Genomic DNA, 72,089 nt, shown 5'->3' with positions numbered 1-72,089 from the left:
TTTCCATGTTTAATCTTTTGCAAATTTTAGAGGTGATTGCATGAAAAACCCTAAATTTCTTTTTTAGTAATTGAACTTGTGAAATATTTAATTATTAATGTTTGTTTCAGATCTGCCCTTCTATTACAAATTATCAGTTCATATCTGTGTTTTAATTTTGAAAATTAAGTGGTTAAGTGTCAAAACCCTAATTTTTGAAACCCTCTTGATTCAACCTTTGTCCGACAATTTCACTGATCAAAACATCTCCAAATCAGCTATAACTTTGGATTCCGCAATAAAATCACAATATCTTTCATCCCTGAAAATTTGGAAAAAAGTTGTGAGGACCGTGTGCACTCCGAGCGCCATCGTCCCCGACATTTTTTCCAAAATTTCGGGAGCAAGATCTTACTGTATTTTTCTGCTAAAATCCAGAATTTTGGCTGATTTTATCAATTATAACACTTTCAAAATTACAGTCAAAGTTGGTCTTGTGATTGCTTGGATTAAGGCTCCTAATCATTTAAAAATCATTGAAATTGAAATTTTGTGTCAAAATTGTGTTTTTATTGTCATAAATCTGAAAAGTGTGTTTGCATTTATTCGAAATTTCAGTGCTTTATTCAAATTCTTGCAATTTGTGACTTTTGAAATTAAGTGCTTAATTACAACAACTTTAATTTCCGCTTTCAAAATTGAATTTTGCATGAAATTGAGTCAATTTTTAATTTTCAAAATTTGCATTGCTCTTGACATTCCCTCTAAAATCATAAAATTCAAAATTTTAGTTTCCCTCTCTTTTTCAAAATTCAAATTTCGCATTTTTTTGACAATCTGGGTAGGGTTCAATTTTGAAATTGCAACTTCAATTTGGCCTATCTACAGATCATAAAATCACTCAATTTTTTCAGATTAGCTCTAAAACCATCATACCTTTCATCCCTGCAAATTTCGAAAAAAGTTGCAAGGACCGTGTGCACTCCGAGCGCCACGGTCCCGGACATTTTTTCTGAAATTTCGGGAGACTGTCGTGATTGCATTTAACAGCTTAAATCTAGAAGATTGGCTGATTTTACTGAAAATTGCTACCTCTAAATTCAAAATCTTCTCTCCCTTTCTTGTGCATGATTTTTACAACAATAAGCCCCACTTACACTATTCCTGTTAGACGAAGCCGTAGAATTAAGTCTTTCTGAGGTTTAATTACTGAGGAGATGGAACCTAATTTGAGTAGCCTTTTTAATGAGGACATGGGTAATTCCTCTAATCCTCCTAATGGTGAAGAAGCTCTCCACGAGGTTTCTGTAGAACAACTTTCGAAATTGGATAATCAATTTGACGATTTTCGCCAATGGATGTCTCAAGAATACCCTGATAGTCAAGCTCTTCCTTTAATTGAGGGTCTAAAACGCATGCTTCAAAGTCATAAGAATGGAATTGATATTTTGCGTGGTATTGCACACATTGTGGATTCGAATGTGATGCCTATAAAGAGTTGTGCTGAAACTTTAGGTTATACACAACCTCCCACTCAAGTCAATCATTCTATTCCCTTGACAACTTCTATTGCTAGCATACCTACCTTTACATCAAACATAATGACTACTTCTATACAAGACATTCCTCCTGTGATCACCAGTCATGGGGGCAATCCTTCCTCTTCAATTAACCCTCTTCCTTCATTCAATCTGACTTCTTCATTCATTCCTTCAATGAGTGTTCCTATTACATCTCCACAAATGAACATGACGCAAGGGGGCAATTCATTTAACCATTCCATTCCTCCTTGTATTGTTCCTCCTGTCCAATCATCTCCTATGTCTAATTATCATAGTGTCCCATGACCTTACTCTTTACCTTCTTTCAATAACATAACACCTCCGTCTCAATCTAACACATCTAATATGAATTCTTCGACTGAAGCGACCATTAACAATCTTGCACAAACTGTCTCTTCTTTACAGCAACAAATTGCCTCTATGAATCAATCTAAGTTTAGTGTGCCCACATTTGATGTTGCAAGCCCACTTTCTCTTGACATTGTTCGAGCTATCCCCCCTAAACATGTCGAAATCTCGCATTTGGAGCTTTATAATGGTAAAGGAGATCCTCTAACACATGTTAAGACTTTTCAAACAATATGTACCGATTTTGCTTATGACCAAAGGTTGCTTGCGAAACTATTTACTAGAACATTAAGAGACAAAGCCCTACAATGGTATTGCTCATTGCCTTCTTATTCTATTACTTCTTTCGAACAACTTGCAAATGCTTTCATTCAACAATTTCAAAACAATATAAGTCCTAAAGTTATTTTGATTGATTTAATGCATTGTAAATAAGGTGTTAAAGAAAAAGTGACTGATTTCATTGGTAGATATAAGCATTTGTATGCTCAAATTTCTTTTCCAGTGCCTGACAATGACATTCAAAGAATCTTTATTTCTAATTTACAAAAAGATATTCAAGACAAACTTCTGTTTTCTGAGTTTACTTCTTTCCAACAGTTGTGTGCAACTCTTCACAATTATCAACTGACTGTGAGTCAAATGGAACAATCACATCCTATGGCTCCGAGTGATAAGGGTGATAGCAGTCAACAACCATTTGGGAAGTTTAAACCGAACAGAGATTCCATCAAATTCAATGAAAACATCATCAACAACAATGTGAATGCAGCATCAGGTGTGCCTCCTATTTCTAAGTTTTTCAAGAAAGAAAGAAAGTATACTCCTTTGAATGAATCATTGCATAGTATTATGAATAAGTTATTGGAACAAAATGTGCTTACTCTTCCTCCTGTACGACAAATTGATCCTGCAAAGATTACTTCACCTTATTTTGATAACAAAGCTTTTTGTCAATTTCATCGTCAGCCTGGGCATGATACTGAAAAATGTTTTTCTTTAAAGGGTAAAATTCAAGATTTGATTGATAATAATACTATTTCTGTTTCTGGAGTGAATGATAAAGGCAACACATCTATAGTTCCTCCTAACCAAAATCTTCAGATTTTTACTGATCCATTACCTTCTCATACCTCTAATGCGATTGAGGCTAATGATTCCTCTTTCTCATCTGATGGTCTTGTGTCTATGACTCCGAATGTGATTAACTTTGTAGAGCAGCAAGAAAACCCTAAAGAATCTTCCATCACATTTGATTCTAGTGAAACTATCAGGGCACCTGATGGTCCTTTATACATAGTTGCAAAAGTCAAGAATACACCTTGCCGAGGAGTGCTTATTGATCCTTCGTGCATGGTTAATGTTATTACTTAAGAATTTCTTTTTACTTTACAATTGAATCAAGTGATCTATGACAAAACAGATGTGGTTGTGAAATTATTTGATGCATTTTCTTCTCCTGCAATTGGTTCTATTACATTGCCTATTGAGGTCCATAACAAATCCCTTGATGTGAGCTTTGCTATTATTCCTTCATCCGAACAATTTCATGTGAAGCTTGGCTATCCTTGGCTATCTTCCATGAAAGCTATTTCTTCTCCTATTCATAAATGTTTGAATTTTCCCCATAATGGTGAAGTTGTTACTGTCAATCATAGTCTCTTTAAACCAGCTGAAAGAACCTCTAGCGTTCCTATTGATTACTTTTGGCCTAAACAATTCCAATCCCTTCCTCCGCGAAGTGATCATCTTTTCAAATCTTATCAAAAATGGAAAATAGATATGATCCTATCTTTAAGTGAACCTAGAACACCTAAACTTGATATTCCTATCATTCTTGAGAAGGAAGTTCTTCCTTTAAAAGATAAAACTAATGTCTTTCCTCAAGAAGATTCCCAACCCGTTCCTATGGATGTAACTATGTCTATGCCTAATAAACCTTCTAAAAGTAGACCTATACCTCCTCATCATGATGGACTTGGTCTTCTTCCTAAACCAAAAATTCCTCCTTTATATGGAGCAGTTCCTCCTCCGTCCTTTTATAGAGAGAAGAGACCTTCTTCCTCTCCTATTATCCAGCCTAAGAGACCACAACCTAAACACCCAAGTGATAAGGATGAGAACATTCCTCCTCCTCAATCTTCTCCACTTCCTACTAAGACTAGATGAAATCGTTATGCACGTGAACGCCGATGAAAGTGTCGTCTTAGAGCTCAAGCAGCTGCTTCTCAAACTTTGCAATCTCCAAAAACACCTTCAACAAGCATTATTCCATTTTCTCCAAAATCTCCTAAACATAAGATGCACGATGGTCTTGATCCTGTGTGAGTTAAAGACCCTATTTTTATAAATCTTGATGATGCTATAGATAAAAATGTTATTCATGATGAACATGTTACTCCTCTTGCTTCTGATAGTGAATATGAACTTGTTGATATTGATAACCATTTATGTAACGAATTTTCTAAAGCACTTATCCTAGCTCCTAGACAAGAACAACGTGGCTTGGAACATGAACATAGCCCTTGTTTGGATCTTGTGATAGCTCCATCTGCTGTGTTGGATGTTCCTCCTCTAGCGTGTTCCCTGCCTTCCCGAAACATTGATCAGCAAGATCGGGGGGTAGATGACGTGCTAGACTAGTTACATTAGCATAGCAGATTCTCTCCTCCTCTCTTTCGTTACTTCTTCTATATGTTATTCTCATTCTTCTATTTGTTGTCCTTAGTGTTGTCTACTTGAGGACGATGCAAAGCATTGAGATCTCTTTTGGTCTCTCTCATGTTGACTCAAAAGACACATGTGTTCCCTTCTTCTAGGTGACCTTCCTTGATTGGGGAATGAAGAACAATTATGCATACATACATATGATATATATACATGAATTATCATACATCATACTGACCCCGAGGAAAGTGAAGTCACCTCGTGCTTTGTGTTTTGTGTCTATTATCCTTGGGTTTATCTCACACTTGGGGGCTAAATCTTTGTGATAACGTGCTCCTTTCCTTCTCATTTCTTATGTGTATCACTACGTTAAAACAATCACCCTCGTTGAGGCGTGTGCGATCGCTTTAACGTAGGGGGGCATACACCCTATCTATCCCTTCAGGATACTTGAAAATTTCTTGGCGAACTTAGCTTTGCCTTGAAAATTTTTGGTATTTCTTTTACATGACTCATGGTGAGGGAACCTTACTACTGACAGTCATGGTTCTCCCTCGTGATCTTCCCTTTTACTTTGTCAATCAGAGTTGTAAGATCCTTAGTCCACTGGGGGCTTGGTGTGTCTTGCCTCCTTGACATGGTGAAAGTCTTTCAATGTTGTTTCCTTGTACTTTACCGGAAGTATGAGCATACATACACCCCCTAAAGTGGGGGCTAAATGTAGCGTCCTAAAATTGCGACACTTGCAATTTCGACTGCATTTCGGTCTTCACGATGGTGACGCAACATGCAACCTGAATGGAGACCCCGAAACTTGCTCACGACACTAAAAACTGCATTTTTCAAGCACCCTGGCCTGAACCTCCTTTGCACCCTGCTATCCCGGGAGGTGGGACCAGAGCGCCCAGTGCCTTGGTCCCCCAGGACCATGGCGCCCAGCGCCCTAGTCCCTGGCCCTATTTTGGGCCCAGTCTCCTATGGGGCTTCGGGTCCTTTTGTTTGCAAATTGGAAATTATCATTTCCTGGTCGGCCTAAGGTCGGGAAAATCAGTCTATTAGCCCTAATTGACAAGTATATAAACTACATTTTCCTCTCTCATTTGGACATATACATATATGACGGAAAAAAGCGTGGAAAATATACTCAAACATTCAAGCATTCAAGCATTCCTTCTAAGTCTCCATTCAAGGCTAAGTGTTACATTCAAGACAAGGATTCAACCATTGAAGAGGAGATCACATACTACAACATACAACATACAACAAACAACAACATCTATACCTTCGCACATAAGGATACAAACATCCTTACAACAAGGTATTAGTACTTGTTTTGCATTACATACATTTACGTTTACAGCAATTTCTCATTTCTTGGTTAATTCCAAAACCGGGGTTTGACCTAAAGGCAAACCCCTAATCTCTAACCCCCCAATCGTCTTCGCTTTTCTGTGTGTAGGTTGCAGGTACGCGGCTGAAATTGAAGATCTGGAATCCTTGTGCAGAGACGAACAGATCCCCCTTCGTTTCGCGGATTTTTCGGAGGACTGTGGCACTCGGGCGCCATCGTCCTGGCAACTTTTGCTCAAATTTGCAGGACAGCGCCGTATCAACATTTTACTGCTAATTCCAGGTCCGTAGCTTCATCCTATATCCCTATCTCAGTTTATAAGCGAATCTTTGTCACTTTCTATGCATTCCTAGCTTAATTCTTCTATCAACATTCTTTACAAAAGAGGGTAGCCTTGCTTTCTTAACCCTTGAAACTCATTTAGCATCCAATCTTGCCTTGTGTGGGATTGGATCTTGTGGGTTTCAACCCCTCTTTTGAATGTAAAGTATCTCCCTTAAGTGAAAACCATCAACCCTAGCGACCTCCCTTCTCTCTCCTCGGAGTTGGAAGAGGGGAGAGCAACTAGGGTTCAATCGCGATTTTCCGCTTTACAGCAACACATCCATAATACCAACACCTATACATTCACTATCAAACACAAGAAAGGGACAACTAACAAAGTAGCTGATGCACTAAGTAGGAGAGTCATGAATATGTAGGAGATACAATTGCAAAGTGTGGGTTTGAGTGAGTTAAAAGACCTCTACAAGGATGATAAGGATTTTGCAGTGATATATAATGTTTGTTCTGATTTCTCTAACACCTCACATGTCTCTTATTTAGAATACATGATACAAGAGGTTTTGTTGTTCAAAGGACATCTTCTTTGCATACCTCAATGTTCTATGAGGCAAAATATTATCCAAGAGAAGCATCAAGGAGGTGTAGGAGGTCATTTTGGCATTGATAAGACTTTGGAGAAGGTTGGTAGGTTTTATTATTGGCCCAAGTTGCAATCAGAAGTGAGAAGGTTTGTAGAGAAATGTACCATCTTCCAAAGACAAAAGAGAACATCACATAATGCAGGTTTATATCAACCCTTGGTCATACCTTAGAGGCCTTGTGAATGTTTGAGCATGGATTTTGTGTTAGGCTTGCCTAGGACCCCAAGAGGATTTGATAGTGTGTATGTGGTGGTAGATAGATTCAGAAAAATGGCACATTTCATACCTTGCAAGAGAACAAATGATGTCACCTATATTACAGGCCTCTTCTTCAAGGAGATAGTCAGAATTCATGGTCATCCAATCAACATTGTTAGTGATAGAGAAGTGAAGTTTTTGAGCCACTTTTGGAGGACACTTTAGAGGAAGTTGGGCACCAAGTTATCTTTTTCATTTGCCTATCATCCTCAATCAGATGGTCAGATAGAGGTAGTCAACTGGTCATTGGGTAACCTGCTAAGATGTCTTACAAAACAACATGGGCAGCCTTGGGATCTAGTACTTGGACAGGTAGAATATGCATATAATGACTTAGTGAACCATAGCATAGGTAAAAGTCCTTTTCAGATAGTGTATGGATTCCATCCTGGGGGTATATTAGAGCTCAGAGATCTTAGTTCAATGGGACCTAAGAGTGCACAAGGGGAGAACTTTGCAGAAGGTATTAAAGAAGTGCATGATAAGGTAAGGTAGTCCTTACAACAAAAATCCAAACAGTATAAGGTTCAAGATGATAAAAAAGGAGGAAAGTACAATTTAAAGTGGGAGACTTAGTGTTAGCATACCTTAGGAAGGAGATACTTCCGAAAGGACAACCTATCAAGCTCATGATGAAGAAAATTGGGCCTCTCAAGGTGGTGCACAAGTATGGGCAGAATGCATATGAGGTTGAACTTCCTCCTACCTTGGGGATATCTCCTATTTTTAATGTATGTGACCTATATCCATACAAGGGAGACTCACCAAAAAATTAGATGGACATGCCATCATCAGTTCATGAAGATTGGATAAAGGATTTGCCACCTAGTCAACCGGTTAAGTTGGAGAGTATCTTGGATACCAAGATAGTAAAGAAAATAAGGAAAGGACTCTACAAGCACTATCTTTTCAAGTGCAAAGGGTTACCTAATTCAGATGCCATGATGTGAGAGGTAGATATACTTTAGCATGGATTGGAGATTGCAGACCTTTTAACTCAAGAGACTTGAGTTCTTTGTCCCAGGGGAGTATGGTGCAGGGCACCTAACACTCCAAGAATGAAATTTTTGTTTTCTTTCAAGTTTGAGAGTTATCTTTGTGATTTAATAATGGAACAACCATTTAGGACTCAATAGAGTCATGGTTGAGGTGTCCAAGTTTTGGTTTGAGTCAATTGTGTTCAGGATGTTGACAGCCTGAGAAGTAAGATGCTTAGGTAGTTCACAGGGGAAGTACTCCAGATGAATGTATTCATGTATTAGGGGTAAATTGTGTTGTTTTTAGGTCTTCTAGGGTATTTGAGGACCTTCAAGAGTCTTAAAATGCATTAGAATGCAAAGTTGCACCTTGGATCCAAAAAGATGTAAAAAGTTGTTAAGCAACATTTTGCAATTTCTTGCAAAAGTTGCATTTTTTGTTTAAGGCATTAAAATTTGGTTGAACCAACTGAAACAAGAGCATAAAATCCAAAATTCACTTTATTTTATGGGTTGGAGGATTGTAAATGCAAGAGCAAGTTTTTGGATTGTGAAGCAAACTTGTTTTCACCGGTTTTTGACAATTTTTCATTTGTTTTGCATTGCTTGTATGGTCCAATATGGACTAGATGGTGTAAAATAATTGCAGTTCATGAGTTTTCATTGTATTTTTCTTCATTGAGTTTGATTTGTAGGTTTGATTGTCCTAGGTTGTAGAGATTTCTTCCATTCTTTGCAACTAGGTGCAAAACCCTTGCAAGTAGGGTTTAAGAGCAAGAAAATGGCTCTAACCTAGGCATTCTTTAATGGCACCTGTTGAAATAATTAAGAATGATAGGTTAGGGTCTATACATAGATTTAGGATAGGATTTGTGGTTTTTCAGGTCCTTGAGGAGGAGAAACAATGAAGCCCTAGGCTCACCCCTAGGAGTAGGTGAGTTAGGACAATAAGAAAAGTGTGATTTATGAGCACATGGGGATTGGTGAAGGAACAAGTGACACATGAATGGAAAGCCCTCTAATTTCCCTTGAAGATTCCTAATTTTTTTTGGAGCAGGAGTCTTTACTGGTGAAGAGTTTTAGACCCATCTTTCCAAGTCACTTGGTGAGGTCTAAATCCTTCAAAATAGCGTAGCATTGGAAACCCCACTTGTACGGATAACCCAGATGCACTTTTCCAGTATTGTTTGTAAATTAGAAAAGGGTACTAAAATCCATGATTTATTTCTATCCTTGTTTGGTAATTTTACAAACTAAGACCCTAAAACCACCAAGGGAGGGCTAATGCAATTAGGCCTATTTTGAGCTGGTAGAGACCTAGAAAGGGTAGGAAGCCCTAGTGATGGGTTTGATGACCCAAAATCCTCAAAAATATTTAAAGACACCTGGTAGAAGCATTGGGAACCCATTGGAAGAGGTAGTGTGTTGAGATCCTTGCAGGAGTGGTTGGAGCCTGGAGTGGAGTGTGTGTGATTGAGGTGGTAGCCTGAGGAGGTGGAGTTGATTGTCCAAAAAAATCATTGGATATACCTAGGAGGAAAGCCAAAGAGTTACATACCTTGTTGGTCTCATTAGCATAACCCCTACTAAGTGCCAATGGATGGACTTGAGTAGTTGAAGGGTTGAGTAGGCCAAGTCACTCAAGAAGGTGTATTGAACCAAGCTCTAAGACTCTCTGCATTAGTTCTCTTGATATAATTCAAAGGGATGTATTTTTATGGTATATAATCCCACCTTTTCATTTATTATCATGTATTTCAGTTGAAGTGATTATCATAAAGCCTTTATGTTCATGCATGCATTTTATGTGTAGACTAACAATTCTTAAAAATATAGGTTCATGTTAGATCATTCGCTGTTGACTAGTTTACTCTTGGTGATGGTACATATTCCTTTGTGCATTAATGAGATTAAATTTTGTGCATAAACACTAAGTCAAGTTAATGTATTGCTATTTATAAATGACAATATCTACCATCATCTTCAACCATGCAGAGAAACGCAGTGAGAAGGGTTTTAATCAATTTGTGTCTTTCTTCAAAGTTATGCTTGTAGACTTTGCAGAGAAACTGATAAGTTTCATAATTATACAATCTTGTACATCTTAAAAATATTTCAAATTATCTATTTATAATTTGACAAAATAATTTATATTGTGTTATAATTTGTTTCTTGTAGCACATTCATTCCGCATAAAAAAGGTTGCTTATTTTGGTCTTCATTTATATGCAGGCATTGTTGTACGTAAGATTTTCTCTTAGGACATGAGGATGTCTGATGCAGATAAACTGGGATGTTGTATTTATTGTTGGTGTAAATAATTATTCATCTTGGATATTATTACACTTTACTTAAGTTTACTTAGGAAATGCATTTCATAGTAGTTTGGGTAGGAGACACTTGGGTGTTTGTGCCACATTGGGATAGTGTGTGTAGGAGAAATTCCACCTTTTATGTGTTGATCTTGTTGTTACACTCCACATTCAGTGGGTGATCCACCTCATGTGGACTATTATATTATTTCTCCTACCTACCCACACCTATTTCCTACCTACCCTTGTTTCTTATTGAGGCACATGTCATGTTTGTGTGCTAACATATCCCTAGCCTTGCCTAAATAAGCAAGCTCATCTACATTGTATGTAATTTGATATTATTGACCGTTTTCTATTGATGAGAATACAGTTTATTCTTGTCCTATATTGTGTCTCTATTTTGTACATTTCATTGAGCTCTTGATCTTAGCAAAATCTCACATGGTATCAGAACCATTGGGGCTTCATTGATTCGTCTTGAAGAGGCATTATTGCGACATCAAGAGGTAGATCTAAGGAGCAACATCTTTTGGAGGCATCCTAGACCAGATCCGACCTCGCCATTGCATCCAAAAGGTCATTTCCATGAATTTTGGTTATAAAGTCAGCCTATTTTGGTGAGAATTTTTTTTTTGCCAATTTTGCTATTATTGTATGAATTTTGAAAAAAAATTTATATCTTCCGAGAAATAAAAATAAAAATAAAAATTTTCGGAAAAATTCATCAAAAATAAAAAAAAAATTTGAAAATTTTTTTGCTGGTTTTTGGGGGGTCCGCAGACCTCCCCCGTACCCCGTACCTGCGTGTTGCAGGCGCCCCCGGCCGTTTCGTCCTCCTGCCGCCGCCCGTGCCAGTACCTGCCAAGTCACATCACCTGCGCCACATAGTCTGACTGTATGCACAATCATCCACCACATCATCTACCATGCAGAGCTGATGCAGACCACCCAGTCAGCCGTCCATACGGTACGATAGCTCAGTCATCTGCACAGTCACCTGCCCAGTCAGCAGTCCGTACAGTACGAATGCCCAGTCAGCAGGGAGGCGAAGTTTTTGTGATGGTTAGATGGTCGTCAAATTTAACACAGTGAATTTCTGACATCAGCGCCACATCAGCATTTTTTGAAATTTTTTTGACCCCTCTCATTGAGCTTTTTGATTTTGTAGTTCAACTTCAAATGGCTATAACTTGCTCATTTTTGCTCCTTTTTGGGTGCAATTTTTTTTTGAAATGGGCTAGAATTTCATGTACTTTCACGTGGTGGAATTATTTTCTAATTTTGATGGACATATTTTTATAATTCTCAGTTTTTGGTGACTGTACCTGTCCAATCCCTGTTTCTGCAACTTCTAGGTCTCCGTTCGGGCTCATACAAACTCCTTTTCAGGTGCCATTTTTTTTGAAAGTGCATTATTCTTTGTCTACTCTCAGAATATGCTATCATTTTGTAGAAATTGTGGGTAGAAATTGTACTTTCATCATATGGTCTTATTTGGCCAATTTGACATTTGTATTGCATAGATCTATCTTCTGATCTTTTGCTTTGTAGTTCTCAGCCTATTGGGGTAGTTGTAAAACAAAATCAAAAGTCTACCTTTCCATTGTTTGCAAGTGGCCTATTGTACACGCACTAAGTATAAAGTGCCAAAATCATCACTTTGGGGGGGGTACTTTGATTGAGTGAATTTGGGGGGGTGTCTCTTATGCTTTTGTGCTCTTGTTTTTCTTTCTTTTGCTGCTATGGGTTCTCCTAAGTTTCCTCTCTTAACTCCTCATAATTATGCTACTTGAAAAATTGATGCATGGAGTAAACTTATGGAAAAAGGACTCACTCATTACATTGATGGAACTATTGTTGCTCCCACTGATCCTAAGGTTGATCCAGTTGGTCACTTGGATTGGCTCACTAAAAATATCATGGCAATTGGTACCTTAAGAAAGTATGTATCAAAGGATCTCATTTTTCATATTGAGAAGTGTACTCTAATCAAGGATGCTTGGCAAAAGTTTCAAGACTTGTATGGTCAAGTTGATGAGATTAGGGGATATCAAATTGATAGTGATCTCACCATGTTAGATCCCAAGAACTTTGATACTATACAAGATTATGTCACTAAGGAAAATGAGTTGAGGGCACAACTCAAAGATTGTGACATTGTTAAGAAGGATACTCAATTGATATTCAACTTGATAGGCAAGCTTCCACAAGAATATGTAGCATTTGTTTCTAGTTTCCAAACCCATAGGATGACAATGGGTTCAAGCTACAAAATGCCTACATTTGATGCTTTCAATGAAATGTTGATGATGGAACAAACTAAGTTGATAAGCATGGTCATTCTTAAGGCTTCTAAGTCTCAAGCATTAGTGGCAAATCAAGGGAACAAAGGAAATCAAGGAAAGGACAACTCAAACAAGAAGAAATGGCAATCAAAGCCTAAGGACAAAGCACCATCTTCTCCAAAACAAGGAGATTCATCCTCTTCCAAGAGAGATAATTCACCAAAGAGGGAGAGACCTACTTGTGCTTATTGTAAAAAGATTGGTCATGAGGAGAATCGTTGTCATTCTAAGAAGATTGATGAGCTCACACATATCATCAAAAAGCATAACATTGATTTGCCTAAAGTCTACAAGAAGGATGATTCATCAACTTCCACTTCCTCACATTCAAAAGGAAAAGGGCAAGAATTCATGGCTTCTACAAGTGGGAAGACTCAATCTTTTGGGACAAGAAAAGGAAAAGCTCTATGTGCTACTATCAGTCATGACTCAAAGAGATGGCTTCTAGATTCAGGGGCTTCTCATCATATGGCATCTTCACAGTCTATGTTCTCTACATTTGAGCCTTGCACCATGCCACATATTTTGATGGGCAATCATACATACATGGATGTGATTGGGAAAGGATCTATTGACATAGGGGATAACTCCTTCAATGATGTGTTGTGTGTACCTCACTTGACAAACAATCTCCTTTCTATCTATCAAATCACACATGGCGCAACTAAGAGAGTTGTGGAGTTCACACCTGAGTTAGTTTTCATTACAGATTTGGAGACTAGAGCTATCATTGCAACTGGGGTGGTTGATCATGCATCTCGATTATACTCCTTTTTAGATTTTGTTGATGATGATGATTTCACATTTGATGATTCTATACATGATGATCACACTTCTTGTGATGGTTCAGATTTTGAGGAGAACTTTGGGCACTTGAACATGGGGATTCTCACATGTGAACCCATTCTTGAGTCTTGTATTTCATCTCCTCATATTGATATCACATCACCTATTGCACCTGATGATGCAGATAGTGTGACAGTTTTGCCTTCATGTGATTCAGTGCAACAGGATATTCATTGTCTTCCAGCATCAGATTCATGGGATGATTACTTGACAGATATTGCAGGTTTGTTTGTGGAATCCTACATTGCAGATTTGGGAAACATCATTGATGACATTCATCTTCTCTTTGATGAAGGTGATCCTTCTTCGATTGTTGCGAGGGCACACTCTAACCCTCTTGTTCATTCTCTACATGATCATTCTTTTGAGGTTGACATGATTGTGGATACTTATGTACAACAGTTGGAGGAGGTCTCTTTATTTTTTGAGGAGACATGTGAGTCTTTGGGACATGTTCTACATCCATCTCCACTAGATCTTGGAGTGCCTTTTTCAGCAGTGTGGCATAGTTTACCACCTTTGGAGGGGGTATCTTTCAGCATTGACATGGGGACACTTGAGAGCAGTTTTCAGAGATTCCCTTCATCATGAGTTTTCTTCACACATCTTCCCTTCATGATTGGGGAGACTTCATGGATACACCTTTGGTTTTGTTTCTTCCTAAGGGGAGGAATGTTGTTCACCATTCATGGAGCAGTTTCTTCATCTTCGAGCTTCTATCATTGGTGTAGATTCTAGATTGAGGGGGGGCTTCCTAGCTTCTCTTCTTCTCTCATATGGGGGGGACTTTTTCCTCACATGGGGTTTTGTTCTTCACATTCTTCTATGAGAGTTCTTTGTATCTAGTTTTTCATCTCTTTTTTGGGAGATGGTTTTTTCCCATTGGGTTTTTCTCTCTTTCCCCACTTTGTGAGAGTTTTCATTGCATTGGTTTTCATGCATTTGCATTTGTACATGGGTACCTAACATGGCCTAGTAGCTGGGACCCATCTTGCATTGCGTAGTTGCATTGTAGACTTTAGTGCATTCCCCTAAGTTGCACTTAAGGGGGGGGGTTGGTGTAAATAATTATTCATCTTGGATATTATTACACTTTACTTAAGTTTACTTAGGAAATGCATTTCATAGTAGTTTGGGTATGAGACACTTGGGTGTTTGTGCCACATTGGGATAGTGTGTGTAGGAGAAATTCCACCTTTTATGTGTTGATCTTGTTGTTACGCTCCACATTCAGTGGGTGATCCACCTCATGTGGACTATTATATTATTTCTCCTACCTACCCACACCTATTTCCTACCTACCCTTGTTTCTTATTGAGCCACATGTCATGTTTGTGTGCTCACATATCCCTAGCCTTGCCTATATAAGCAAGCTCATCTACATTGTATGTAATTTGATATTATTGATCATTCTCTATTGATGAGAATATAGTTTATTCTTGTCCTATATTGTGTCTCTATTTTGTACATTTCATTGAGCTCTTGATCTTGGCAAAATCTCACATTTATATATGGATGTGAATTTATGTAACTTTGTTATGATGATATACAATGTCCATGAGCAAATTGGTTTAGTTATATTGATGATATACAATGTATCTGTACATGAGTACATTGGTGTAGTTGTATTGATAATGATGAAAAATCATGTTTGCATATTCGTTCATGGATGTCACATGCAAGTGTAATGGTAATTATGTGTATACAATACATGGAAACATTGATGATCATTATGTGTCTACAGTGTAATGCTAGTTTATCTATATTTTTTCATTGAATGAGACTAACAATTTTTTTGCCAACTGAAAAAATGCTACCCTAATAAAACCATACAAAAACTTGAAAAACTGAGATAGGATTTTGTAGGGACTCTCTCATGGCCCGGTAGGTTCAAACGGGTCATTTGTAGGTGCCACGGATTCCGAGTTAGGGAGGGCCTGTCAAAGTTTGACACTTTTTAGCACTTAGGGTGCTCAAGGGACGACGTTGGTAGGGTATGACCCCGAGTGTTCAAACGAGTGGGAGGGGAAAAATAAGAGTATGCATAAGTTAATAATGCCTAACTAGACATGTTGGAACCAATGGTTCGTTATCGCGATGAGCAGAACGAGAAATTGGCCACACGACAACATTCAATTGAATGAGACTAATGATTTTTTTACGAACTGAAAAAATGCTGCCCTAATAAAACCATAGGCAAACTTGAAAAACTGAGATAGGATTTTGTAGGGACCCCTCTCATGGCCCCGTAGGTTCAAACAGATCATTCACAAGTGCTACGGATTCTGAGTTAGGGCCTGTCAAAGTTTGGCATTTTTTAGCACTTAGGGTGCTCAAGGGACGACGCCGATAGGGTATGACCCCAAGAATTCAACTGAGTGGGGGGGTTAAAATAGGAGCATGCACAGGGTAATAATGCCTAACTAGACATGTCAGAACCAACGGTTTGTTATCACGAAGAGAAGAACGAGAAATTGCCCACATGACAACATTCGATTGAATGAGACTGACAATTTTTTTGCCAACTGAAAACATGTTGCCCTAATAAAACTGTAAGGAAACTTGACAAACCGAGATAGGATTTTGTAGGGAACCCTCTTGTGGCCTCGTAGGTTCAAACAAATCATTTGCAAGTGCCACAGATTTTGAGTTAGGGTTTGTCAAAGTTTGACAATTTTTAGCACTTAGGGTGCTCAAGGGACGACGTCGGTAGGGTATGACCCTGAGTGTTCGATCGAGTTTGGGGGGGGGGGGAATAGGAGCATGCATAGGGTAATAATGCCTAACTAGACATGTTGGAACTGATGGTTCATTATCACAATGAGGAGAACAATAAATTGGCCACATGTGAACATTCGATTGAATGAGACTAACGATTTTTTCACCAACTAAAAAATGTTTCCCTAATAAAACCGTAAGAAAAATAGAAAAAATGAGATAGGCTTTTGTAGGGTCCCCTCTCGTGACCCTGTAGGCTCAAACAGATTGTTCGCATTTGCCATGAATTTTGAGTTAGGGCCCATCAAATTTTTAGCAATTAGGGTGCTCAAGGGACGACGTCGATAGGGTATAACCCCGAGCATTTGACTAAGTGGGGGGGACAAAATAGGAGCATGCATAGGGTAATAATTCCTAACTAGACATGTCAGAAAACACGGTTCATTATCACGACGAGCAAAACAAGAAATTGGCCATGCGACAACATTTGATTGAATGAGACTGATGATTTTTTTGCCAACTGAAAAAATGTTGCCCTAATAAAATCATAGGGAAAATTGAAAAACCAAGATAGTCTTTTTTAGGGACCCCTCTCGTGGCCCTGTATGCTTAAATGGATCATTTGTAGGTGCCATGGATTTAGAGTTAGGGCCCGTCAAAGTTTGATAATTTTTAGCATTTAGGGTGCTCAAGGGACGACGTCGGTAGGGTATGACCCTGAGTGTTTGACCAAGTGGGGGGGGGGGGGAATAGGAGCATGCATAGGGTAATAATTCCTAATTAGACATGTCGGAATCGATGGTTCATTATCACAATGAGCAGAACAAGAAATTGGCCACGTGACAACATTTGATTGAATGAGACTTACGAGTTTTTTACCAACTAAAAAAATGTTTCCCTAATAAAACCATAGGAAAACTTGAAAAACTAAGATAGGATTTTGTAGGGACCCCTCTCGTGGCCCCATAGGTTCAAACGGATCATTCAGAGGTGCCACGGATTCTGAGTTAGGGCCCATCAAAGTTTGACAATTTTTAGCACTCAGGGTGCTCAAGGGACGACATCGGTAGGGTATGACTGATGGTATGATGGAAGAATAAGTATCTAGTAGAATACTGAGAGGGGGGGTGAATTAGTATATTGAAAAATAGATACAAAGTTCCCTAACTCAAACTCAGTCAAACAAAGTAAACATATCTCAATCAAGATCAATATTCATAAGAATACTTGACATCAACTAGTTTAATTGTTATGACAACTTTAATAGTAAACAACTTCAATCTTGTAAACATCAACAATGCTTAATCATAACTCAAAATATTCATCTCTCAATGCTTCTACTTAACGTGCCTTATTAGAAGCTAACCAAATCAATAAATAAGATCACAGCCACAAAAGCATTCACCACTTGACACAAATGTTTATACATGGAAAATCCAAATAGGTAAAAACCACGGTGAGATGAGACTCACAAGGATATCTATCTAAACTCTTTTGAAGTTCGCCCTCTTAGGAGCCAAGCCTATTAAAACTTTACAATAAGTCCTGTTAAGAACTAATTCTAGTTAGGAATCACCCAATTAAGGGATTTACAAATATGCCTTGATGAAAAGCACAATACCGTGTTAGGAGTAACCTCATTGGAGGATTTAAGAATCCAAGCTAATGGACCACCTTGTTAGAGGATTTAATGAGTAACCAATCTTGTTAGAGCTTACTCGATTAAGGGATTTCACTTTTGCTATAATTGTTAGAAAACAACAGGTTTTCTTGATCTATCTGAGTAGCACTACATTTGCTTGATCATATCCTTCTAAGATTCAATCTGCCTTCACTCAACATGTAGATCCATTCACTAGTTAGGCAACTACACACTCAATAGGTTTCTATCAATCTTGCCAACAACCTTTACAAACAACTTCATCGACCTTAAATACAAATCAATTAGGTCGGTAATACAACAAACACCTAATTCTCATCATCGAGATTACAAACAAGTAACTACAATCTTGACCATTAGAAATCATGACAATCTCTTCACATTCTTCAAGAAAATTCCAACTGCTCCATGATCACTGCTTCATCGGACTTTGTAACTCATCACGCTTTGTGCATTAGATGCAATCCACTTTTCTCCTTCCCTAGACAAAAAATAAATGCACCAAAACAATTTGAAAATATCCTCATACAATGATCACACATGTCTCCATCATTACTGCTTATCAGATAATAAACCAACAAACTTGATCGGTTAGGGTTTAACAACTGATAGGGTTTACCGGTTATATTACATAGAAAGGTTTAACCCTTTACACCAGTTCACCGGTTCAACTCACAAACTTTACATACCGGTTACTAGCCAATATCAAAACAACAATATCAGCAATAACATGAATATCATTATCGGTTCAATTGACATCAATGACAACATATCATTAATGAAATCTCTATGCAAAATGCCAAAAAACTCAAAATGCCAACAATGACGCTGATTGGTGAATAAGAATCCTAGTTTACATTACCAAGTATTCACCTTGCTTTGTCTATCTTTATCCTGCCATTGGTTCACCTAATCAGACACATAATTCTTCTCCTCAATCACATAATTCTTCTCCCCCTTTCATAGCAATGCCAAAATGAAAGTAAAACATGTAATTCTACTCTCACTTTACATCAACATCATTCTACAACTTGATGCTCCCCCTGTGGAATACATCCACTTCTTCATCAATCCATGTAAACTTCTGCAAGTGGTTCAGGGACTGATGCAATCAGCATCATGCTCAACTAACTTCATGAAGAGGGACAACCCCCAATTGACTTCTAAGATACTCGGAAGTGGTCTTAGGCAGAGGTTTGGTAAAGATATCTACAAGTTGCTCCTTGGTAGAAACATGCTCCAAGATAACATCTTTACTTTGGACTTTTTCCCTCAAGAAGTGATATTTCAATTCAATGTGCTTAGTCCTTGTGCACAAAATAGGATTTTTAGAAATGTTTATTGCACTTGCATTATCACACAAAATCTTTATTGGTTCTGAGATTTCCATCTTCAAACCTTCCAAAATGTGCCTCATCCACATAGCTTGTGTGCAATTTGTATAAGCTACTACATACTTAGCTTCAACAGTAGATTGTGAAGTGTAACTCTCCTTTTTACTACTCCATGAAACTAGCCTTCCTCCTAGAAATAATTCTCCACTGGTAGTACTCTTGCGGTCATCAATATTTCCTGCCCAATCAACATCCGTGTATGCTTTCAAATCAATATTTCCACCATATGGATACCATAACCCATAGTCAACATTACCTTTCAGATATCCAAAAATTCTCTTGGTTGCCATCAGATGTGCCTCCTTTGGATTCATCTAAAATCTAGCAACAATACCAATTGCATGGGCAATATCCGGTCGACTGTGAGCAACATAGTGTAATTTGCCAATCATTGACATGTATTCCTTTTCATCCACAGACTTAGATGCATCTTCCTTGGATAATTTACAACCTGTAACCATTGGGGTTCCAACTGGTTTATAGTCACTCATACTGAAAGTCTTCAAAACCTCTTTCACATACTTTGATCGAGTAATGAAAATACCATTCTTCATCAGTTGTATCTGTAAGCCTATGCAAATTTTTATTTTCCCTACTAATGACATCTCAAATTCATTCTTCATTTCATTTGCAAAACAATTACTCATGCCATCATTACCTCCAACTATAATGTCATCTACAAATACTTCACTAACTAGTATTTTATCTCCTTCAGACTTGAGATAAATGTTGTTGTCATCATTGGTTCTAGAAAATCCTATCTTCATCAGATGAGTATGAAGCCATTTATACTATACTTTGGGTGCCTGCTTTAATCCATACAAATCTTTATGCAATTTACATACCATGTCTTCCTTATCTGTCAATGCATAACCATCAGGCTTCTCTATATAAACCTCTTCTTCCAGTATCCCATTCAAGAATGTAGACTTAAGATCCATCTGGTATAACTTGAACTTCTTATGAGCTGCAAATGCAAGAAATGTTCTGACACCTTCCAGTATTGCTACTGGTGCAAAATTTTCTCCATAATCTTCTCCTTCTTCTTATGCATAACCTTTGCATACTAATATTACCTTATTGCGAACTACAACACCATCTTCATTTAATTTGTTTCTGAACACCCATTAAGTACCTATACCATTCTTTTTTACTAGTTGGGGTACTAGGGTCCAAGTGTTATTCTTCTCAATTTGATCCAACTCCTCCTCCATAGCTTTCACCCAATGATCATCACCAAATGCCTCCTTAGCACTTCTAGGTTCAAAGGTGGAGATCATGCAATAGTTCTCTCTTATTCTCCTTCTAGTTAGTACACCGACATCCTTATCCCCAATTATCTATTTAGGATTCTGATTCAGTCTCACATACCTAGGAATAACATGATCATTCTCTTCAAGTTCAGCTTCTTCATTATCATCTTCCTCTAAATTTATTTGTTATGGTTGAACAAGTACATCAAGATTTTCTTTACCGGTTTATGATTTAACAATTTCAGGTTCCAAATAAAAATGCCAGGATCTTCATCCCTTCTTCTCAAAACTAGTTCCTTCTGAAGCTTCAAGATATTCATCTATACGAACATTAGCACTCTCAATAATTCTTTGTGTCTGGTTGTTGAAGCATTTATAGGCCTTACTCTTGGTGGAATAGCCAAGAAATATGCCTTCATCACTCTTAGCTTCAAACTTCCTTATGTAATCACCTCTTTTAATAAAATGTTTGCTTCTAAATGTCTTAAAATAGCTAACATTAGGTGATCTCCCATACCAATACTCATATGGGGTCTTGTCCTTACCTCTTTTCACTAGAACTCGATTCATTATATAGATAGTTGTACTTACATCTTTCCAAAATGTTTTTGCTACACGTCCTTGTATCAACACAGTCCTAGTAGCTTCAACCACTGACTGGTTGTTTCTCTCTGCTATACCATTCTGCTATGGTGTCCTTGGTGCAGAAAGTTATTGCTTGATACCATTATCATCAAAATACTTAGTGAACTCCATAGAAGTGAATTCACCACCTTGATTTGTTCTTAGACATTTTATCTTTTCGCTACTCTCTTTCTCAACTAAGGCTCTGAATGCCTTGAATTTACCAAAAGCTTCATTCTTATCCTTCAAGAATCTGACCCACATCATCCTTGAACAATCATCAGTGAAGATCATGAAGTATCTTTCACCTTGAATTCTTCTTGTTCTTATTAGTACACATAGATCTGTATGAACCAAATCTAACAAGTTCTCTACTAAGGACTTGCTCTTAAAAGTTGAAGAAGTCCTCTTTCCTAGCTGAGATTCTTTACAAAGATCATTAACCAATTTGTCTAGCTGAGGTAGACCTCTTACTGTCTTAGACTTGCTTACTTTAACAATATTGTCAAAATTTATATGACAAAATATACTATGCCAAAACCAGCTATCATCTATTTTTGTAATCAAATAGTTGCTAACTTTAGGATTGAGATGAAATAGATTACCTTTGGTTTGTTTCCCAGTTGCAATCAATTCACCTTTGTTGTCAAATATTTTGCACATTCCATTTCTAAACTCCAACGGGTATCCTTTGTCATTAAGTTGTGTCACACTTAAAATATTGTTCTTTAGGCCTTCAATCCAATAGACATCGCCAACACTACTCTTCCCATTAAGAGAAATAACTCCTTCACCTTTAACCATACAGGGTGAGTCATTGCCAAATCTGACAACACCGCCATCAAATTCCTTTAGGGAAAGAAATTTTCTTCGATCACCAGTCATGTGATGTGAACAACCACTATCAATGATCCAATCATCAGAGTTATCCATTCTAGATACTAGTGCCTTCTGATATGATATTTCTTCCTTAATAGCTACAAACACAATATCTTCACTAGCTTCATCATCAAATTCTTCATCAGTAATACCACTGTCAATAGCTACAAGACAATCTCTCTTTCCTTTACCCTTGTACTTCTTAAATTTGTCTCTCTTGTATTCATTTTTACCATTAGGGAAATTTGCTACTATATGAACAATCTTGTTGCATGCAAAACATTTTAAAGGTAGCTTAGCTCTATATTTACCAGTGCCTCTAGGCAGTCATTTTGCCAACAATGCTTCAAGTTCCACTAAGTTGTCTTCATCTTCAACATCTCTACTGGATCTAGATTCATAGCTATGGTCGGTATCTCTACTTCTTCTCACATATGGGTTAGAGACAAAAGCTCTGAATGCAGATTTTGATTTCTGTACACTACCATCATAGCCATTTAGTTCAAAAGCAGTAAGTTTGTCAATAATAGAGTCAAGAGTTACCTTTGTCTTGTCAATGGATTTCAACTCCTAAATAGCTGCAACTCGGATAGCATAGACTCGTAGCAGGGTTCTCAGTACCTTACTAATTACTATGGCATCTTCCACTTTCCCTCCTACACTCTTTATCTCACCAACTATCTCTTTAATCCTTTGACCGTACTGCTGGATATTCTCACCTTCAGACATTCTCATGTCATCAAATTTTCCTCTTAAACTCTCCTCTTTGGAAATCTTAACATGTTTCATCACCGCTATAAGTCTCTTCAAGTTTTTGCCATACTTAATGTGCAAGTTCAAGACCATGAACATCTATATATTCAGCATCAGACAGGGAATTGATAATAGCCTCTAATGCTTGGTGATTTTCTTGTTGTTCTTTCTTCTAATCATTAGTCAGGATTCCAATAGGTGTAATATACTTAGTTCCTATATGATCCCAATACAGACTACCAAGACTCTTGATGTAAATCTTCATTCTGTCACTCCATATTCTATAGTTATCTTTGTTGAACTTCAGACCTTCTTTCTTCATCATGATCTACAAGATATTTTCCTCAAGTTGTTAGGCTTTAATATTAAGAGGACCTAAGATGCTCTGATACCAATTGATGGTATAATGAAAGAATAAGTATCCGATAGAATACTGAGAGGGGGGGGGGCGAATTAGTATATTGAAAAACTGATACAAAATTTCCAAACTCAAACTTAGTCAAACAAAGTAAACATATCTCAGTCAAGATCAATATTCATAAGAATACTTGACATCAACCAGTTTAACTGTTATGACAACTTTAACAGTAAACAACTTCAATCTTATAAACATAAAAAATGCTTAATCATAACTCAACATATTCACCTCTCAATGCTTCTACTTAACATGCCTTATCAGAAATTAACCAAATCAACAAATAAGATCACAACCACAAAAGCATTCACCACTTGACACAAATGTTTATACATGGAAAACCCAAATAGGTAAAAACCACAATGAGATGAGACTCACAAGGATAGCTATCTAAACTCTTCTGAAGTTTTCCCTGTTAGGAGCCAAGCCCATTAAATATTTACAATAAGTCCTGTTAAGAACTAATTCCGGTTAGGAATCACCTAGTTAAGGGATTTACAAATATGCCTTGATGAAAAGCACAATACCCTGTTTGGAGTAACCTCATTGGAGGATTTAAGAATCCAAGCTAATGGACCACCTTGTTAGAGGATTTAATGAGTAACCAAGCTTGTTAGAGCTTACGCGGTTAAGGGATTTCACTTCTGCTATAATTGTTAGAAAACAACAGGTTTTCTTGATCTATCTGAGTAGCACTACATTTGCTTGATCATATCCTTCTAATCTTCAATCTGCCTTCACTCAACGTGCAGATCCATTCATTGGTTAGGCAACTACATACTCAATAATTTTCTATCAATCTTGCTAACAACCTTTACAAACAACTTCATCGACCTTAAATACAAATCAATTAGGTCGGTAACACAACAAAAACCTAATTCTCATCATCGAGATTACAAACAAGTTAGTACAATCTTGACCATTAGAAATCATGACAATCTCTTCACATTCTTCAGGAAAATTCCAACCGCTCCATGATCACTGCTTCATCAAACTTTGTAACTCATCACGTGCTATGCATTAGATGCAATCCACTTTTCTCCTTCCCTAGACAAAAAATAAACGTGGCAAAACAATTTGAACATATCCTCATACAATGATCACACGTGTCTCCATCATTACCGCTTATCAGATAATAAACCAACAAACATGATCGGTTAGGGTTTAATAGCTGATAGGGTTCACTGGTTACATTACATAGAAAGGTTTAACCCTTTTCACTGGTTCAACTCACAAACTTTACATACCAGTTACTAGCCAATATCAAAAACAACAATATCATCAATAACATGAATACTATTACTGGTTCAATTGACATCAATTACAACATATCATTAATGCAATCTCTATGCAAAATGCCAACAATGACCCCAAGCATTCGACCGAGTGGAGGGGGGGGGAATAGGAGCATGCATATGATAATAATGCCTAACTAGACATGTTAGAACTGATGGTTCGTTATCATGATGAGTAGAATGAGAAATTGGCCACGCGACAACATTCGATTGAATGAGATTGATGATTTTTTCACCAACTAAAAAAATGCTGCCCTAATAAAACTGTAGGCAAACTTGAAAAACTGAGATAGGATTTTTTAGGGACCCGTCTCGTGGCCCCATTGGTTCAAACAAATCATTTGCAGGTGCCATAGATTTTGAGTTAGGGCCCGTCAAAGTTTGACAATTTTTAGCACTTAGGGTGCTCAAGAGATGACGCCGATAGGGTATGACCTCGAGCGTTCAACCAAGTGGGGGTGGCAAAATAGGAGCATGCATAGGGTAATAATGAATTGCATTTTTCATTAAATGAATTATATTGTATTGTTCATTAAATGAATTGTATTGTTCATTAAATGAATTGTATTGTGCATTAAATGAATTATATTGTTCATTATACAAACAATAGTTATGATGAAATGAAATGAATTATATTATTCATTAAATAACCATTGTTAATTATTGGATTGAAGATTAAATCTCTCCATGATAACACCATGCGCACATGAGCAACAATTTATATGATAAAATATCAACTTTTGTATATATGAAAATGTCAAATGATTACAAGTGTATGTCCATGCACAAATATGACATAAATGCCAACTCAGAAAATGTGTGTCTATATATGTGAATGTATGTCCATATACAAAATATACATGCCAACTAGACATGTAAGCATCCCAAAAATATTTATAACATCCTAAGCTATTGATGGATCATCAAAATCTATCCTCTTCACTGCACTGCCATCAAAAGTAGGCTGAGCGATTGACCCAAGCTGAGAAACCAAAAGGCTACTCAAAGAGTGAATAGTCGATATGGTATGTGATGTCGCCTCATAGATGATATCTGGATGTTGCATTGGAGGTGGGGGATCAACAAGAGGAGGGGGGACACATGGGCCCTGGACTACTCTGACTGCCCCAGGTCTATTTTCGGGCATACCTAAACCCACACCCTGGAAAGGTTGGATGTCAAAGTAGTTCACATGTTTTCCTAAAACAAACTCAGCATACAATTTTTCGATGAAGTAGAAGGGGAAATCAAGATTGTTGTTGGGTGGTTTATCGAAAACCATCCACCAATGATCCCAAAAAGTTTTCACAATACCATCATTTGTGCACCATTTAATAGAAATTTTTATTTTTTGGGGATCTACGGGATGACCAGTGCGGGGATTCACAAACAATGCGGCTTTGAATATCTCAATATCCTTGATCTCCTTATAGGATAAGCCATCCGCATATTGTTCCCTCATATAATCTCACCACAAAAGAGCTCCATTGTTCTCCTTAGTGACAATTTCTATACTCTTTATGATCAACGTGAGGGGATCAAACATTGGGTTCAGGCGAGGGATCCTACGATAGACATCTACAATCCCCCTCAATTGGTTCAAATTTTGTGCAATTAAATCTTGAATTGAGGGGGGCTTTAGCAAAGGAGAGTTTTGTGCAGGAGGGTTTGGTTGTTGCCGTTGTGGTTGATCAATGTTTTCGATGTTATCCCCCATTTTTAACCTAATTGAATGTAAACAATTGAATTTAGTTAACAAATTTGAACAATTTGGTATTTGATTTTAAAAAATCTAGTTTTCATGAAAAAAACATATTTTGAATGAAAATGATGAAAAACAATAAAAATCCCGCCTTTTATAGTATTTTTTAGCAAATTTGGGTCAAACAACCAGATATTGGGTCCAACCAAATATCAGATTTTAAAAAATCGCGCAGCCCATGGGTGAAAAATAACTCACGAAATGTCACAGTCCACTTATATTATCTCAGAAAATTGGATATCCGATTTTTATACATAAATTATTTTAAAATAACATTATATTATATAATATAATAATATATTAAATAATGTGTATTATATAATATATAATATATAATGTAATATAATAATATATTATATATTACACATTATATAATATATAATATATAATATATTATATAATATGTAATATATAATATAATATTATATTACATTATATATTATATAATATGTAATATATAATATATTATTATATTACATTATATATTATATATATTATATAATTTATTTTTAATTTAAAATTACCTATATATCTGATTTTATTCGATATCCGATTTGCTTAGGTGTTTACCATGCCAAGGTTAACTGACACCCAGGCTAAGCAAAAAGTCAACACAGATTTTCACGTTTTTAGGCAAAGTGGAAAAGGCTATTTTTTTCACATCACCACTTTTTGGCCCCCTATGATCCTGCACTAACCCATGATACGAGCATGGATTGTGTTTCAAATGCTTTAATGGATAGACGTATCTTGATATGAACGCATGGTATTTAGAGAGAGGAACATAGTGAATGAAGGGCATCACATTACATCACTAATACATTTGGACTAGATTTTCAATTGAGGTTTTCAATGGAGAAGGTATATTGTGGCCAAATTTGATTTTTTTTGAAAAAATGCCCGCATTTGTCGTAATTCCGACGAAAATAACCCTTTTGGTTTGGACGAAGAAGGCATTAGCAATGAGAATTTTCTTTTTTTCAAAAAAGTGCTCGAGTTCATCATAATTCTGATGACAACAACCATTACAAAATAAAAAAAGAGGCGAGGAATTCATTTGTGAATTGCAATCCTGCGTAGGCGTTCATGGCAACTTCAACTCCCAAGAACGTCAAACCCACGTCGAAGGCAATCCCATGCAGGAGGTAGATTCAAATTGCCCTAGTTTTTAATTTCATGTTGCAAAAAATATACATGTGGTGGTTAATTGTCCTAGTTTAATCTTGTAAAACCATAGAAATGTGATTGAGGAGTAAGCGTTTATTTAGTATCAGCAATCCCTTCCTCCCATATACGCGCATGTTGATTGTTCACATGAGATCACATCTCTTTGCGGCATTGTATCAAACAATTCACGAGCCTTGTCCATGTTTCCACATTTTGCATTCAAGTCAAGCAGGGCATTTGCAAGTACAACACCTAACAAAATTCCTCTATCCGTTATGCTTTGATGGATGTCCATACCCTATTCCAAAGCTCCCATTTTTGCACAGGCAGGGAGGATGCTGGCAAAGGTTGTGGAATCTGGCTTTATGCCTTCCAATTTCATTTGCTTGAAAGTGTCTAAAGCCTTTTCGACAAATCCATTTTGTGCATATCCAACAATCGTTGTAGTCCACGAGACAACATTTCTTTCAGGTATTCTATCAAACAGTTCACGTGCCTTGTCTATGCTTCCACATTTTGCATACATGTCTACCAAGGCAGTTACAACTACAACATCTAAGAAAATTTCTCTATACTTTATGCTTCGATGAATGTCCATACCCTATTCCAAATCTCCCATTTTGGCACAGGCAGGGAGGATAGTAGCAATGGTCATGGAATTTGGCTTTACACCTACCGATTGCATTTGCTTGAAAGCTTCTAAAGCCTTCCCAACAAATCCATTTTGTGCAGTTGCAACTACATCTGACAAAATTCCTCTATCTTTTATGCTTTGATGGATGTTCATAACCTGTTCCTGTAGCGTCCTAAAATTGCGACACTTGCAATTTTGACTGCATTTCGGTCTTCACGATGGCGACGCAACACGCAACCTGAATGGAGACCCCGAAACCTACTTACGACACTAAAAACTGCATTTTTCAAGCACCCTGGCCTGAATCTCCTTTGCACCCTGCTGTCCCAGGAGGTGGGACCAGAGCGCCCAGCGCCCTGGTCCTTTAGGACCAGGGCACCCAGCGCCCAGTGCCCTGGTCCCCCAGGACTATGGCGCCCAGCGCCCTGGTCCCTGGCCCTATTTTGGGCCCGGTCTCCTATGGGGTCTCGGGTCTTTTTGTTTGCAAATTGGAAATTATTGTTTCTTGGTCGGCCTAAGGTCGGGAAAATCAGTCTATCAGCCCTAATTGACAAGTATATAAACTACATTTTCCTCTCCCATTTGGGTAGATGAAAGGAAGAAGGACATATGTGTACAAGGCATGGAAACTATACTCAAACATTCAAGCATTCAAGCATTCAAGCATTCCTTCTAAGTCTCCATTCAAGGCTAAGTGTTGCATTCAAGACAAGGATTCAACCATTGAAGAGGAGATCACTTACTACAACATACAACATACAACATACAACAAACAAAAACATCTATACCTTCGCACATAAGGATACAAACATCCTTACAACAAGGTATTAGTACTTGTTTTGCATTACATACATTTACATTTACAGCAATTTCTCATTTCTTGGTTAATTCCAAAACCGGGGTTTGACCTAAAGGCAAACCCCTAATCCCTAACCCCCCAATCATCTTCACTTTTCTATGTGTAGGTTGCAGGTACGCAGCTGAAATTGAAGATCTGGAATCCTTGTGCAGAGACATATAGATCCCCCTTCATTTTGCGGATTTTTCGGAGGACCGTGTGCACGTCGGGCGCCATCGTCCCGTCAACTTTTGCTCAAATTTGTAGGACATCACCGTATCGACATTTTACTGCTAATTCCAGGTCCGCAGCTTCATCCAATATCCCTATCTCAGTTTATAAGCGAATCTTTCTCACTTCCTATGCACTCCTAGCTTAATTCTTCTATCAACATTCTTTACAAAAGAGGGTAGCCTTGCTTTCTTAACCCTTGAAACTCATTTAGCATCCAATCTTGCCTTGTGTGGGATTGGATCTTGTGGGTTTCAACCCCTCTTTTGAATGTAAAGTCTCCCCTAAGTGAAAACCATCAACCCTAGCAACCTCCCTTCTCTCTCCTCGGAGTTGGAAGAGGGGAGAGCAACTAGGGTTCGATTGCGATTTTCTGCTTTACATTTTGGTGAACCCGACGTGAACATCCTTTCTGATTATTCATGGTTAGATTTGAAAATTTGATTCCTTGATTACATTTCCATGTTTAATCTTTTGCAAATTTTAGAGGTTGATTGCATAAAAACCCTAAAATTTCTTTTTAGTAATTGAACTTGTGAAATATTTAATTGTTAATGCTTGTTTCAGATCTACCTTTCTATTACAAATTATCAATTCATATTTGTGCTTTAATTTTGAAAATTAAGTGGTTAAGTGTCAAAACCCTAATTTTTGAAACCCTCTTGATTCAACCTTTGTCCGACAATTTCACTGATCCAAACATCTCCAAATCAGCTGTAACTTTGGATTCCGCATTAAAATCACAATATCTTTCATCCCTGAAAATTTGGAAAAAAGTTGCGAGGACCGTGTGCACTCCGAGCGCCATCGTCCCCGACATTTTTTTCGAAATTTTGGGAGCTAGATCTTAATGTTTTTTTCTGCTAAAATCCAGAATTTTGGCTGATTTTATCAATTATAACACTTTCAAAATTACAGTCAAAGTTGGTCTTGTGATTGCTTGGTTTAGGGCTCCTAATTATTCAAAAATCATTGAAATTGAAATTTTGTGTCAAAATTGTGTTCTTACTGTCCTAAATCTGAAAAGTGTGTTTGCATTCATTTGAAATTTCAGTGCTTTATTCAAATTCTTGCAATTTGTGACTTTTGAAATTAAGTGCTTAATTACAACAACTTTGATTTCCGCTTTCAAAATTGAATTTTGCGTGAAATTGAGTCAACTTTTAAATTTCAAAATTTGCATTGCTCTTGACATTCCCTCTAAAATCATAAAATTCAAAATTTCAGTTTCCCTCTCTTTTTCAAAATTCAAATTTTGCATTTTTCGACAATCTTGGTAGGATTCAATTTTGAGATTGCAACTTTAATTTGGCCTATCTACAGATCGTAAAATCACTCAATTTTTTCAGGTTAGCTTTAAAATCATCATAACTTTCATCCCTGCAAATTTTGAAAAAAGTTGCAAGGACCGTGTGCACTCTGAGAGCCACAGTCTCGGACATTTTTTCCGAAATTTCGGGAGACTGTCGTGATTGCATTTAACAGCTTAAATCTAGAAGATTGGCTGATTTTACTGAAATTTGCTACCTCTAAATTCAAAATCTTCTCTCTCTCTCTAGTGCATGAGTTTTACAACAATAAGCCCTACTTACACTATTCCCATTTGACGAAGCCGTAGAATTAAGTCTTTCCGAGGTTTAATTATCGAGGAGATGGAACCTAATTTGAATAGCCTTTTTAACGAGGACATGGGTAATTCCTCTAATCCTCCTAATGATGAAGAAGCTCTCCATGAGGTTTCTGTAGAACAACTTTCGAAATTGGATAATCAATTTGATGATTTTCGACAATGGATGTCTCAAGAATACCCTGATAGTCAAGCTCTTCCTTTAATTGAGGGTCTAAAACGTATGCTTCAAAGTGATAAGAATGGAATTGATATTTTGTGTGGTATTGCACACATTGTGGATTTGAATGTGATGCCTATAAAGAGTTGTGCCGAATCTTTAGGTTATACACAACCTCCTACACAAGTCAATCATTTTATTCCTTTGACAACTCCTATTGCTAGCATACCTACCTTTACATCAAACATAATGGCTACTTCAATACAAGACATTCCTCCTGTGATCACTAGTCATGGGGGCAATCCTTCCTCTTCAATTAACCCTCTTCCTTCATTTAATCCGACTTCTTCATTCATTCCTTCAATGAGTGTTCCTATTACATCTTCACAAATGAACATGACGCAAGGGGGCAATTCATTCAACCATTCCATTCCTCCTTGTAGTGTTCCTCCTGTCCAATCATCTCCTATGATTAATTATCATAGAGTCCCACCACCTTACTCTCTACCTTCTTTCAATAACATAACACCTCCATCTCAATCTAACACGTCTAATATGAATTCTTCGACTGAAGCGACCATTAACAATCTTGCACAAACTATCTCTTCTTTAGAGCAACAAATTGCCTTTATGAATCAATCTAAGTTTAGTGTGCCCACATTTGATGTTGCGAGCCCACTTTCTCTTGACATTGTTCGAGCTATCCCTCCTAAACATGTTGAAATCCCGCATTTGGAGCTCTATAATGGTAAAGGTGATCCTCTAACACATGTTAAGACTTTTCAAACAATTTGTACCAATTTTGCTTATGACCAAAGGTTGCTTGCAAAATTGTTTACTAGAACATTAAGAGATAAAGCCCTACAATGGTATTGCTCGTTGCCTTCTTATTCTATTACTTCTTTTGAACAACTTGCAAATGCTTTCATTCAACAATTTCAAAACAATATAAGTCCTAAAGTTACTTTGATTGATTTAATGCATTGTAAACAAGGTGTTAAAGAAAAAGTGACTGATTTCATTGGTAGATATAAGCATTTGTATGCTCAAATTTCTTTTCCAGTACCTGACAATGATATTCAAAGAATCTTTATTTCTAATTTACAAAAAGATATTCGAGACAAACTTCTGTTTTCTGAGTTTACTTCTTTCCAACAGTTGTGTGCAACTCTTCACAATTATCAACTGACTGTGAGTCAAATGGAACAATTACATCCTATGGCTCCGAGTGATAAGGGAGATAGCAGTCGACAACCATTTGGAAAGTTTAAACCGAATAGAGATTCCATCAAATTCAATAAAAACATCATCAACAACAATGTGAATGCAGCATCAGGTGTGCCTCCTATTTCTAAATTTTTCAAGAAAGAAAGAAAGTATACTCCTTTGAATGAATCATTGCATAGTATTATGAATAAGTTATTGGAACAAAATGTGCTTACTCTTCCTCCTATAAGGCAAATTGATCCTGCAAAGATTACTTCACCTTATTTTGATAAGAAAGCTTTTTGTCAATTTCATCGTCAGCTTGGGCATGATACTGAAAAATGTTTTTCTTTAAAGGGTAAAATTCAAGATTTGATTGATAATAATACTATTTCTATTTCTGGAGTGAATGATAAAGGCAATACATCTGTAGCTCCTCCTAACCAAAATCTTCAGATTTTTACTGATCCATTACCTTCCCATACCTCTAATGTGATTGAGGCTAATGATTCCTCTCTCTCATCTGATGGTCTTGTGTCTATGACTCTGAATGTGATTAACTTTGTAGAGCAGCAAGAAAATCCTAAAGAACCTTCCATCATATTTGATTCTAGTGAAACTATCAAGGCACCTGATGGTCCTTTATACATAGTTGCAAAAGTTAAGAATACACCTTGCCGTGGAGTGCTTATTGATCCTTCGTGCATGGTTAATGTTATTACTGAAGAATTTCTTTTTACTTTGCAATTGAATCAAGTGATCTATGACAAAACAGATGTGGTTGTGAAATTATTTGATGCATTTTCTTCTCCTGCAATTGGTTCTATTACGTTACCTATTGAAGTTCATAACAAATCCCTTGATGTGAACTTTGCTATTATTCCTTCGTCCGAACAATTTCGTGTGAAGCTTGGCTATCCTTGGCTATCTTCCATGAAAGGTATTGCTTCTCCTATTCATAAGTGTTTGAAATTTCCCCATAATGGTGAAGTTGTTACTATCAATCATAGTCTCTTTAAACCAGCTAAAAGAACTTCTAGCGTTCCTATTGATTATTTTTGGCCTAAACAATTCCAATCTCTTCCTCCGCGAAGTGATCATCTTTTCAAATCTTATCAAAAGTGGAAAACAGATATGATCCTATCTCTAAGTGAGCCTAGAACACCCAAACTTGATATTCCTATCGTTCTTGAGAAGGAAGTTCTTCCTTTGAAAGATAAAACTAATGTCTTTCCTCAAGAAGATTCCCAACCCATCCCTATGGATGTGATTATATCTATGCTTAATAAACCTTCTAAAAGTAGACCTATACCTCCTCGTCATGGTGGATTTGGTCTCCTTCCTAAACCAAATATTCCTCCTTTATATGGAGCAGTTCCTCCTCCTTCCTTCTATAGAGAGAAGAGACCTTCTTCTTCTCCTATTATCCAGCCTAAGAGACCACAACCTAAACACCCAAGTAATAAGGATGAGAACATTCCTCCTCCTCAATCTTCTCCACTTCCTACTAAGACTAGACGAAATCGTTCTGCACGTGAACGCCGACGAAAGCGTCATCTTAGAGCTCAAGCAGCTGCTTCTCAAACTTTGCAATCTCCAAAAACACCTTCAACAAGCATTATTCTATTTTCTCCAAAATCTCCTAAACATAAGATGCATGATGGTCTTGATCCTGTACGGGTTAAAGATCCTATTTTTATAAATCTTGATGATGCTATAGATGAAAATATTATTCATGATGAAAATGTTACTCCCCTTGCTTCTGATAGTGAATATGAACTTGTTGATATTGATAACCATTTATCTAACGAATTTTCTAAAGCACTTATCCTAGCTCCTAGACAAGAACAACGTGGCTCGGGACATGAACATAGCCCTTGTTTGGATCTTGTGATAGCTCCATCTGCTATGTTGGATGTTCCTCCTCTAGCATGTTCCCTGCCTTCTCGAAACATTGATCAGCAAGATCGGGGGGTAGATGACATGCTAGACTAGTTTCATTAGCATAGCAGATTCTCTCCTCCTCTCTTTTGTTACTTCTTCTATATGTTATTCTCATTCTTCTATTTGTTGTCCTTAGTGTTGTCTACTTGAGGATGATGCAAAGCATTGCGACCTCTTTTGGTCTCTCTCATGTTGACTCAAAAGACACATGTGTTCCCTTCTTCTAGGTGACCTTCCTTGATTGGGGAATGAAGAACAATTATGCATACATACATATGATATATATACATGAACTATCATACAGCATACTGACCCCGAGGAAAGCGAAGTCACCTTGTACTTTGTGTTTTGTGTCTATTATCCTTGGGTTTATCTCACACTTGGGGGCTAAATCTTTGTGATAACGTGCTCCTTTCCGTTCTCATTTCTTATGTGTATCACTACGTTAAAACAATCACCCCCGTTGAGGCATGTGCGATCACTTTAACATAGGGGGGCATACACCCTGTCTATCCTTTCAAGATACTTGAAAATTTCTTGGCGAACGTAGCTTTGCCTTGAAAATTTTTGGTATTTCTTTTGCATGACTCATAGTGAGGGAACCTTACTACTGACAGTCATGGTTCTCCCTCATGATCTTCCCTTTTACTTTGTCAATCAAAGTTGTAAGATCCTTAGTCCACTGGGGGCTTGGTGTGTCTTGCCTCCTTGACGTGGTGAAAGTCTTTCAATGTTGTTTCCTTGTACTTTACTGGAAGTATGAGCATACATACTCCCGCTAAAGTGGGGGCTAAATGTAGCGTCCTAAAATTGCGACACTTGCAATTTCGACTGCATTTTGGTCTTCACGATGGCGACGCAACACGCAACCTGAATGGAGACCCCAAAACCTACTTACGACACTAAAAACTGCATTTTTCAAGCACCCTGGCCTGAATCTCCTTTGCACCTTGCTGTCCTGGGAGGTGGGACCAGAGTGCCCAGCGCCCTGGTCCCTCCTATGGGGTCTTGGGTCTTTTTGTTTGGAAATTGGAAATTATTGATTCCTGGTCGGCCTAAGGTCGAGAAAATCAGTCTATCAGCCCTAATTGACAAGTATATAAACTACATTTTCCTCTCCCATTTGGGTAGATGAAAGAAAGAAGGACATATGTGTACAAGGCGTGGAAACTATACTCAAACATTCAAGCATTCAAGCATTCAAGCATTCCTTCTAAGTCTCCATTCAAGGCTAAGTGTTGCATTCAAGTCAAGGATTCAACCATTGAAGAGGAGATCACTTACTACAACATACAACATACAACATACAACAAACAACAACATCTATACCTTCGCACATAAGGATACAAACATCCTTACAACAAGGTATTAGTACTTGTTTTGCATTACATACATTTACATTTACAGCAATTTCTCATTTCTTGGTTAATTCCAAAACCGGGGTTTGACCTAGAGGCAAACCCCTAATCCCTAACCCCCCAATCATCTTCGCTTTTCTGTGTGTAGGTTGCAGGTACGCGGCTGAAATTGAAGATCTGGAATCCTTGTGCAGAGACAAACAGATCCCCCTTCGTTTCGCGGATTTTTCGGAGGACCGTGTGCACGCTGGGCGCCATCGTCCTGTCAACTTTTGCTCAAATTTGTAGGACAGCACCGTATCGACATTTTACTGCTAATTCCAGGTCCGCAGCTTCATCCAATATCCCTATCTCAGTTTATAAGCGAATCTTTCTCACTTCCTATGCACTCCTAGCTTAATTCTTCTATCAACATTCTTTACAAAAGAGGGTAGCCTTGCTTTCTTAACCCTTGAAACTCATTTAGCATCCAATCTTGCCTTGTGTGGGATTGGATCTTGTGGGTTTCAACCCCTCTTTTGAATGTAAAGTCTCCCCTAAGTGAAAACCATCAACCCTAGCAACCTCCCTTCTCTCTCCTCGGAGTTGGAAGAGGGGAGAGCAACTAGGGTTCGATTGCGATTTTCCGCTTTACAGTTCCAAAGCTCCCATTTTGGCACAGGCTGGGAGTAGGCTGGCAAACGTAACTAAAGAAATATAATGATCAACTCCAAAGACATCAAACCACTACTAACAAAACCAAGAGTCTAAAATATGATAGGGAATACTGTGAGTTGTCCTGAAATAAAATATTTTATTTTCAATTTCAACTAAAACATAATTACTTAGCCATTTAATGTTATTAATAAGTGTTTAATTTATGAAAGAGATAAATGGTTGGCCACAAGTACATGAGTTACTAAATGCACACAAATAAGTGAATTTGATATTCAAAACTATCTACAATGAATTCAATTCTTGTCCATTAGTCATTTATGTTTGCAATAAGCATCTTTCTTTGTTTTTCTTAATCTTTTTTCATAGTTATGTGCATATTTCACATTCTATAATTAGGATATCAATTGCTATGGCTAAACACTAGCATGATGTTTGTGTTGTGGTATAGATGCATGGAAAAATAATTATGGGATTGTTATATTATAGAGATCATAAATCTAGATATCGCATATTAGTTCTAGCTCTTCTTGGATTGAGTCTAAAGTTGACATACAGTCATAAAGCCATTATTAGCAAATCTATCCATTTCTAGTAAAGACAATTGAGAAAGTCATTTTGATATTGAGAGTTTCTTATCTATTTACCTATTGATCATTATTAAGCCATAATATTTATGTCTATTTATCTCTCTTGCAAAACCTTTGTAAGTGTCCTAGATTGTCCCTGCTACTCACTCTTCAATTTAGATAAATGGAGCTCTAAAGATTTGTTGCACAAGATGGTGTTGAACGTATCAACAAGGCTAGCATGGAAGGCATGTTCAAGCTTCCACTTGTACAACTTACAACAAATGATTTGTTGATAGAAGAAATTCTTGAAATAGGGATACAATCTAAAGACAAGTAAGTACATACAAACCTCCTCAGTTGAAAGTAAAATCTGTGTATAAAAAGAGTACATTGAATCCCAATCCATAAACAAAATAGAGATATCGATGGAGAATTAATTGGATGTAGCATGTCGCACCAAAGTTGTTAGAGTATGCTAAGCTAGTACATAATGTTTTGTAAAGCCACATTAGTATTTTACCCAGATCATTATCTACCAAAACTAACTATAGTAATCCTTTTGAGGATTCATTTCATGGTGCTAGATCTTCATTTATTTCCACTTCTTGTTGGAGAAAAGAACATTTATTTCTTGACGTAGATGAATATCCCATCCACAAAGGACAAGGCCCTTTCTAGAATATAATAAATTCTACTCCAACAAAAGATATTGGGGGTTTCACTAGAGATATTGAATAAGAGATAGACTTACTACTGCATTAAAAGCATTGGCATGTTCTTCATTGATTGACGTAAACTCTCTGTGACGCCACCACAACCAACAAAGGTGTAAAAAGTTATTTGCAATGCATGGATTTTTAGGATTGCCCTTTGAGAAAATAGAATTAAAGTATGGAAGTAGGATCTGCCAACTCCTAAGGGAAAGACCATGTCAGACAATATCAATGAACAACAAAATAAGGAGACAATTGCTAGATTGTGGTCTAACTTGAAAAGAAAAGGTGATGGAAAATGTTATTGTCCGTGCAAAATTTGTAAGGGGTTAGAGACTAGAAGACTTCTAATCATAATAGTGAAGAAACATTGTAGGCTGCATGGTCACATTGAAGGTGGACATGATTATCATCCATTTGTAAGTTTTTCATTATATCATTTTGACAATTTATATACATAATAAATCACATGATGATGAGATCATGATCACGGTTTATTTATGTATATCAATTTTATATAGGTCGAGCACCCCGGAGCACATGGTATGGATCAACACAACCCTGAGAATATGGTTTTCAAAGTGGATGAACATGGAGGTGTGAATATTGAAGCTGAAGATAATGATCCCATGGAAGATGACGATCATGAGACAGAAAACACAATTGAAGATGATGGTACAAATACATTGATCCATGACTCATTTAGTACTCATGCAGTTGATCATGATGATGAAGATGACCTTGATGTTGTTCATGATGTCCCTCTACTTGAGAAGGCATTTGAGGCCCTTTACGAAGGCTCGTGGGCAACTTTTCTCTCTGCTATATTGTTGTTGGTGAACTTGAAGGTTATGAATGGTTTATCCAACATAACAATGTCACGTATGTTAAGGCATGTCATATATGTCATAATAAACTATGAATCATTCTATACCATTAATATTCTTTATTATAACAAATTATATTTTGTTGCTGTAGATTGATAGGTGAGTTTTTGTTACCACCAACAAATATTATACCTCACTCATATCGAGAATTATCTGCCGTTATGAAAGATATTGGAATGGAGTATCAAGCAATAGATGCTTGTCCCAATGATCATATTATATATCACAAACAACATGAATTTTGAACTGAATGCCCTGAATGTCATATCAATAGATATTGAACAGATCAAATAACAAAAAGGGTTCCTCGCAAGGTTCTTCGCTATATTCCCATTATTCCATGTATGCAATGATTATTCAAGTGCACTAGCTTGGCACAATTTATGGATTACCATGCACACAATAGAAGTCGAGATGACATTATTCAAATGCCTATGGATGGTTCAACATTTATGGACATAGAGGAAAAGTGGCCACACTTTAAAGAAGAAAATCATAATCTCAGGCTTTCATTGGCAGCGGACGGTGTCAATCCATTTGGAGAGATGAGATCTATTTACTTAGTGTGGCCTATTTTTGTTATCAACAATAACATTCCTCCATGGATGTCAATAAAGAGGGAGCACATAATGTTGGCAATGATTGTTCCAGGTATTTTATCATTTAAATATAGTCGTCTAAATTTAATTATAAATATTGCAGTAAAATGGTCATAATAATTATGTAATGTTTTTGTTCATTCGATTAGGTAAGTACCAAGTTAAAGATATGAATGTATATATCGAGCCTCTTATCGATGAGTTGCTAGAGTTATGGAATGGTGTCACTATGTATGACGTCTCTAGACCAATAGGACAAAGACAATTTCAATTCTATGTGATGCTTCTATGGACAATACACGATGCCCCGGGGCTAACACTTTTTTGTGGTATGTTATAGTGTTTAAGTTGTTCATGAACATTATAATTCAAAATATTATCATATTTAATCCAATTATACATTTTCTTTTAGGTCTTCAAACAAAGGGAAAATTTGCATGTCCTGTTTGTGGTCCAAAGATGAAATCTCATCATTCAAAAAGTTTAGGAAAGCAGGTGTTTGATGAGTATAGACACTTTCTCCACAAAAATCATAAGTATCGAAATACTAAAAAACATATTTTCAATGGGAAAGAAAAGAATACATCAAAGCCACAAAGAATGACACCTCACTTGTGGAAGTTGGAATATAATAGAATTAATTGTCAAGGTAATGCCATTCCATCTATTGGTTTGTCATAAAACATCTTATCTATTTTGTTTTGTTTACTGATGATGTGATTGATGATCATGAAGGTCATGAAGGCATAAATGACCACCTTCCTAAGGGAATAAAAAGTTATCCCTGACAATTTAGTAGGTTGCCCTACTACGAGCAGTTACAAATTGTTCATTTGTTTGATAGTATGCATATTGGAAAGAATATAACATAGACAATATGGAAAATATTAGATGGAAGGCGTGACAAAGAAAAAATTATCAAAATATGTAGTGACATTTAGGATTCCAATCATGCAATGATAAATGTCATTCAATCAAATAGCCATGGAGACCAGATTAATATAAGTGACCTTCCTTGGTTATTAATGAACCAGCAAAGCAATGCTATAAAAGAAGTCATACGAAAAATTTGATTTCCCATAGGATTTGCTATGAACATAAACAATCTCATATCAAAGAAAAGTGAATTTGGGCCAGGGATGAAAATGCATGATTGGCATACCTTCATTAAGGTAATTATGTTCATGTGTTTTTAATATGTATTTAAGTATTGCGTGTACGTGTACTTTTCATTATGTTAAAAAAGAATGAAAAGATAATTTTATAATTGTTGCAGTACGTTCTACCTCTATCTCTCCTAGACGACTTCAACAATAATGTCAAGCAAGTCATATATGATCTTGGAAAATATATGAGGTAAGTAGTGATATTTGTTTAGTTCGTTGTATAGATATTATATTTGCGATTTATTTTACTTCTTATGTAATATATTTTTTTTTCTTCTTGAATACCTTGTAGGTGGTTGTCATGTAAAGAAATCCATAAAGACGATATAAAATATTGGAAGAGAAAAATTCCTCATTTAATGTGTGAAACACAAAAGTGTCTACCTCCAGCTTTTTTCAATGCATAAGAACACTACCTTATACACCAAGTTGAGGAGATTGAATTGTGTGGACCTGTACACACTAGGTCAATGTGGATGGTTGAGAGGCACTTGAAATTTTTGAAGGCTTTGGTTCGACAAAGAGCACATCCTGAGGGTTCTATGGTGGAGGGATATATGGTATACCAGACTATGGTGTACATTTCTGAATATGTTCCTAAGTTTGCAACAAAGATCCATGTGGATCACATTTGGGATCCCAACACCATTAACAAATTTGAAGGGAAGTACTTGATGAGGAAAGGTAGATTGAGGAAAGTGAGAGGCAATTATAAGATGTTATTGTAGTTAATTAATTCTTAATCTTCAAAATAAATTAGTTGTAAGACGTCTATTTATTTTTTGTACAGTTGGTCAAGAGTGGGATGCACTACATTTGTATATTGCAAACAATCTTGATTGGATGATGGTATGGATTGAACGTTGTCAACATTTTGGACGCACGTTAACATGAGAAGGTGTGGCTTCATTGGTTAAAGAAGCACATTGTAATGGAGATTTCAATGTTACGCAAAGGGAAATTGATTTAGCATATGGTTTAAGAGATAAACAGGTATGTATAAATTTATTAATCACCCATATGTTTATCAACTCACAATACAATGAATTTTACATGTTTGACATATCGCAGGTCAAACACCACAACGCTATGTGCTGCAATGGTTATAAATTTCGCATAAAAAAGTTGGATGACACGAAGAAAACTTGTGATTCTATCATCACTGTAGTCTTTGAGGTGATAGATATTTCATTGAGAAATGACATTCATCCTCAATAGTCTCAAAATCTATACTATGGCATTTTGGATGATATACTTGAGTGTGACTTTGATTCCTTCAAATTAGTTTTGTTCGTCGTCAAATGGTACAGGCTACGATTGAATAAAAATGATCCTGATAGAACTGTTATTGAACATGATAATGGTTTTATAATGCTAAATACAAGATAATTTGAACCAGTTGGGGATGAGCCCTATGTTCTTCCAAGCTAATGTGAGCAAGTATTTTACTCAGAGGTTCCACATAAACCGGGTTGGTCATTTGTTGTTAGACATGATCCAAGAGGAAGGCTGATAAAGTATAATGTGAAGGAAGAAGAAGATACCAAAGAAGTAGAATATGAAGTGGATGATGATCATGATCGATAGTTTCTCAATGATGATGAAGAAGAACAAGAAGAAGATGAAGATGATGATGATGATGTTGATGTTGATGGTGATGGTGATGGTGATGATGATGGTGATGATGATGGTGATGGTGATGATGATGATGTTGATGTTGATGATGAGGATGATGATGACGACGATGATGACGATGATGATGATGATGATGATGATGATGATGATGATGATGATGATGATGATGATGATGATGATGATGATGATGATGTTGGTGATGATGACCTTGATGTTCATGATGATGAAGAATGAAATGTATGAGGTATACGATTAGTATATTATCTATTTAATTTCGCTAACATTTTTTATATTTTTTCTTTGCCACAGGCCAACATGGATCCATCACATATCACAGACATAGATGTAGCTTGTGTGAGATTCTGCGAGAAGCGAGAACTAAGCCAAGATCGGATGTCGATCATAGATCACATGCAACTCCTCACGCAATAGATGATCAAAGATCAAAATAGCTGAATGAAGATAATTTTGATATGAGAGAGAAATAGAGACAAAGAAGAGAATTTGGAGAAGACTCTCATCGAGCTATCACTTCACCTGCTTGACTAGTGAAGGTGAGAGTATAGTGCTTATTATATAGAAAAATATAAGCATATACATCCAAGGGGTGCATTAACTCCTATTCCCCATAAAAAGTGGGAGGTTTTACCTTCTTGGTAAATGCCAAAACATGTGGCATAACCTCCTTACATGAAGACAAAAAAGGAGTTGAGAAAGTTGGCACATAAGGCCAAAAGAGGGTGTGAAACCCAACTACCCCATAACCCACTTAGGAAATGATAAAATAGTGGTTATGAGAGGTGGCACAACAAGCCAAAAGAGGGTGTGTAACTCAACTACCCATGTGAGGTGGAGAGTTACACATATAGTTGAAGTATTTTTCCACATGTCCTCATATAAACCACTCCTATTAACCTAAGCAAGCTTAAATAATATATGTGTAGGAAAAATAAATACCCCCTAACATAAGGAAAATAAAAAACCTACACTAACACCCCCCCTTAAGCGTAGCTTAGGTGGGTGAAAATATGGGTCCTGACAAATGCAACCATGTTAGGTACCCATGTACATAGATAGCCCCCCCAAAAGAAGAAGCCCCCCATAAGAGGAATAGCCCCCCCCCCCCCCCCCAAATAAGGAGAGAAAGAAAGGAGGACTAAGAAGTCCCTCCTACAGTAGACACTTGTTGTATCCCAAGCATAGATCGCAAATGAAGGAACTTGCTTTTGGTGAAGGGTTTGGTGAAGATGTCCGCAGTTTGCTCTGTTGTAGAACAATACTTAAGATCAATGATGCCTTCCTGAATAAGCTCTCGAATATAGTGCATATGTATCTCAATGTGTTTCATCCTCTGGTGATGAACTAGATTTCTTGAGATCTGTATAGCACTTTGATTATCACAAAAGATGATAGTAGGCTTCCTAACTGGAATACCAAACTCAGTGAGAATATTCTAAAGCCAAATAGCCTTAGTGGTGGCATTAACTGCCCCTTGATACTTAGCCTCTGTTGATGAAAGAGCAATTGCAGACTGCTTCCTACTCGACCAACAAACTGGACCAGAACCAAATGAGAAGCAATACCCTAAAGTGGATTTGAAATCTTGAGAATCACCCACCCAATTGGAATCCGTATATCCCACCAAGTCAATATCCATGCCTGCTGCATACTGAATTCCATAATTGTGAGTACCCTGAATGTAGTGGAGAATCTGCTTAGCTGCTTTCCAATGCAACTCATGTGGCTCCTGCATGAATCTAGAGACCATGCCCACCGCATATGAAATGTCAGGTCTTGTATGAGTCAAGTAGATGAGGCTCCCAACAATTTGTCAATATAAAGTGCTATCAACCAAGGGTGAAGAGCACTTAGCCTCAAGTTTGACCCCAGAAAAAAAAATGAGTAGGTGCAGGCTTACAGTCAGCCATGCAAAATCTCGAGAGCATATCGAGTGCATACTTGGGTTGTCCAAGAAAGATGCCTGAATAAGATTGAGTAATCTCAATTCCAAAGAAGTAATGTAGAAGACCCAATTCTAACATCAAAAATCTATCATGTAGAGCAGTTTTCACTACCTTGATGGTGGATGAGTGACTCCCTGTGATCAACAAGTCATTAACATAGAGAACTAGAAATGTGAGAGTATCATCCTAGTGCAGAATATAGACGTTTGGATCAGAATGGCATCGAGTACAACCAACTGTTAGAAGGAAGGAGTCCATCTTGGCATACCAAGCTCGAGGAGCTTGTTTGAGGCCATAGAGAGACTTTCAAAGTTGACACACAAGTGAAGGATCTTGAACAAACCCTTGTGGCTGCTCCATGTAGATTTCCTCCTGAAGGTCACCATGAAGAAATGCACTCTTGACATCCATCTGATGAACTTTCCAATGATGGGTTGCAGAAATAGCAAGGACAAGCCAGATGGAATTCATCTTAGCAACTGGAGAAAAAGTCTCAGAGTAATCAACCCTTGGAACTTGGGAAAAGCCTTTTGCTACCAAGCGAGCCTTATACTTATCAACCGACCCATCTGCTGCAAATTTTTTTGGATAGATCCACTTGCATCGAACAAGTTTCCTTCCCTTAGGAAGAGGAACTAAATCCCATGTGTGATTCCTTTCTAAGGAATTAAACTCTTCTTGCATTGCAACATCCCATTTGAGAACACTTGTAGCTTCTCGAAAAGACTGTGGAGCTTGCTGAAATTGTGACCTAGTTCTTCTAGAATCTGATGGATCACCAAGCCAATCTCCTGTTGACTCAAAAGTTTGTCGAGCCCAAAGAGGCACTGAAGCTAGAGAGTCTGAGGGAGAATCATCAACCTCTGAAGGATGACTATGAGAAGAATGTGAATCCTCACCATCACTGTCACCATCTGAAGTGGAGGAAGAAGACTCCTAAACAGGATTAGGAGGATTAAGATCCTCAGAAGAACTATCAACATCATGCAATGTCTCCAATGTGATAGTGGATGGAGAAGTGGTATGAGAGGAAATAGAAGAACACTCCTCAAAATGAACACTCCTCTCAATGAACAACTCATGTGTAGAGGGATGGAGAAGTCTATACCCTTTGACATCATCTAGATACCCAACAAATATGCAAGGCTTGCTCTTTGGATCCATAGCCTTGCATTTCTTTGCTAGAATGTGGGCCCATGCAAGAGAACCAAACACTTTGAAATGCTTAACTGTAGGTTTCCGAACGGTCCAAGCTTGAAAAGGAGTTACCCCCTTCACAAGTTTATGAGGAACTTGATTCTGGATGTAACATGCACAATTGATGGCCTCTGCCCAATACTGAGGTGCCAAAGACTTGGAGTGAATCATACAATTTGCCATCTCCTTCAAGGACCTATTCTTTCATTCTGCGACACCATTCTACTGAGGACTGTATGGAACTGTGTGCTTCATGTTGATACCTTCTGAAGCACAAAATTATTCAAACTGATTATTAACATATTCTCCCCCATTATCTGTACGCAAAATCTTGATGAACTTCCCAGATTGTTTCTTTGCAAAAGCTTTGAAATCTAGAAAATTCTCAAATACCTCAAACTTTTGTTTGAGAAAGTAAACCCATGTAAATCTAGAAAAGTCATCAATAAATGTTAAGACATATCTAGCCCTGCTGAAAGATGGTTGTGGAAATGGTCCTGCCAAGTCACTATGTACCAACTCCAATAGCTGTGGAGCTCTCCATGCTTTGCCTTTATCATACTTCTCCTCAAGATGCTTACCAAGAATACATCCCTGGGAAACTCCATCAGAAAATCGAATAGGAGGCAACCCTGAAACCATGTCTTGTTTACTAAGTTGTTGCAAGTAATGATAGTTCAAGTGGCCAAATCATTGATGCCACAAACAACTAATCTCATCTGCATGAGTGAGTAAAACTATCGAAGGAGAGTCAAGAACAAAGTGAGAAAACTGATATAATCTGGATTGATGATCTTCTTTTCCCACAACAATAGTACACCCATTATGCATTTCACTGATTACTACTGTATCTGGCATGAACTCAACTCGCTTGCTAGAACCAGTGTGAGTGATCTGATAAACAGATAGGAGATTAGTTGATAAAGATGGAACACAAAGGACATCCTTAAATGTTCCTTCACATATATCAACAGACCCTCTCCCATGCACTTCAATAGGAGTGTCATCACCCATTAGTATGGAAGGCATAGAACATGGCTCTAAAGGGGTGAAATCATCTTTTGAAGAAGCCATGTGGTGCGAAGCACCTGAGTCAATTATCCAAGAATTGGGTTGTGAAGCAACAACAACTAGGGCGTTACCCTTTCCTTTCCCTTTACTCTTATCTATATCCTTAAAAGATCCTTCTGATGAACTTTGTTTGACTGAATCAGGCACCTTGATATTATTCTTTTCAAGAAGATTTGAAAGGTGATCAATTTGTTTCTTTAAACACTTATGTTCATCATGACCAGGCCTCTTACAATAAGAACACTTGACCTTCTCCTTCTTAGGTTGTTCACCTCTTGATGAAGAGGTCTAATTATCTACTTTTGAAGTAGCAGATTTATGATATTTTTTCTTCTCTCCTAGGTTCTTTTGTTTCTTATCTTGCTTACTAGACCCTTTTTGTTCTTTCGTGTCTTGATTTACAACTAAGGCATGTGACTTAGAGGGTTTTAATGTACCCATTTGAACCAATTTGTCTTGCTCCCTAGTGAGTTCTGCAGCAAATTCATCCAGAGAAGGCATTTTGAATGTGGTACCTAGGGTACATTTTGTAGCATAGAATGTAGAAACAAACATTGAATAGTTAGGACCAAGCTTAGAAAGAATACTCAAGATCAGTTGCTTATCATCTTTCTTAGTTCCACACCATTCCAACTACAATCATATAGACTTAAGTTTAGTGAAGAAGTCTTGTATAGTATCAAAATTGGTTGGATTCAACCCTATGAGTTCATTCTCTAACTGATGACCTCTTAGCTCATCTTGCTTACCAAAGAGGTTTTCCAAAGTGGTCCACACTGCATTTGGTGTAGTGGCATATTTAATGTGAAAAAGAAGGTCTGGAGAGACTGACATACATAGAGTACCAAAAGCTTCATCACATTTATTAAACCATTTAATCTTTTCTGCAATATCTTGAGGTTCAGTTTCAAGTCCCATAGTAACATGATGATATCCATATCTTTTCAGATATATTATCATCTTAGATTTCCATTCAAAGTAATTATATGGTGTTAAAAGTGGAACTATAGATGCATCCATGATAGTAGAAAATAAGATTGCAAAGAATCAGGAAAAGTGCAAGAAAGAAGGCGCAAGAGACACCCCCCCTTTTCACTAGTCTCAGAAATCACCCCCCCAAATATTACAAGGTTGACACTTTATAATTAGTGCATTTACAAGGCTTTTTATCAAATTACAATTTTTTAAGAAACCAATAGAGATTTCAAATACAAATAATTTGAGACAAGATCTGAAACAAATCAGCCTTATAACTGTTTAATTTATCTCAATACCTTTCCAACAACTATTAGTTTTTGAAAAACAGAGTTGTGAGGAGAAATAACTGATAGAAAAAGGCAATAAATTTCAATTAGACCTGCAATAATGGAGAGTGCTCATTTTTTAGCTTTCCGTCAAATATTTGTTTTCTAAAATCTGGCACTCGAGGCAAAAGTTGTGCAACTTTTAAGAAATATTGCTGAATTTCCCTAATAGAAAAATGGCTTAGGCCCTATTCAAGCTCAATTTCTGCAAAATTTATTCATTTTTTGGAAATACCATCTAAAACCCAGAAGTTTTTCGATGCTAAGAAGAAAACCCAGAAATCATTTTTTGTGAAAGTGAACAAAAGTTGAAACACTAAAGCCAAAATGAAAATAACTCCAGTAAAAAAAATTTACTCTAATTTTTTACTATGTCCTCCAAACTCTGATTTTGGTGAAGTAAAAGTCACTTTTGACTTTGCCAAGCCTTATGGACACTCTAGAAATTCTTATTAATCTTCCAATATTACCACAAAGCTGCAATCACCCAGATCTTACAAGGACACATAGATGTAAACCAGATTTAACTAGAAGCTATTTTTCTTTAAACTATTCTGATTCTCCAGATCACACAAGAGTGCAGGAGAAGAAAATACTTAGTTTTTAAGGAAAATATTAGCTATATAAAAGTCTCAAATCTCTCAAATAAATTAAGAAAAATAATGAGCTATACCAGACAATAAGCTCTGATACCATGTGAGATTCTGTGAGAAGTGAGAACCGAGCCAAGATCTGATGTCGGTCATAGATCACATGCAACTCTCACGCAATAGATTATCAAAGATCAAAATAGCTGAGTGAAGATAATTTCAATATGAGAGAGAAATAGAGACAAAGAAGAGAATTTGGAGAAGACTCTCACCGAGCTATCACTTCACCTGCTTGACTAGTGAAGGTGAGAGTATAGTGCTTATTATATAAAAAAATATAAGCATATACATCCAAGGGGTGCATTAACTCCTATTCCCCATAAAAAGTGGGATGTTTTACCTTCTTGGTAAATGCCAAAACATGTGGCATAACCTCCTTACATGAAGACAAAAAAGGAGTTGAGAAAGTTGGCACATAAGGCCAAAAGAGGGTGTGAAATCCAACTATCCCATAACCCACTTAGGAAATGACAAATAGTGGTTATGAGAGGTGGCACAACAAGCCAAAAGAGGGTGTGTAACTCAACTACCCATGTGAGGTGGAGAGTTACATGTAGCTGAAGTATTTTGCCATGTGTCCTCATATAAACCACTCCTATTAACCTAAGCAAGCTTAAATAATATATGTGTAAGAAAAATAAATACCCCCTAACATAAAGAAAATAAAAAACCTACACTAACAGCTTGCGACACTTCTACCGAGTAGGTAGACCTCATTGTAATTGTAAAAATTAGATAGAAGCAAACTATTACATTATTATGTTCTATTTTTAGCGATTTATACTAATTTTGTAATTGTTAATGATATTCTTGACATAGACGGATGTTCGGGGAAAGGGAAAGGGAGTTGCAGTACCTGAGAACCTTTCTATGGATGTGGAATCATTAGGGTTAAGCAATGATGACCCTGAAGATCCCACAAACCTTGTGAAATTCTTTAAAATGCCTCTTATAAAAATTAGAAAAAAGATTGTTTCTTTGGCAGCCGTGCATCCTACCACTAATGAGATATGACAGAGGGTGGAATTATTGTATAAGACAGTAGAAAACTTGCAAGTAAGCAGTAATGAAAGTTTTAATTATAAGAAAATTTCAATAATGGTTTATATTTTATTCTCTTTTATGTCATTAACTAAAATATGTACATATTGTTTTTACAACAATTTATCCACCCTCATGAAAGTCGTTCCCACAATCAGGGTGTTGTAGGATCTTTAGGTGATGACGATTTTCTTGTATTATCACTTGCTTGGCTTATCACTCTGACTACCCAAAACACATCATACTTGATACTGTCAATTTTCAAAATAAAGGTTCATCCTTGTTTACAATTCTTGCACTTTTCATATATTTAATGTTTGATATATTTAATGTATTATTCTTTAGGTGTTGTCAATGTTACTGTGCAAGTGTCGCCGCTGCCTCATCAGAGGTCACCCTCACCTATATTGCCGACTGCAATGTCGGCAACACGTAGCATGCAAACATCCTCTAGTGCATGTCATATTGGCCCACCCACTGTTGGTAGATCCCTCTTTTTCTCTATCTTCTGTCATGTGTTTATTTCCCTTCAAGCGTTCTTTCTTGAATTCTTATGCCATTTCATAGTGGTTTCATTTTTTGCAGGAGGAGGTGCACATGAGGATGTGTTAGAGGCAACTACTGCTGATAATATACCATCATTTCCTGGATCTTCTCATATTGCTAGTATGGGAATGTTGCAGGCCACATTGGTGGTGAGCGACGAAGAAATGCATCCCTTAAAGATACAAAAGGTTTCAGGTACTTTAAAATTATTATTATATATACTCTAATTGTAATTTACTTTATGATCACTCATTTTGGACTAATGATCCCATGATTTTTTTGTAGGCAATGATATTTTCTATAAACATCTTAGTCACACTACATTGCAGATATTTGTGCCCACCATACGTAAAAGGTGGTACATCATATGTGAACTAACCCTAATCCACTTTTGATTTCATATCATTGCTAGAATAGTTTACCTTTGATCCATTTCTTGAAGTGTAATAAATGTAGCTTCAGTTCATTTATGAATCTAACAGGTTTGTTTTTGCTTTAAAAGGTGGAATGACCAAGAAAAATGGTTAAAAGATGAATTGACAAACCAAATGGTTGAGTGGTTTGGAAATGACACCTTTGACAAAACCAAGCTCCTTGAAAAAGCTAGCACATATCTAAAGTATGTGAGGGACCAATACAGGACCCATTTGGAGAGGAACCTAAAGTACGAGCGTCCCCCATGATTCCAGAGAGGGAGTGGAAGGACCTGATTTTGGATGCCAAGGAGAGAATTGAAAGGAAAAAAGGAAATGCACCACTAGACACCAGAAGAAGTTACGAGATACTATTCAGAATGTAATTATGTACTAATTAATTACTCTTTATATTTATATAATCTAACATATTTTAAAAATTTTATAGACTGAGTGACACGTCAAAGGAAACCAAGGCAAGGAAAGAAAAGAACAGGCAACACAAACTCAGCTTTGGTGGTTACATGAAACTTGCTGCACGAATGGTAAGTATCTCATGTAAACGAAATATTGCATCAAAATATTAATAAATAGCAAACATTTTTTTTTTTATCAAATAATGCAAGTAAAATTCATGGTACCAAGCAAAAATGCAGGGCTTTGAATTCAATAGAGCACCCACAGAAGATGACAAGAGAATTGCCTACCAGCAAGGCTATTTAGCCAAGGGTGATTGGCTATGAGAATTGAGTGGGCATACGCAACATTCGAGTGCATCCGTCACACAGGTAAATATGCTAAATGGAAGTTGTTTCAAATTGAATATTTTACCAACAATCTAATTGATGTTGAGTTCCAACATAAAGTGACTATATTTGTTTTAAATAAGCAAGCAATGCTAACAATGTGCTTGTCATTGGAATGCAGCCTGCTAATTGTGAAACACCACCTGCACATGAAGGTCCGGATGTGCATCCCAGTAGTGGAGGTATTCATTTTCTATTCAAATTTATTTATTTAGCTATTAATACAATTAAACATCTTAATTTGTAATTAGAGTAGTAATTAATGTAACCTTTTTTGTTAATATTTTAGAGCATGTAGTCGGTGGTGAGCAAGTGGAGCATGATCTGGATACACAAACTCAAGAACATGATGTTCCCCACTTAGGTAAAGAGGACCATTGTTATTGCTTTAAACAAATATAATTGCAATTGGTGTTCAATATTAATGTAACCTTTAGTATTTCAACTCCAGATGATCTAGAGGGTGTTCAACATGTTGAGGTTGAGGCTACACAAAATGATGTGGCCCCATTAGGTAAAGAGCACAACAATTATGTTCTCTAAATTAATGAAATACTTGTAACAATAATAATTTTTTTTTTGAATTTAACCCTTTTCTTTGTTATTGCAGAGAACCCCCCTTCGCTTCAACGTCCTCATCCTCAGTATAGGACTAGGCATACATTGAGATCATGAGTAGTTGGCGGAACATCTACAGAGGGGTGAAATGATGAAGAAACCGATGTTCCACTTAGTCTTTTCATAGCTTCAAAGAAAAAACAAAGAAAGAAATGATTGTAATCTAACTTATTTGATAATGACTGATTTTTATGTGTTAGTGAATGTAATTATGTGCTAATTAATGGTTATGGATGATATGTGTTAATTAATATTCATGAATGTTGCATGTTAATTAATGTTAATCAATGTTATGTGTTAATGAACGTTATGTGATATTAATGAATGAATGCTATATTTTATTAATGGTAGAAAGAATGAGTGAATGAATGTTATAAGATGTTAACGGGGAATTTAGAGTGATGTTTTGGGGGGGGGGAGGGGCCAAATGAGCTTCCACCTTCACGTGGTTGGCCTTGTTAAGTAGAGAATATTAAACTATTCTTGAAACCAAGCGAAGCTCAACAAGGTAACACACTTTTCAATATTTCATTATGTTGCACAGTTAATCTTATTGAATAATGTATATTGAATCTTAATTGTAGGGTCCAACAGAGCCAACATGAACAACAACACCACAAGTTGCTAGGTATAATGAACTCCCATATTGTCTTGTCTGTACATGAATAATATGAGTTGCTTCTAGTGTTGATATCTAAGGTGGGACTGCAAAAGTTATGAATATGCCTCATCCTTGTAAGTTTTTTTATTACTTGTTTGTATTGAATATGCCTCATCCTTGTAAGTTTTTTTAGTACTTGTAAGTCATGAATATTTCTCTTTAGTTGATTAAAATTAAATGAAAATCTTTAATGAATACACAAAACTATATACTCATGCGGGCGCACCATGGTGGAGATGGTCCATCTCCCTAGTCTCACTTTATGACTAAGCTCATGCCATATCTAAATCAAAGACATCTCAAATACATGGTCGGTGGAAAGCTACAAAATGTCATTTTCATACATAAGAAAGACATACACAATTGGGCACAATCACCAAGAGAATAGTAAAAAGTGTGTTTGAGATTGTATCATGGATGCTTTTAAGGATTGTATCATGGATGCAAAAAATCTCTTCATTAATCCTTGACTCATGATTGCTATAATACTTCTTTAGACTTCTCATGTCATTTGTTGCACTTCTTCACTATTTTGGATTGAGTTTCAACTATGTATTTGCCTTGACTTATGACTATACCTAGCTTTGTCCTATCTTTGTAAGCTTCCTCTTTGAATTGTGGTTGTAGCTTTGATAATACCTTTTTAATGTTGCACTATTTGTAAGGAGGACAACTCCTAATGCATGTTGCAAATTTTGTTCTAGTGACTGAGACTAAACTTTTTGTACTTGATGTTTTTGACTAGTTGTCATAACCTCTGACTTTGATGCTTGTGCCTTAATAGAACTAGATGTTTCTTATATGCATACTTGGTCAAGGACTACATTATGATGCTATAGGGCTACAAACTAAGATTATTTATTGTATTGAGTTGCACATTTGAGATGAGTTTCCCTATGACTGCTATGCCTCTTGAGGTAATAAGGTGTTGTTCTTGTCAAGTTTTGACAATGCTGCAACAATAACGTGTTATTTGTTGTTAAGGTTTGAAAAGACCTTTTAGAAACTTATACCCTGCTCTTTTTCACTTAGTAGACTTGATTACTGTCATTTTATTTGGTACTAGGTATGACTACCTACTGGCTTTACTATAGACCGCAATCTCTCTAGACTGTATTTTCTGAGTGTTGTTGTTTTATACTTGACCATCTATTAGGAAAACATAGCTTGAAATGTCCAAAACAATTAATGAATGTGTTGGGTCTCAAATCAAAAAATTGGATAGGTTCTAAGGAAATGCCAACTCCTATGATCAAACCCTCCAATTGACTTGGCCAACTTATAGAGTGAACCTACTTGGTTACTAACTCTCTCACTTTAGGCTCTGCAGGACCTAGGCGAGTATACCTACTCACTAGTTGTTTTCAATGACTAATGCTTTTTATAGCAAATTAAGTATCTTGATCTATTTTCTTCTGTAGTTATTTTTGATGTAGTTTTCTTCTATTTTATCGATATCAATTTTTTGATGAGAATGCTTCTTTCGGTGAATCTTCTTTATCTTGCATCAATGATATTGTTTCTTCTGGTTATATCCTCGAAGGCCTTTTCTTGTCAATGAGAACCATCTCCAGTTTCCTCAATATCTTTTATCGATGGAGTTACTATCTTCGATGAGTCCTTTCTGAAGTTCATCGGCATTTGCTTTCTTTGATGCCCTTTTTATATCGATGAGACATCGCTGGGTCTCATCGATACTGTTTGAATCTTAGATACTTTGATAGAATGCTTTTAGACTTGTTCGATAACTTATGGGTTATTATGGTATCAATGAAAATGATGATTTCTTCCAAAGAGAGATGGCTTCTATCGATGAAACCATGTGTATTGGAGACATGCCTTTTAGTCTCCTCAAAACTCATTCTCATCGAAATCATTTTGTTGTCTGCCAAGTTTCATGTCAAAGAGACTTTGGACTTTGGTGACTTCTTTTGTCCTCCCATCGAAACTCATATCCTTATCAATATCATTCATCGATGTAGTTTTATTTTGTTTTATTGATATCACTTTTTTGATGAGAATGCTTCTTTCAGTGAATCTTCTTTATCTTGCATCGATAATATTGTTTCTTCGAAAGCCTTTTCTCATCGGTGGGGGCCACCTCTACTTTCTTCAATACCTTTTGTTGGTGGGACCATCCCTTTCAATGAGTCTTTTTGTACTGATAGTGTTATATCCTCGAAGACCTTTTCTCATCGATGAGAACTATCTCCACTTTCCTCAATATCTTTTATCGATGGAGTTAGTGTCTTCAATGAGTCCTTTCTGAAGTTCATCGATGTTTGCTTTCTTCGATGCCCCTTTTATATTGATGAGACATCACTGGGTCTCATTGATACTATTTGAATCTTAGATACTTCGATAGAATGCTTTTAGACTTGTTCGATAACTTATGGGTTATTATGGTATCAATGAAAATGATGATTTCTTCCAAAGAGAGATGGCTTCTATGATTTAATTTCTCAAATCAAGATATTTTACTTAATTCAGATTTGATGCTCAATAGAATTGTAAAGTAGAAAATCGAACCCCAGGTGTTCCCCCCACTCCAAGGAGAAAGGAGGTCACTAAGATTGACGGTTTTCACTTAGGAGAGACTTTACATTCAAAAGAGGGGTTGAAACCCACAAGATCCAATCTCACACAATGCAAGATTGGATTCTAAGTGAGTTTCAAGGGTTAAGACAGCAAGGCTACCCTCTTTTGTAAAGAATGTAGATAGAAGGATTGAACTAGGAATGCATGTAAAGTGAGAAAGATTTGCTTATAAATAGAGATAGGAATATGGGATGAAGCTGCAGACCTAGAATTAGTAGTAAAATGTCGAGACGATGCTGTCCTGCAAATTTGAGTGAAAGTTGACGGGATGATGGTGCCCGGCGTGCACACGGTCCTTCGAAAAATCCGCGAAACAAAGGGGGATCTGTTCATCTCTGCACAAGGATTCCAGATCTTCAATTACAGTCGCGTACCTGCAACCTACACATAGAAAAGAGAGGACAATTAGGGGGTTAGGGATTAGGGGTTTGCCTTTAGGTCAAACCCCGGTTTTAGAATTAACCAAGAAATGAGAATGCTGTAAATGTAAATATCTATAATGTAATAAAGTACCGATACCTTGTTGTAAGAATGTTTGTATTCTTACATGCGAAGGTGTAAATGTTGTTGTATGTTGTATGTTGTAAGTGATCTCCTCTTCAATGGTTGAATCCTTGTCTTGAATGCAACACTTAGCCTTGAATGGAGACTTAGAATGATCAATTGCTTGAAGGAATGCTTGAATGTTTGAATGTTTGAATGTTTGCCTATAGCTTCCGCCTCTTGTACACATATGTCCTTTTTTTTTAAAATGGGAGAGGAAATATAGTTTATATACTTGTCAACCAGGGTTAAAAGACTGATTTTTCCAACCTTAGGCTGACCTAGAAAGATTATTTTCCGAATTGCAAACTTAAAGACCCGCTGCCCCATAAGAGACCGGGCCCAAAATAGGGCCAAGGACCAAGGCGCTGGGTGCCATGGTCCTGGGGGACCAGGGCACTGGGCACCATGGTCCCACCTCCCGGGACAGTAGGGTGCAAGGAGGATCAGGCCAGGGTGCTGAAAAATGCAGTTTTTGATGTCATAAACAAGTTTTGGGGTCTCCATTCAAGTTTAGTGTTGCGTCACCATCGTGAAGACCCAAATGCAGTCAAAATTGCAAGTGTCACAATTTTAGGATGCTACAATTAGCCCCCACTTTAGCGGGAGTATAAGCGTACGCCCATACTTTCAGTAAAGTACAAGGAAACAACATTGAAAGACTTTCACCACGTCAAGGAGGCAAGATACACCAAGCCCCCAGTGGACTAAGGATCTTACAACTTTGATTGACAAAGTAAAAGGGAAGATCACAAGGGAGAACCATGACTATCAGTAGTAAGGTTCCCTCACTATGAGTCATGCAAGAAAAATACCAAAAATTTTCAAGGCAAAGCTAAGTTCGCCAAGAAGTTTTTAAGTATCTTGAAGAGGTATGGACGGGGTGTATGCCTCATACATAACAAGAATGATAGGTGATAGGCAATTGTTGGCCCCGGGTGTTTCCTTCTATATGTCACATGGGTGGGAACTATAGGGCAATGATGCTATAGCAGGCATGTGACGTATATAATCTGGCCCCCATTAGAATAGTAGGGCCTATAGAGCTATTGTAAGTGCTGCGGAAGTGGGAGACATGGTCAATGGAAAAAATGATCAACCGGGGTGATTGCTTTAAGGTAGTGATACACATAAGAAATGAAAAGGGAAAGGAGCACGTTATCACAAAGATTTAGCCCCCAAGTGTGAGATAAACCCAAGGATAATAGACACAAAACACAAAACACAAAGCACGAGGTGACTTCGCTTTCCTTGGGGTCAGTATGCTATATGATAATTCATGTATATCATATGTATGTATGCATAATTGTTCTTCATTCCCCAATCAAGGAAGGTCACCTAGAAGAAGGGAACACATGTGTCTTTTGAGTCAACATGAGAGAGACCAAAAGAGATCTCAATGCTTTACATCGTCCTCAAGTAGACAACACTAAGGACAACAAATAGAAGAATGAGAATAACACATAGAAGAAGTAACAAAAGAGAGGAGGAGAGAATCTGCTATGCTAATGAACTAATCTAGCACATCATCCACCCCCCGATCTTGCTGATCAATATTTTGGGAAGGCAGGAAACACGCTAGAGGAGGAACATCCAACACAGCAGATGGAGCTATCACAAGATCCAAACAAGGGCTATGTTCATGTTCCAAGCCACATTGTTCTTGTCTAGGAGCTAGGATAAGTTCTTTAGAAAATTCGTTAGATAAATGTTTATCAATATCAACAAATTCATATTCACTATCAGAAGCAAGAGAAGTAACATTTTCATCATGAATAACATTTTCATCTATATCATCATCAAGATTTATAAAAATAGGATCTTTAACTCGCACAGGATCAAGACCATCATGCATCTTATGTTTAGGAGATTTTGGCTCAATTTTCGGCTGAGGAGAAAATGGAATAATACTAGCTGAAGGTGTCTTTGGGGATTGCAAAGTTTGAAAAGCAGCTGCACAAGCTCTAAGATGACGCTTTCGTCGACGTTCACGCACAGAATGATTTCGTCTAGTCTTAGTAGGAAGTTGAGGAGATTGAGGAGGAGGAATGTTCTCATCCTTATCACTTGGGTGTTTAGGTTGTGGTTTCTTAGGTTTGATAATAGGAGAAGAGGAAGGTCTCTTCTCTCTATAAAAGGAAGGAGGAGGAACTACTCCATATAAAGGAGGAATATTTGGTTTAGGAAGGAGACCAAGTCCATCATGATGAGGAGGTATAGGTCTACTGTTAGAAAGTTTATCAGACATAGACATAGTCACATCCATAGGAATGGGTTGGGAATCTTCTTGAGGAAAGACATTAGTTTTATCTTTCAAAGGAAGAACTTCCTTCTCAAGAATGATAGGAATATCAAGTTTGGGTGTTCGAGGTTCACTTAGAGATAGGATCATATCTTTTTTCTACTTTTGATAAGATTTAAAAATATGATCACTTCACGGTGGAATAGATTGGAATTGTTTAGACCAAAAATAATCAATAGGAATGCTAGAAGCTCTTTCAGTTGGTTTAAAGAGACTATGATTGACAGTAACAACTTCACCATTATGGGGAAATTTCAAACACTTGTGAATAGGAGAAGCAATAGCTTTCATGGAAGATAGCCAAGGATAGCCTAGCTTCACATGAAATTGTTCGGACGATGGAATAATAGCAAAGCTCACATCAAGGGATTTGTTATGGATCTCAATAGGTAATGTAATAGAACCAATTGTAGGAGAAGAAAATGCATCAAATAATTTCACAACCACATTTGTTTTGTCATAGATCACTTGATTCAATTGCAAAGTAAAAAAGAAATTCTTCAGTAATGACATTAACCATGCAAGAAGGATCAATAAGCACTCCACGGCAAGGTGTATTCTTGAATTTTGCAACTATATATAAAGGACCATGAGGTGCCCTGATATTTTCACTGGAATCAAATGTGATGGAAGGTTCTTTAGGGATTTTCTGCTACTCTACAAAGTTAATCACATTCGGAGTCATAGACACAAGACCATCAGGTGAGAAAGAGGAATCATTAGTCTCAATCACATTAGAGGTATGAGAAGGTAATGGATCAGTAAAAATCTTAAGATTTTGGTTAGGAGGAGCTACAGATGTGTTGCCTTTATCATTCACTCCCGAAATAGAGATAGTATTATTATCAATCAAATCTTGAATTTTACCCTTTAAAGTAAAACATTTTTCAGTATCATGCCCAGGTTGACGATGAAATTGACAAAAAGATTTGTTATCAAAATAGGGTGAACTAATCTTTGTAGGATCGATTTGCTTTATAGGAGGGAGAGTAAGCACATTTTGTTCCAATAACTTATTCATAATACTATGCAATGATTCATTCAAAGGAGTAAACTTTCTTTCTTTCTTGAAAAACTTAGAAATAGGAGGCACACCTGATGTTGCATTCACATTGTTGTTGATGATGTTTTCATTAACGAACCCTCTGTTCGGTTTAAACTTCCCAAATGGTTGTTGACTACTATCACCCTTATCACTCGGAGCCATAGGATTTGCTTGTTCCATTTGACTCACAGTCAGTTGATAATTGTGAAGAGTTGCACACAACTGTTGGAAAGAAGTAAACTCAGAAAACAGAAGTTTTTCTCTAATATCTTTTTGTAAATTATAAATAAAGATTCTTTGAATATCATTGTCAGGTACTGGAAAAGAAATTTGAGCACACAAATGCTTATATCTACCAATGAAATCAGTCACTTTTTCTTTAACACCTTGTTTACAATGCATTAAATCAATCAAAGTAACTTTAGGACTTATATTGTTTTGAAATTGTTGAATAAAAGCATTTGCAAGTTGTTGGAAAGAAGTAATAGAATAGGAAGGCAATGAGAAATACCATTGTAGGGCCTTATCTCTTAATGTTCTAGTAAACAATTTTGCAAGCAACCTTTGGTCATAAGCAAAATTGGTACATATTGTTTGAGAGGTCTTAACATGTGCTAAAGGATCACCCTTACCATTATAAAGCTCCAACTGTGGGATTTCAACATGTTTAGGGGGGATAGCTCTAACAATGTCAAGAGAAAGTGGGCTCACAACATCAAATGTGGGCACACTAAACTTTGATTGATTCAAAGAGGCAATTTGTTGCTGTAAAGAAGAGACAGTTTGTGCAAGATTGTTAATGGTCGCTTCAGTCGAAGAATTCATATTAGACATGTTAGATTGTGATGGAGGTATTATGTTATTGAAAGAAGGTATTGATTGAGAGTAAGGTGGCAGGACACTATGATGGTTAGTCATAGGAGATGATTGGAAACAAGGAACACTACTAGGAGGAATGGAATGGTTGAATGAATTGCCCCCTTGTGTCATGTTCATTTGTGGAGATGTAATAGGGACACTCATTGAAGGAATGAATGAAGAAGTCAGATTAAATGAAGGAAGAGGGTTGATTGAAGAGGAAGGATTGCCCCCATGACTGGTGATCATAGGTGGAATGTTTCGTGTTGAAGTAGTCATTATGTTTGATGTAAAAGTAGGTATACTAGCAATAGAAGTTGTTAAAGGAATAGAATGATTGACTTGAGTAGGAGGTTGTGTATAACCTAAAGTTTCAGTATAGCTCTTCATATTCATCACATTCAAATCCACAATGTGTGCAATACCACACAAAATATCAATTCCATTCTTATCACTTTGAACCATACGTTTTAGACCCTCAATTAATGAAAGAGCCTGACTATCGGGGTATTCATGAGACATCCATTGCTGAAAATCATCAAATTGGTTATCCAATTTCGAAAGTTGTTCTATAGAAACCTCATGGAGAGCTTCTTCATCATTAAGAGGATTAGAGGAATTACTCATGTCCTCGTTAAAGAGGCCATTCAAATTAGGTTCCATCTCCTCAGTAATTAAACCTTGGAAAGACTTAATTCTAAGGCTTCGTCTAACGGGAATAGTGTAAGTAGGGCTTATTGTTGTAAAACTCATACACTAGAGAGGGAGAGAAGATTTTGAATTTAGAGGTAGCAAATTTCAATAAAACTAGCCAATCTCCTAGATTTAAGCTGTTAAATGCAATCACGACAATCTCCCGAAATTTTAGAAAAAATGTCAGGGACCGTGGCGAACGGAGTGCATACGGTCCTCGCAACTTTTTTTGAAATTTTCAGGGATGAAAGTTATGATGATTTTAAAGCTAATCTGAAAAAATTGAGTGATTTTACGATCTGTGGATAGGCCAAATTAAAGTTGCAATCTCAAAATTGAACCCTACCAAGATTGTTGAAAAATGCAAAATTTGAATTTTGAAAAAGAGAGGGAAACTGAAATTTTGAATTTTATGATTTTAGAGGGAATACTGAAACCAATGCAAGCTTTGAAATTTAAAAGTTGACTCAATTACATGCAAAATTCAATTTTGAAAGCAGAAATCAAAGTTGTTGCAATTAAACACTTATTTTCAAAGGTCACAAACTGCAAAAAATTTGAATAAAGCACTGAAATTTTGAATGAATGCCGGCATACTTTTCAGATTTAGGATAGTAAGAAACACAATTTTGACACAAAATTTCAATTTCCACAATTTTTGAATGATTAGAAGCCTTAATCCAAGCAATCACTAGACCAACTTTGACTTTAATTTTGAAAGTGTTAGAATTGATGAAATCAGCCAAGATTCTGGATTTTAGCAGAAAAATACAGTAAGATCTAACTCTCGAGATTTCAGAAAAAATGTCAAGGACGGTGGCGCTTGGGGTGCACACGGTCCTCGCAACTTTTTTCAAAATTTTCAGGGATGAAAGATATTATGATTTTGTTGTGGAATCCAAAGTTACAGCCGATTTGGAGATGTTTTGATCAGTGAAATTATCAGTCAAAGGTTGAATCAAGAGGGTTTTAAAAATTAGGGTTTTGACATGTAACCACTTAATTTTTAGAATTAAAGCACAAATATGAATTGACAATTTACAATAGAAGGGTAGATCTGAAACAAGCATTAACAATTAAACATTTCACAAGCTCAATTACCAAAAAGAAAATTTAGGGTTTTTATGCAATTAACCTCTAAAATTTTGCAAAAGATCAAACATGGAAATGTAATTAAGGAAGCAAATTTTTCAGATCTAACCATGAATAATTAGAATTAGGATGTTCACGTCGGGTTCACCAAAATGTAAAGTGGAAAATTGAACCCCAGGTGTTCCCCCCACTCCAAGGAGAAAGGAGGTCACTAGGATTGACGGTTTTCACTTAGGAGAGACTTTACATTCAAAAGAGGGGTTGAAACCCACAAGATCCAATCCCACACAATGCAAGATTGGATTTTAAATGAGTTTGAAGGGTTAAGACAACAAGGCTACCCTCTTTTGTAAAGAATGTAGATAGAAGGATTGAACTAGGAATGCATGTAAAGTGAGAAAGATTTGCTTATAAATAGAGATAGGAATATGGGATGAAGCTGCAGACCTAGAATTAGTAGTAAAATGTCGAGACGATGCTGTCCTGCAAATTTGAGTGAAAGTTGACAGGATGATGGTGCCCGGCGTGCACACGGTCCTTCGAAAAATCAGCGAAACAAAGGGGGATCTGTTCATCTCTGCACAAGGATTCCAGATCTTCAATTACAGCCGTGTACCTGCAACCTACACACAGAAAAGAGAGGACAATTGGGGGGTTAGAGATTAGGGGTTTGCCTTTAGGTCAAACCCCAGTTTTAGAATTAACCAAGAAATGAGAATGCTATAAATGTAAATGTCTGTAATGTAATAAAGTACTGGTACCTTGTTGTAAGAATGCTTGTATTCTTACATGCGAAGGTGTAAATGTTGTTGTATGTTGTATGTTGTAAGTGATCTCCTCTTCAATGGTTGAATCCTTATCTTGAATGCAACACTTAGCCTTGAATGGAGACTTAGAATGATCAATTGCTTGAAGGAATGCTTGAATGTTTGAATGTTTGAATGTTTGCCTATAGCTTCCACCTCTTGTACACATATGTCCTTTTTTTTTAAAATGGGAGAGGAAATGTAGTTTATATACTTGTCAACTAGGGTTAAAAGACTGATTTTTCCGACCTTGGGCCGACCTAGAAAGATTATTTTCTGAATTGCAAACTTAAAGACCCACTGCCCCATAAGAGACCGGGCCCAAAATAGGGCCAAGGACCAAGGCACTGGGCGCCATGGTCCCACCTCCTGGGACAGCAGGGTGCAAGGAGGATCAGGCCAGGGTGCTGAAAAATGTAGTTTTTGATGTCATAAACAAGTTTCGGGGTCTCCATTCAGGTTCAGTGTTGTGTCCCCATCGTGAAGACCCAAATGCAGTCAAAATTGCAAGTGTCACAATTTTAGGACGCTACAAGAATGACTGCATTACCACCAATCTATCTTGAAGATTTGACTACTCTTTACATTATGATTATGACTGTCATGATATTTCATGAGACTACTCTATCCCCATATGAAACCCTTTGCTCCCACAAATCAATGCTTTGAACTTGACTGTAACTTTATAGTGATCACTCTCTTTGTATAGTAAGCTTGCTACTTTCTCAACTTTTGATATATTGGAGGCTCCTAGGATGGTTTCTATCTTAGAGTCACAATACCTTGCTATATTTTATAGCTATTCTATGTTTATTTGTTTTCCACTCTTAACTCATAGTTTAACCGAATATGGTTCATCTTGGAATCAATGGACATCGGTTATAATCAAATTATATCAGTCTCCATGGTTGCAAGACCTGAAGAAGGATTCTTATCATCAATTAGATGCATACTTTTGGGAATATAGAAAGACAAAAAAAATATTAGAATCGTATATTTTGTTGAGTCATAATATGATGTGTTAATTTAGCTAAATAAGGGAACCAATGTTGTATCAGGTTTAATTCCATGATGACATTTGAAGCTTGTTAGAGATAGGGGATTTGTAGCAGTTGGCTTGTTAGGTTATGTCAGAATTTGATGAAGGTCCTTGTAAACCGTTAATGTCAGTAGACATGAGACTGTTATGTAATGAATTGGATCAGCTAAACCTAGAACTTCTATAACCAATGAATCAACTGACTCAAGTGTATGTTAATTATCTTATGATGGCCATTTATGACCGTTATTCTTAGGAGACATTAAGCAGTTCACTAGATAGTTGGTTAGTAAACCAGTGAGTTAGTTGGCTCAAGTGTATGCTATTTATCATATGATGGTTGTTAATAACCATTATTGTTAGTACACATTAAGTAGATGGCTTGTTTAGATGGTTGGTAACTAGTGAGTTTGTTGAGCTCAAGAATTGGATGTACAAGTCGAGCAAGGGAGGTGAACACTAACAATGCATTGGTGCTTGCAATGTTAAAATTACTCAAAATTGAAACCAATAAACTATTGAAAGTAAACCAGAAGACAACACAAAATCTAGGCTCAAAATTTCATAGTCTGTATATTGATATTAATTTTGAAAAGTATTACAAAACTCAAAGTATTCTCCATAAGACTAGAAAATCCCAGATATATTTCTACAGAGTTTTCTTACAAATTCTTGTGATCCCCCTTTTTATTAGTCCTGGTATCCATTTATATAATCATGGATGCATACAAGCTTCAGACCCCTTTTCAAAAAGAGTTTGTTACAAACTGAAAATACTCCCCAAGAAATGGTTACACGTCCTTTTCAGCATCTTTAGCCTCTTGCACTTTTTTCTTGGTTGTAACCTCTTGTAACTGCTCCGGAGCATCTTCTTCCTACACCGCATATTTTTTGGACCACTCTTGAAAAACATAATCGGTAGGCCATGAGTAGCCAATAATCTTTTTCTCCAACTTTAATAGCTTTTTCCAAGAGTTGCTTATTTTCCTCACTTCTGACTCCAAGAAACCATAATGTGATTTGATCTTTTCTATTTCCTCAATTGTTTTAACAAATAGTGAGGTGTCATCTTTATTGATTATTTCATTTACCCCTAGAGACAGATTAATTCCTAACTCATCCAGCCATACCTGTTTGTCCTTTATCTTATTTTGGTTGACAAAATGTCTAGGAAACAGTTCAAATTTGTGCTCAGTATACTCTTTTCTATATAAATTAGCCTTCCTTTCCACATTGGCTTTCCCTTCTGCCAACTTTGTCAAACCTTTGGTCAATTCACATGTGGATTTGATAGTGGCATCGGATCTAGCTTCATCATAAGATACACAAATGAATTCTAAATACACTTCCCTCTGGATCCACTTATTTAGAATAGGCTCTAGAATGGCCTTTTCCTCATTTAACTCACAAAGAGTGTCAAAAATTCTCTTCATATTCATATGTACGTGGGAGCATCAACAGTATCAGTAAAACTCAACATTGTAGCCTTTATCTGTTAGGAAACTCATAGATACTAAGAGGGGGGGGGGGGGTGAAGTAGCATCTAACCGATAATTAGAATTTCTCAACTTAAAACATACAGAACATATTATAATAGTGTACCGATATGCAAGAAATAATGAAATAAACAGAATTAAAAACATCCCCATGAAAAGCACACCATGACACAAGGATTTAACGAGGAAACCCGGTGTGGGAAAACCTCAGTGGGATTTGTGACCCAGAATATCCACTTACTAGCCAATAAGAGAATATTACTTACAAAAGAGGGGCCTGCACATGTAGGAAGGCCAACTGCCTAGAGCTCACTGCTCAATGGGAAGTCTCACTGACTTACAATGTGGATTATGTTGGGTCTCAAATCAACAGATTGGATAGGTTCTAAGGAAATGCCAACTCCTATGATCAAACCCTCCAATTGACTTGGCCAACTTATAGAGTGCACCTATTTGGTTACTAACTCTCTCACTTTAGGCTCTGCAGGACCTAGGCGGGTATACCTACTCACTAGTTGTTCCTTCAACTAATGCTTTTTATAGAAGATTAAGTATCTTGATCTAGCTTCCTCCTATCTCTGAATAGCATAAGTTCCTAGGATGGAGATATAGTAGATGAGTTCAAGATTGTTGTTGTAGAAGTTATTTGATCTTTGTGCTTAGAATTTTACACTATTGCTAACTTACTCTATATTCCCTACTCAACTATTCCTATTATTGTTTGTTCAGTTATGAATTTTGTAAATTGTAATGAGGGTTGTACTTAATGATCAGTGCCTTTTATGTTTTTGGGCTACAGAGTCAGTTACTTCTTTAGGGACTTAATATATGTTGTATGAGACAATGATTAAACCTATCCCTTATAGGTCTGTCAATTGTTATTCCCTTATGAGCTCAGTTAATCACTTGTATTATTAAATTGCTTGTGTGTATTTAACCCAAACCTTATGAGACCACACAAGAAAGAATTATTAGGAACGATTACAATCCACAGATAAATCTTTTAATTCAATTTGAGATAACACAGAATGAATACTTTACTGAAAGAATATAAACAATCTTATCTATTATGATAATATCACACACAAATGCCACAAAGAAGAATACTTTGCAAATTTGGAATAGGAACAAAGATCTGATCTTGTATTGATTTTCCAATCTTCAATTACAATTGATTAGCCCCAAAGCCGTGTTTCTATCTAGTAGTATTTCTCATTGTCCTTTCATACAAAAATCCTTCGCTTTATATATGTAAACGAAGGGTCATGACAAGAGATGTGTCCTTTTGTTTATACATTAATTAGGAAGACCATTTGTTAACCAATCTAAACACAAGAAGACTAAACATTCCCATGTGTTTGGTATATTTGTCATCTTTGTAAAGCCTAACAGTGTCAACCAACTTCTTTATTTCAAACTCTTGTATATTGTATCCCGACAGGATGTAATTCGCTAATGTAGTCAGGCCTTCTTTTTTTTGTAGTTCCTGAAATGATTGCTCTTTGATATTTACCAATTCTATTTTCCACTAATCCAAGGTAATCAATATACCTTCTCTATAAAAAGAGGGCACCCTAGGGGTATTCCCTTTATCCAAAGTTTGTATTTCTTTTTCCAGCATACTCCCAAATTCTTCATGGGGTCCTACAAAAGTATCAATCTCTGCTTGCTCCTCTAGCATGACATCAGTGATCCCTTTGACTCTGGATGCAAGCTGGTTATGCTGATTGAAAGCCTTTATAGTTCCAGTATATGTAAACCAATATTTTTCCACAGTAGGCATCATTGATTTGAACCTGTGATCAATTATGTCATTGACCACCTTATACATCTTTTGCTTCATATCTTCAACCTGCTTGATAGCCTTTTCTGCTTTGTACTTCCAATACGAGGCATCTAAAATATCATCCAAGCTTCGACCTGTGAGATATGAAGCATATTCACTTATGGGAGTTCCTATATCATGCTGCAGTATCCTTGTTTGTAGTCTCTGGTTCTCATCTTTAGTCTTTTCATATAAACCCTTATAAGTAATATTTTCCCTGACCAAAAACTCTGTCTGATCCACATTTAGCCTGGCTACATCTAAATTCAATTTTGATGTGACCCTAGGGTCAGTCTTCCCTACCTGATGGACCATAAGATGTCCAAAGGTTTCTTCTATATCCATAATAATTGGCCTCTTCCCTTTCAGGTATAGTGCCCATTTCAAAATAGCCTTTTGATCAGGGTCATATCCTAAACTTGTAAACAACTTATCTACTTCTTAGGGTAATACCTGCTGGTTCGGGTCTTGCTTCTTCAGAAATCTGTCAAACATAAGTGCTGAATTCATGTCCCAACTTGAAAAGATAATGACACTAGCCTCTTTTAGCATCTTCCTCCCCTTTTCAGGGGTCATATCCTTCATGAAAGTATCAATCTCATCCTACAACCTTTTCATCTGCTCTTCTTCTGGTTTCCTAGCCATAATTATTCTCACATGAGCCCCTTTATACTGGTATAAGAATGAAAGGAATTCCTTTGAGGAAGTGAACCCTTCTTCTGCAACAAAATCTTCATGTTTTGTCATTCTTATATCAACCACTTCCTTGATATTGAATTCACCAGTTTCCATATCCACTTCTACCTCAAAGCCAGGGGGATAGTCTTCTCTAGGGGAGTCAGCAGGGATGCTACTAGCAGTTGATTTTGGTGACATGTGAGCCAATGGATCACTTTCTCTTCCAATTTTGATAAAATGGAGAAACTGTGGGGGCACTCTATGCATAATTTCTGCCTCATGCTGAAGCAATTTTTTAGCTACCTCCAAGGGGTCTTGGAGATCTCCAGGTAAATTTCCATCCACTCTCCCCCTCACTCTCTTCCACTTGAAATCTTCCCAAGTCATCTCAAATCTTTCTCTCAAGGCCTTGGCTTCCTCCCTTTCAAGATTCCTGATTAAATCATTTGGCATTTGAGCCACATGTGTTCCAGCCCTTAGTTTCTAAGATGTTTTCGTAGCTTTCACATATCCCTCAGGATCAAAGTTCTCCCTAGGACTACCTAGAGTCATGCCATAATAATCTAACTTACTCTGGAGTAAATGATAACTTTTGGAACTTTTAACAATAAAATCAGAAAATACTCATAACCATGGCACAATAGATTGTTTACCAAAGTTTGTGAGATGTTTGGCACTGATAGCAGATAATTGTCTTACAATCTCCAGACTAGCCACCCTGTTTAGCACTGCAATTGGGAGCATGTATGGCTTCCCTTCATACCCGAATACTTTGATTTCTATATGATTAGAGTGACAGTACCAATCACCCCAGTTATGATCAATCTGAGACTCTAGAGAGAAATCTTTCGGTCTGAGGAATCTTTTGATCTCAAGGGACAATGTATAGTCTCTATGTTGTTCAAGGGCTGCACTGAGTGGTTTTACAAAATATTCCTGGAAGTGCCAGTATTGGTTGTTTGTAAATCTTTGGTCCCATGTAGAGACCCACAATTGGACTAGTTTTTTCAAACCACTTTTATCATAAGCTCTAATGCTAAAATCATCTGACCAGAAATTGGACTCTTGTCCACAATAAAGAATAACATGCAGCAACAAAGAATACAAGGAGAAATGAATATTTACAAGGTCTCCTTTTAACTTTTCCAACCCATGATTTAAGGCTTCTACAACATAAGTGGCATAATCAAACGGCCTAGGGTCTTTTGATTGCAAGTCAGCACATAGAACCATAGCCCCAATAGCCATGAGAGGATGAGCTTCTAAGCCTAAGACTTGGGTTGCGACATAGTATGTATACTTGAAATAAGGATGAAATTGGTTGACATCAAAGGGCACCTTGTCAGCTGTACTGAAAGGAACTATGGATCCTCCGACCTTTGGCCGGTGAATGGGTAAACTCCATTTCCTATAGATGTCCTCTAAATTGAAAAACTCTTGTGACAATTTTTGCATGTCAATCTTCTCCTCTACATCCCAGTCTAAATCAAACACCATATCAATTGCCTATTTGTTGATTGTCACCATAAGATTTCCTCCTTAATCATATATGGTTTTGTTTTCTGGATTATAGGAATCTGCTAGGGCTTTCATTAATTCAACATCTACAAATACATTCGGCACCACCAGTTTCCCTAAGTTCCTCTTCCACAGGTTACTTATGGGATCAGGAGCTTCCCTTCTCTTGTAACCAAATAAAAACAACTCATGTCCTCTGATCTCAGTCCATATGTCTCCCAAATGTTCAAATTTGTCTTCTAGTCCTTCTTCCTCAATTTTTATTTTCTTGGACCTTACACTGGAAGTTGGACATTAGTCTAACAAATCCTAAACTAGAGTTCTTCCCTCTTTCTTCTATCATTTGGGTTTCTCTTCAGGGTTTAATTCTTTTCCTTTCCTACTCTTTTTAGAAGAAGATGAAGGTTCCATAACTTCAATCAATATAGGATATCACACTTACTTGGAGAATTGTTAAACTCCTTCTGTCAGCTTGGACTATTCCTTTCGAGCCTCAGCTAGCTTCGTGCAACTTTCCAAATCTTCGCAATCATCTAGTTCTCATGAAAATTTGATCAATTTAGTTGTAAACTTGTGAGCAACTTGTATTAGACACAATAGTTAATGTCTCTGTGCTTGCAATGGTCACTCAAGTGTTTGAACTTAATTGCAGATGTGACGCCTTCAATTTAAGCTTTTAATTCCTTCGCAAGAACCAATGTTCAGCTAAAGTGACTGTGAATTATCTTTTCATCGAAACCTTTGTCTTAGATGGAGCTCTTTAATTTCTCATCGAAAGTTATTCTTCCTCGACACAACTTATTTTATGTTCTTTCAGGATCGCTGAAAGCTTTGTATCAGGAAAACAGCTTTTCATTGATATACTATCTGCTTGTTAGGAAATCCTTCCTTTCAGTGAAAAATATATGTCTTTGAGTTATTCCAGGCCCTACTCGATATCAGATTTTCATCGATACGACCATAACTTTGGCTGATGACTCAAGTGCTTCCTCGATGTATCATTTTCATCGACAAACACTATTGATGGGAATATATTTGGCTTCTTCGATATCATTTCATCAGTAAATGGCTCTTGTCGAAAATCATTTTTTAGCTTCCTCAAAACCATCCTTTCTTCGATGAGATCTTTGTCGATGAGTTTGTTAGGACTTTCATCGAAATTGTTTTCGATGAGTCTTATGCTTCGATGAAACTTTATGCTGGCCCGCCAAAGTCCCTTTCTCATCGATATATTCTCCCTATCGATGAGACTTCTATTTCGATAAAGTATCTGATAGTCCTACTGAAGTCCTCTTCTTCTTTGATGCCTTTCCTTTATCGGTGAAACCCTTCTATTTTTTATCGACATATTTCTATCGATGGGGTTTGTCTTTGATGGACATTTTTAGGTTTCACCGGTAGCTTAACTTCTTCGACATCACCTTTTGTTCATTTTCCGCTTTTCAATGAAACTGGGACACTGATGAGTCATTTCTTTCATCTACCAAAAGAGATATTTCTTCGGAGTCATCTTAGTGCTCTACACTTTATGTTTCATTTCGATGAAACTTTCCTTTCGGCGAGACTCTTCTTGAGGTGTTCGATGTAATATGTTGGCCGATGATCTTTTAGTATCGATGAAACATTTTAAGTTTCATAGATATTTTTCATATGACCCTCCTAAGGGGAAAAATATAAATAGTCTCCTAATTCTGTACCAACTTTTTACACCTTTAAGAAAATTTTAAAATTTTAAATTTATTGTTCAACAGTGGCTTTGACTGAGGATGGAGGTATACTGCATAATACCTTCAAGAATTCAAAATCTCTGGTTTCTTAGAATGGAAAGAAAAATAAACATATGGTATTTTACAAGAATATTGTACATGCAGGTTTTAATCCCTTCTCCTTTTTTTTTTCTCTTTAGGAAAAGAAAGTCTTCAAGTATTGTCCATGCACAGGCAACTCCTAACTTTCTCCTGTTGTATTCTAAAGGAAATATGCATCCTCTCCAGCTTTATTTGTTATAACAAAAGGTCCAAGCCACAAGGCTTCAAACTTTCCATGCTTTCCTCTATCATGATTTCTTGCATCCCACATCAAGACCCAATCCCCTACTTCAAACTTTCTGTGTGATGCCCTTTTGTCATGTAGTGTCTTCATCTGATTTTGGACTCTCACATTTTGTCTCTGAGCTTCAGCCCTCACTTCTTTGAGTTCAATCAATTGTATTAATCTTTCTTGCAAAGGATCCTCTAGTTCAATTTCCTCCTGAGTGATAAACCTCTGTAAGGGCAATAAGTTATCTAAAGGCAATCTGGCCCTAGTTCCATAAACCAATTCGAATGATGCCTTTCCTGTGGACTTCTTCATAGTTATTCTATTTGCCCATAATGCTAGAGTCAATTTGGAATCCCAAGCTTTCTTATTATTTCCTAGCAGTTTCTTAATAATTTTTAGGATATTTTTGTTGCTTGATTTCGCCTGTCCATTCCCTTGAGGATGGTAAGGAGATGAATGTGATATCTGAATGCCATACTCTTTACAGAACTCATTGAATTCCTCTAATCTAAAACACATTCCATTATCAGTTATGATCTTTGCAGGGACACCAAATCTGGAGATAATATTATCCATTAGAAACTTAGTTACCACTTTGCTAGTGGCTTGCCTAGTAGGTACAGCTTCCACCCATTTAGTCAAATAATCAGTAGCTACAAGTATCCATTTATGTCCTCCACTTGAATTATCTGAGATTTCACCTATGAAGTCTATCCCCCATTGTTGAAATGGTTGTTCTACTTGCATGGATCTTAAGGGCAATGCCCCCTAATATTTCAACTTTCCAGAGAATTTTTGGCATGGCTCACACTTTCTAACATATGTATGTGCATCATTGAAAATAGTTGGCCAGAAATATCCACTCCTCAGTATTTTGTGGGTAGTAGTTTTGGCAGAGAAGTGACCTCCACACATTCCACTATGCATTTCATGTAATACCCTTTCAGCTTTATTTTTGTCCAAACATAAGAGTAATATTCCATCCCGGTTCTTCCAGTACAAGTTTCCATTGACTATCACATATTTGACAGTTTTTAACTTGAGGGTCCTTTTTTGAGTATCTATCATATGATTAGGAAATTTCATGTATTTGAGATAATACACAATGTTTGTGTACCAAGATGTGTGTTCAGTGCTGAATTGGGCTTCTTCCCATTCCATTCCATTTACTCGAGCTTCATCAATATCTACTCCTATCATGAGTTTGGCCAATCCTCACCCCTTTATGACCTATTATATCTTGATTTCTATATTGAACTCCTGCACTTGGTTGATCCACTTGCATCTCTTCCCGATGACTTCAGTCTATTTGAAGATATCTTTCACTGCTGCATTGGGAACATATGCTACTACTTTAGCCCCTACTAAGTATGGTCTGAACTGCTTTACTGATTTAACTAGGGAATAAGCTTGCTTTTCATTCAACTCATATTTTATTCCTGAGGGGCTTAAGGACTTGCTAAAATATGCAATAGGTTGCTCATATCCTTCTTGATTCTTTTGCAGCAGCACTACAGCTATTGTGTGATAGGAAGTGAATGAGAATATTATAAAAGGCTTGCTAAAG

The sequence above is a fragment of the Cryptomeria japonica genome, chromosome 5, assembly GCF_030272615.1.
Source record: "Cryptomeria japonica chromosome 5, Sugi_1.0, whole genome shotgun sequence".
Classification (NCBI taxonomy): Eukaryota; Viridiplantae; Streptophyta; class Pinopsida; order Cupressales; family Cupressaceae; genus Cryptomeria; species Cryptomeria japonica.
The sequence above is the reverse complement of the archived record's forward strand: the minus strand, read 5'-3'. Positions refer to the sequence as shown.